The sequence below is a fragment of the Oncorhynchus masou genome, chromosome 12 (genome assembly GCF_036934945.1).
Source record: "Oncorhynchus masou masou isolate Uvic2021 chromosome 12, UVic_Omas_1.1, whole genome shotgun sequence".
Classification (NCBI taxonomy): domain Eukaryota; kingdom Metazoa; phylum Chordata; class Actinopteri; order Salmoniformes; family Salmonidae; genus Oncorhynchus; species Oncorhynchus masou.
The window spans coordinates 90,617,704-90,686,724 of NC_088223.1; the positions used below are offsets into that span (position 1 = coordinate 90,617,704).

Genomic DNA, 69,021 nt, shown 5'->3' on the forward strand with positions numbered 1-69,021 from the left:
TGCCACTACAGGACTACAGGTCCCAGGGTGCATCTGTCCCTGTCCCTGCCACTACAGTACTACAGGTCCCAGGGTGCAGTACAACAGGTCCCAGGGTGCATCTGTCCCTGCCCCTGCCACTACAGTACTACAGGTCCCAGGGTGCAGTACTACAGGTCCCAGGGTGCATCTGTCCCTGCCCCTGCCACTACAGGACTACAGGTCCCAGGGTGCATCTGTCCCTGCCCCCTATTCTGATTTGGGGCACATTCAGATAGAAGTATGCTATGTAGAACAAACATGGATCTCTGAGATGTAGAATAAGGAATCACGTCGGCCCTATTTGTGGTATTTCTATCTGAAACGATTGAGAACATTTTTGGTTACCGAACGTGGCCCTGACATTCCTGACCTGTAATCACACACAGAGGCAAAAAAAAACAAGGGACAGATGTTTGATTATCATGTACCTTTTCCTCTCTTCCTTATTCCACTATTTCTTATGTTCACATCTCTTGCTCAATGACCAGTGATGTGAAGTCGCTCTGTAAAGATGCTCTTTCTAAAGACATTTTCTGCAAAAGCATCCATGCGATCATGTGGGTCTATCTTTTATCCACAGCTATTTGTTCAGTTATTTATTCCAATTACTTATCTATTTCTTATGTTATTTATTTGTTTATTTATTTGATTATTTATTTTTTGTCTCATCGAATGTTTTTAAAAACAATTTGAAGAACCGTGTTGTTGAGATCTTAATATTTAATGGGAGATAGAATTGCTGCATATGTACAGGTTCTCATCTATGAACATACAGAACGTCAATTGATGCTTTAGCCCAAATCCTTTTTTTTTTTGTCATGAAAACTTCTGCTTCCTTTAATAGCTTGTTTCTATGGGGGCCGGGTTTTCAATCCCTTACCTGATTGATGTATAATGCTCTTACACAGGGTTACTTAGAGGGACTGTTACCTGTCTGTCTGTCTCCTGGTGCAGGGGATGACTAGTTACAGTCTTAGAGGGACTGTTACCTGTCTGTCTGTCTCCTGGTGCAGGGGATGACTAGTTACAGTCTTAGAGGGACTGTTACCTGTCTGTCTGTCTCCTGGTGCAGGGGATGACTAGTTACAGTCTTAGAGGACTGTTACCTGTCTGTCTGTCTGTCTGTCTCCTGGTGCAGGGGATGCCTAGTTACAGTCTTAGAGGGACTGTTACCTGTCTGTCTGTCTGTCTCCTGGTGCAGGGGATGCCTAGTTACAGTCTTAGAGGGACTGCTACCTGTCTGTCTGTCTCCTGGTGCAGGGGATGCCTAGTTACAGTCTTAGAGGGACTGTTACCTGTCTGTCTGTCTCCTGGTGCAGGGGATGCCTAGTTACAGTCTTAGAGGGACTGTTACCTGTCTGTCTGTCTCCTGGTGCAGGGGATGCCTAGTTACAGTCTTAGGGGGACTGCTACCTGTCTGTCTCCTGGTGCAGGGGATGCCTAGTTACAGTCTTAGAGGGACTGTTACCTGTCTGTCTGTCTCCTGGTGCAGGGGATGCCTAGTTACAGTCTTAGGGGGACTGCTACCTGTCTGTCTCCTGGTGCAGAGGATGCCTAGTTACAGTCTTAGGGGGACTACTACCTGTCTGTCTCCTGGTGCAGAGGATGCCTAGTTACAGTCTTAGAGGGACTGCTACCTGTCTGTCTCCTGGTGCAGGGGATGACTAGTTACAGTCTTAGAGGGACTGCTACCTGTCTGTCTCCTGGTGCAGGGGATGTCTAGTTACAGTCTTAGGGGGACTACTACCTGTCTGTCTCCTGGTGCAGAGGATGCCTAGTTACAGTCTTAGGGGGACTACTACCTGTCTGTCTCCTGGTGCAGAGGATGCCTAGTTACAGTCTTAGAGGGGCTGTTACTCTGCAGGGCTCCAAAGCTCCACTTCTACCAACTCCTACTGTCGAAATCATAAACCAGTCCTGGATTGGCTCTCTGCAGACAAAGGTGCGTTGATTGGGCGAGTTTGTGGTCGGTGTTACCAATCACATTGCCCCTGCTGTATAAGGCTGATCTATCCCCTACACCCTGCTTTTAACCAGCGGTATCCTGGTAACTGGCTCTGACCTGACATGAGGTCAAACACAGAGGGTCTGCTTGTTTTACAAGCCAGTGGGTCACCTAAACTATGTATGCGGCAAATGCCCCAGCTTGCAAAACGTGTTCCCTGTCTCTGTGCTGATAGGTCCCCAGCTAGCACATAACGTTCTGAAAACCATGTTTCTTAGAGGTTGGTTAGAGCGTGAACGTCCTATGTTTATTTAGCATACAACCGTCCCATAACATTTACTACAGTTTTATAACGTTCTTCTGTGGGAATTTCAGTACTTCAGCAAAAATGTTGTCTTCAGGTTTCTTCATGGTTCTATTTAAAGTCACGTTCTCAGAACGTTCAGAGATACCGTTCTTCTGTGGGAATTTCAGTACTTCAGCGTAACGTTTTCTACAGGTTTCTTCATGGTTCTATTTAAAGTCACGTTCAGAGAACGTTAAGAATAACTAGGGTCTGTTTGTAAAGATTAAAATGAACAGCTTTGTTTGAGGTTTTCCTTTTAACATGGAATGCTAGCTCCATCTTGGTGGAGCTGTGGACTAATTTCATGGATAGAGAACAGAAGATCATACGTTTGAATCTCAAATGCCACAATAAAAAAGGAATGTGTTTGCATGATTAATGCCCAGAAAAATAAATGTCCATGTGTCCTATCTGTGCTGGCAGTTCATAACAGTTAACCCAAACTAAACTAGCAGTGTTATTAAAAGTCTTATTGAAACATGTTCTCAGAGTGTTATTTAATTACCTTCAAAATATCCTAGAATTTCCGTTCTCAGAATGTTAATAAAAAAACTCCCAGACCGGCTTTCAGGGGAACCCTGCAACCTAAATATTAACATGCTCAGAAAAGGATAAGTTTTCACGTCTATTCTCAGAAAGTAATACAAAACGTTTTTGTTTTAACCGTCAGGAATCTTAACGACTTAAAACTTACGTTCCCACAGCTTCCAAGGAACCAAATGTGCTAGCTGGGACAGCTGCTGGTGATGATGCAACCAGAGACCCTGTCTTCCTTCCCATTTGTCAAGTCTCCTGTTACTCATGCGGTGTTACTTTCAAAATCTAAACATGTTTCGTTATTAAGAGTACAATGCTAAACCTTTGGATTGTATAAAAGTCACTTAGTTGTAGTTTACCAGTTATATATATTACATACAGGACAATAAATATAAACCAATGAAAAATGAGCTACTTGTGTTGTCGTCTTTCGATCGCTACTCTTTTTTGACATGAAAAACAAAACAAAAACACATTGGAACTCTACATACTATTCACACCAGAGTCATAAAGTACTACGTCCATGTGCTATATGTATGTGCCACCTGCAGGGGGTGCTAAATGTAACTATTTTCTTTATTTCTTAATGATACGTCTGGAAGCATCTAGACTGGATGGGATATTCTGTAACCTGGTGTACTTTTCTCCTCAAATAACTTTTATTTTTCCTCCCAAGTCCATGAACTCAACCTACAGTATGTTACGGTAACCTGTGAATATATGATGAATACAGCATCGTACATAGTATATTGTCATGCCCTGACCTTAGTTATCTTTGTTTTCTTTATATTTTTGGTTCGGTCAGGGTGTGACATGGGTGATTATATTTTTCCCTGTCTAGGGGATTTGTATGTTTATGGGGTTTGGGACCAGTCTAGGGGTTTCTGTTTGTCTATGGTTGTCTAGATTGGTTCTCAATTAGAGGCAGCTGTTTATCGTTGTCTCTGATTGGGAACCATATTTAGGCAGCCATATGCTTTGGTATTTTGTAAGTTTCCTGTTTCAGTGTTTGTGCCACACGGGACTGTTTTGTTTATGTTCACTTTGTTATTTTGTATTCTGTTGTGATCAGTTTATACTATTAAAACATGGACACTTAACACGCTGCGTTTTGGTCCGATCCTTGCTTCTCCTCTTCAGACGAAGAGGACGATATCCGTTACATATATAGACTTACTTTTTTTCTCTATTGTGTTATTGACTGTACGTTTGTTTATCCCATGTGTAACTCTGTGTTGTTGTTTATGTCGCCCTGCTTTGCTTTATCTTGGCCAGGTCGCAGTTGCAAATGAGAACTTGTTTTCAACTAGCCTACCTGGTTAAATAAAGGTGAAATAAATAAAATTGCTTCCAAGAAATATCTGACACTGCTTTTTAATGTTAATTTTATTTCACCTTTATTTAACCAGGTAAACTAGTTGAGAACAAGTTCTCCATTTCCAACTGCGACCTGGTAGGTAGGTAGATTAGGTTTACAGGTGGACTATTTACAGGTGGACTATGTACAGCTGCAGCGATCAGTTAGTTGCTCAGATAGCTGATGTTTAAAGTTAGTGAGGGAAATGTAAGTCTCCAGTTTAGGTGATTTTTGCAATTCGTTCCAGTCACTGGCACCAGAGAACTGGAAGGAAAGGCAGCCAAAGGAGGTGTTGGCTTTGGGGATGACCAGCGAGATATACCTGCTGGTGCACATGCTACAGGTGGGTGTTGCCATCGTGACCAGTGAACTGAGATAAGGCAGAGCTTTACCTAGCATAGACTTATAGAGGACCTGGAGCCAGTGAGTCTGGCGACGAATATGTAGCGAGGGCCACCCAACTAGAGCATACAGGTCGCAGTGATATAAGGCGCTTTGGTAACAAAACGGATGGCACTGTGATAGACTATATCCAATTTGCTGAGTAGAGTTTTGGAAGTTATTTTGTAGATGACATCGCTGAAGTCGAGGATTGGTAGGATAGTCAGTTTTACTAGGGTAAGTTTGGCGGCGTGAGTGAAGGAGGCTTTGTTGAGAAATAGATAAGTCTAAGGCTGTTGAATTTATGAAAAGGCCTCAACCCAAGTCTGCCCTACTCCCAGCCCTAAGCCTAACAATAGCACAACCACAACCCTAACCCTCAACCACAAACCCTAGCCTCAAACACTAACACTAACCCTAACCCTCAACCACAACACTACCCCTAGCCTCATAACAATCACAACACTTACCCTAACCCTCAACCACAACCACAAGCCTAACCCTAACCCTAACCCTCAACCACAACCTTAGAACTAACCCTAGCCTCAACCACAACCTTAACACTAGCCCTACCCCTAGCCTCAACCACAACCTTAATGATAACTCTACCCCTAGCCTCAACCTCAACCACAAACTTAACACTAGCCCTACCTCTAGCCACAACCACAACCTTAACCCTAACCCTACCATTAGCCTCAACCTCAACCTTAATGATAACCCTACCCCAAGCCTCAACCACAAACTTAACACTAACCCTACCCCTAGCCTCAAACACAAACTTAACACTAGCCCTACCCCTAGCCTCAACCTCAACCACAAACTTAACACTAGCCCTACCTCTAGCCACAACCACAACCTTAACACTACCCCTATCCTTAGCCTCAACCACAACCTTAACACTAACCCTATATTCCTATCCTCAACCTTAACACTAACCCTATCCCTAGCCTCAACCACAACCTTAACACTACCCCTACCTCTAGCCTCAACCACAACCTTAACACTAGCCCTATTCTCAACCACAACTTAACACTAACCCTATTCCTATCCACAACCTTTACACTAACCCTATCCTCAACCAGAACCTTAACACTAACCCTATCCCTATCCTCAACCACAACCTTATCACTAACCCTATCCCTATCCTCAACCACAACCTTAACACTAACCCTATCCTCAACCTTAACACTAACCCTATCCCTAGCCTCAACCACAACCACAACCTTAACATTAACCCTATCCCTATCCTCAACCACAACCTTAACCCTACCCCTAGCCTCAACCACAACCTTAACACTATCCCTATCCTCAACCACAACCTTAACATTAACCCTATCCCTATCCTCAACCACAACCTTAACCCTACCCCTAGCCTCAACCACAACCTTAACCCTACCCCTAGCCTCAACCACAACCTTAACCCTACCCCTAGCCTCAACCACAACCTTAACACTATCCCAATCCTCAACCACAACCTTAACACTAACCCTACCCCCAGCCTCTTTACTATTGAGATATACAACAATATATCCTTTGAGATTATAATAAAACGTCCAGCCCGTGTATATTGGGTTCCCGAGTGGCACAGCGGTCTAAGGCAAGGGGCGTCACTACAGACCCGGGTTTGATTCCGGGCCTTTTCACATCCGGCCATGATTGGGATGTGATAGAATACTGACTGCCATCCAGTAGAGTTAATGTGATAGAATACTGACTGCCATCCAGTAGAGTTAATGTGATAGAATACTGACTGCCATCCAGTAGAGTTAATGTGATAGAATACTGACTGCCATCCAGTAGAGTTAATGTGATAGAATACTGACTGCCATCCAGTAGAGTTAATGTGATAGAATACTGACTGCCATCCAGTAGAGTTAATGTGATAGAATACTGACTGCCATCCACAGAGTTAATGTGATAGAATACTGATCTAGCCATCCATCCAGTAGAGTTAATGTGATAGAAATACTGACTGCCATCCAGAGTTAGAGAATTAATGTGATAGAATACTGACTGCCATCCAGTAGAGTTAATGTGATAGAATACTGACTGCCATCCAGTAGAGTTAATGTGATAGAATACTGACTGCCATCCAGTAGAGTTAATGTGATAGAATACTGACTGCCATCCAGTAGAGTTAATGTGATAGAATACTGACTGCCATCCAGTAGAGTTAATGTGATAGAATACTGACTGCCATCCAGTAGAGTTAATGTGATAGAATACTGACTGCCATCCAGTAGAGTTAATGTGATAGAATACTGACTGCCATCCACTGCCATCAGAGTTAATGTGATAGAATACTGACTGCCATCCAGTAGAGTTAATGTGATAGAATACTGACTGCCATCCAGTAGAGTTAATGTGATAGAATGACTGCCATCCACAGAGTTAATGTGATAGAATACTGACTGCCATCCACAGAGTTAATGTGATAGAATACTGACTGCCATCCAGTAGAGTTAATGTGATAGAATACTGACTGCCATCCACAGTTAGATAGTTAATGTTAATGATAGAATACTGACTGCCATCAGTAGAGTTAATGTGATAGAATACTGACTGCCATCCAGTAGAGTTAATGTGATAGAATACTGACTGCCATCCAGTAGAGTTAATGTGATAGAATACTGACTGCCATCCAGTAGAGTTAATGTGATAGAATACTGACTGCCATCCAGTAGAGTTAATGTGATAGAATACTGACTGCCATCCACAGAGTTAATGTGATAGAATACTGACTGCCATCCAGTAGAGTTAATGTGATAGAATACTGACTGCCATCCAGTAGAGTTAATGTGATAGAATACTGACTGCCATCCAGTAGAGTTAATGTGATAGAATGACTGACCACAGAGTTAATGTGATATAATACTGACATCCAGTAGAGTTAATGTGATAGAATACTGACTGCCATCCAGTAGAGTTAATGTGATAGAATACTGACTGCCATCCAGTAGAGTTAATGTGATAGAATACTGACTGCCATCCAGTAGAGTTAATGTGATAGAATACTGACTGCCATCCAGTAGAGTTAATGTGATAGAATACTGACTGCCATCCAGTAGAGTTAATGTGATAGAATACTGACTGCCATCCAGTAGAGTTAATGTGATAGAATACTGACTGCCATCCAGTAGAGTTAATGTGATAGAATACTGACTGCCATCCAGAGTTAATGTGATAGAATACTGACTGCCATCCAGTAGAGTTAATGTGATAGAATACTGACTGCCATCCAGTAGAGTTAATGTGATAGAATACTGACTGCCATCCAGTAGAGTTAATGTGATAGAATACTGACTGCCATCCAGTAGAGTTAATGTGATAGAATACTGACTGCCATCCAGAGTTAATGATAGTTAATGTGATAGAATACTGACTGCCATCCAGTAGAGTTAATGTGATAGTCCAGTAGAGTTAATGTGATAGAATACTGACTGCCATCCAGTAGAGTTAATGTGATAGAATACTGACTGCCATCCAGTAGAGTTAATGTGATAGAATACTGACTGCCATCCAGTAGAGTTAATGTGATAGAATACTGACTGCCATCCAGTAGAGTTAATGTGATAATAGTGAATACTGACTGCCATCCAGTAGAGTTAATGTGATAGAATACTGACTGCCATCCAGTAGAGTTAATGTGATAGAATACTGACTGCCATCCACAGAGTTAATGTGATAGAATACCATCCAGTAGAGTTAATGTGATAGAATACTGACTGCCATCCAGTAGAGTTAATGTGATAGAATACTGACTGCCATCCACAGAGTTAATGTGATAGAATACTGACTGCCATCCAGTAGAGTTAATGTGATAGAATACTGACTGCCATCCAGTAGAGTTAATGTGATAGAATACTGACTGCCATCCACAGAGTTAATGTGATAGAATACTGACTGCCATCCAGAGTAGAGTTGAATCCACAGTTAATGTGATAGAATACTGACTGCCATCCAGTAGAGTTAATGTGATAGAATACTGACTGCCATCCAGTAGAGTTAATGTGATAGAATACTGACTGCCATCCACAGAGTTAATGTGATAGAATACTGACTGCCATCCACTGACTGCCATCCAGTAGAGTTAATGTGATAGAATACTGACTGCCATCCACAGAGTTAATGTGATAGAATACTGACTGCCATCCACAGAGTTAATGTGATAGAATACTGACTGCCATCCACAGAGTTAATGTGATAGAACATACAGTGTTGCTCGTTGGAAGAGACACAGGACACTCTTGTGTTTCAACAACACCCTCAGACAAGATGGAGAAACTGTCATGTGCGTGACAATGCTGATTCAGCAAAGACGAAGGCTGTGAGGTACCGTATGCCAACGACCTATCCCAACCCTGGGTCCTTCATTACTTTATAGGGCATGTAGATCTGCAGTATACAGTATATTAATGTACATCAGTCAGGGTTTTAGATCAGGTCATAGCACTATCTCTGTTGCATCCCGAGTTATAAATGATGTGGTTCACTGTATGGATAAAAAGCATCATTGTGTTGCCCTCTTCATTGACCTGTCAAAGGCTTTCGATACTGTTTTTCACTCACTGCTAATTGAGAGGCTTTCCACAATTGGCCTTGTAACTGGTTTAAACATGACTTGACAGATAGAACTCAACGTGTATCTACTGGTGGTGTTAAATCGGGTTTCCTGGATATTATCAAAGGTGTCCCGCAAGGGTCGATTCTGGGTCCTGTACTTTTTACTTTTTACATAAACAATATCGACTTGTCCGTAAAATATTGTAACACGACAATGCTGTTGTGTATGCTATTGCCTCCAAGGTTGATCAGGCTCTATCTGAACTATAGAAAAACTTTATTGACTTGAAGTCAGTTTTGAATGCAGATAAAACTAAGAACATTTTGTTTTGTAGAGTGCATAAAAATAACTCATGATTTAAGCATACAGTGCCTTCTGAAAGGACTCAGATCACTTGACTTTTTCCACATTTTGTTACGTTACAGCCTTATTATAAAATGCATTAAATGATTTTTCCCCTCATCAATCTACACCCAATAAAGACAGAAAGACAAAGCAAAAACAGGTTTTTATAAATTTGTGCAAATTTATTTAAAAAAATGGAAACACATTTACGTAAGTATTCCGATCCTTTACTCAGTACTTTGTTGAAACACTTTTGGCAGCGATTACAGCCTCGAGTCTTCTTGAGTATGATGCTACAGCTTGGCACACCTGTATTTGTGGAATTTCTCCCATTCTTCTCTGCAGATCCTCTCAAGCTCTGTCAGTTTGGATGGGGAGTGTCACTGCACAGCATTTTTCGGGTCTCTCCAGATATGTTCGATCGGATTCAAGTCTGGGCTCTGGCTGGGCCACTCAAGGACATTCAGAAACTTGTCCCGAAGCCACTCCTACATTGTCTTGGCTAACTTTAGACATTTGAGTTTCCACACCCTGTTTCAGGAAATTCCTTTGGTCTCTACTGAGTAAATCAGAGTTTAGTGTTCTTGCACCTTGTTTGTGAAAAAAATCTTTAAAACATTACATTTTATGTTTTGGTAGAAAGCTCAAAGAGATGTTTAATAACCTCTTAAAGCTATGGGGGCGCTATTTCATTATTGGATAAAAAACGTGCCCGTTTTAAGCGCAATATTTTGTCACAAAAAGATGTTCGACTATGCATATAATTGACAGCTTTGGAAAGAAAACACTCTGACGTTTCCAAAACTGCAAAGATATTATCTGTGAGTGGCACAGAACTAATGCTCCAGGCGAAACCAAGATGAAACTTCAAACAGGAAATGAGCACGATTTTTGAGGCTCTGTTTTTCATTGTCTCCTTATATGGCTGTGAATGCGCAAGGAATGAGCCTGCCCGATCTATCGTTTCCCCAAGGTGTCTGCAGCATTGTGACGTATTTGTAGGCATATCATTGGAAGATTGACCATAAGAGACCACATTTACCAGGTGTCCGCCCGGTGTCCTGCGCTGAAATTGGTGCGCAAACCTCAGCTGCAAGTCTTTTTCCATGGAATTCAGAGAAGAAAGCAGGCTTCCATGAACGATATATCAATGAAGAGATATGTGAAAAACACCTTGAGGATTGATTCTAAACAACGTTTGCCATGTTTCAGTCGATATTATGGAGTTAATTTTGAAAAAAAATTGGCGTTTTGGTGACTGAATTTTCGGTTTGTTTTGGTAGCCAAAAGTGATGTACAAAACGGAGCGATTTCTCCTACACAAAGAATCTTTCAGGAAAAACTGAACATTTGCTATGTAACTGAGAGTCTCCTCATTGAAAACATCCGAAGTTCTTCAAAGGTAAATGATTTTATTTGAATGCTTTTCTGGTTTTTGTGATAATGTTGCCCGCTAAATGCTACGCTAAATGCTACGCTAGCTATCAATACTCTTATACAAATTCATGATTTGCTAAAAACTGAAAAACTGATCATTTGCTATCTAACTGAGAGTCTCCTCATTGAAAACATCTGAAGTTCTTCAAAGGTAAATTATTTTATTTGAATGATTTTCTTCTTTTTGTGAAAATGTTGCAGGCTGAATTCTAGGCTTATAGCTATGCTAGCTATCAATACTCTCACACAAATGCTTGTTTAGCTATGGTTGAAAAGCATATTTTGAAAATCTGAGATGACAGTGTTGTTAACAAAAGTCTAAGCTTGAGAGCAGATATATTTATTTCATTTCATTTGCGATTTTCATGAATAGTTAACGTTGCGTTATGCTACTGAGCTTGAGGCTATAAATATGCTCCCGGATCCGGGATTGCTCGTCGCATGAAGTTAAAGGGAACATATGCTTCTGCCGAACCTCTGACCATCTAGGTAATGGCGTTTGACTACATTTGACACCCTTCGATAGCTCAGTTGGTAGAGCGGAGGACTGTAGGTGAAATTGCTGTAATCCTTAGGTCGCTAGTTAAAATCCGACTCGAAGGATTGTACATTTTCTTGTGGCTTACGCCAACTTTTTGACAGCAGTGCACCTTGACATGTGCTTGACAAAAAAATATATTTCCCTCAGAGAAGAACTCTTCACTTGTTGACCTTTGATAGGAATGTTGGTAGAGCAGCAGAGAATTCTCGAGATTGCAACAGTCCTTCGGTCGCTGACTCAGAAGAGTATAACTTTTTCTGCAGTTGTGCCAAGTTTTTGACTTCTGCCTAGTGTTTCCCCAAAAGCAAGTCATTCCCTGAGCGGGAATCAAACCCAGGCCGCGGTGGTAAAAGAACCGAATCCTAACCACTAGTCCAACAGGGAGAGAGAAAAGACATTTCGCAGTGAGGGGGCAAAACAGCGATTTATTTCCTCGGCTCACTTTTTGTCTATTCCCAAATGCAACTACTTGCAATCTAAGGGGGTGTAGCTCAGAGGAATAGAGCATTAGTTGAACGTACGAAGACCTGGGGGCAATCCTCAGCAGCTCCAAGAAACCACCAAAATCAGCAGATTCATTTCTTAAAGAGAACATATGCTTCTGCCGAACCTCTGACCATCGCGGTAATGGCGTTTGACTATATTTGACACCCTTCGGTAGCTCAGTTGGTAGAGCGGAGGACTGTAGGTGTAGATGGTTTTGATCCCTAGATCACTTGGTTAACTGCCCTGCCCACTTCCACTTCATCCCTCCACTTTCAGGTACCCCAATACAATACTTGAACTCACAATACATGGATTAGGAGATCAGTGTCTTAAGTCACTGTGGAAATGTGTGATCAGCATGACCTATATGAATAGAAACAGTTGTAAAAAATAACTCCTTTTTTGTCAATTGATTAATTTCTAAAGGAGAATTGGAAAGTTCAATCCATCAATCTTTGTGTTATTTGATGATCTCTCTTCCTCCATATAAATTTGCATTCATCAACACAAGATGAGACTCGAACCCACAATCCCTGGCTTAGAAGGCCAGTGCCTTATCCATTAGGCCACTGGGGCACTTGCTGAAAATGAACTGGATAGCAGAGAGTGGTTTAGACCGATCGTACACATGGTAAAGTAGACATAATGCTTCCATTTCGCTTCTGTAATCAGCATGACCTGTACAAACTGACAGAAGCAGTCAAAAAATAATCACGGAGGGCAGGAGACATGCCCATTAAATTATGGTTTAATATTTCTGTTTGCACTTCATTGCTAAAGGCAAACTGCATAGCAGAGGATGGTTTCGATCCATAAATCACTTGGTTAACTGCCCTGCACACTTCCACTTCATCCCTCCACTTTCAGATACCCCAAAACAAAACTTGAACTCACAATAAATGGATTAGGCGGTCAGTGTCTTAAGTCACTGTGGAAATGTGTGATCAGCATGACCTATACGAACTGATAGAAACAGTTGTAAAAACAAAAAGCATTTTGGAGGGCACAGAGACATGCCCATGAAATTCTCCTTTTTTGTCAATGTTAAATCTTCATTTCTAAAGGAGAATTGGAAAGCTTCAATCCATCAATCTTTGTGTTATTTGCTGATCTCTCTTCCTCCATACGAATTTGCATTCATCCACCCCAGATGGGACTCGAACCCACAATCCCTGGCTTAGAAGGCCAGTGCCTTATCCATTAGGCCACTGGGGTACTTGCTAAAAATGAACTGGATAGCAGAGAGTGGTTTAGACCGATCGTACACGTGGTGAAAGTAGACATCACGCTTCCGCTTCGCTTCTGTAATCAGCATGACCTGTACAAACTGACAGAAGCAGTCAAAAAATAATCACGGAGGGCAGGAGACATGCCCATGAAATTATGGTTTAATATTTCTGTTTGCACTTCATTGCTAAAGGCAAACTGCATAGCAGAGGATGGTTTCGATCCATAAATCACTTGGTTAACTGCCCTGCACACTTCCACTTCATCCCTCCACTTTCAGGTACCCCAAAACAAAACTTGAACTCACAATAAATGGATTAGGCAGTCAGTGTCTTAAGTCACTGTGGAAATGTGTGATCAGCATGACCTATACGAACTGATAGAAGCAGTAATAAAAAAGAATCACAGAGGGCACAGAGACATGCCCATGAAATTCTACAATTTAAAAAAATCCCTGTTTACATTTCATTTCTAAAAGTAGAATTGGATAGCTTCATCCATCAACCTCTGTGTTATGTGCCCAGCTTTCAATTAATTGCTAAAAGCAAACTGCATAGCAGAGGATGGTTTCGATCCATAAATCACTTGGTTAACTGCCCTGCACACTTCCACTTCATCCCTCCACTTTCAGATACCCCAAAACAAAACTTGAACTCACAATAAATGGATTAGGTGGTCAGTGTCTTAAGTCACTGTGGAAATGTGTGATCAGCATGACCTATACGAACTGATAGAAACAGTTGTAAAAAAAATGCATTTTTCAGAGGGCAAGAGACATGCCCATGAAATTCTCCTTTTTTGTCACTGTTAAATCTTCAATCCATCAATCTTTGTGTTATTTGCTGATCTCTCTTTCTCCATATGAATTTGCATTCATTCACCCCAGATGGGACTCGAACCCACAATCCCTGGCTTAGAAGGCCAGTGCCTTATCCATTAGGCCACTGGGGTACTTGCTAAAAATGAACTGGATAGCAGAGAGTGGTTTAGACCGAACGTACACGTGGTGAAAGTAGACATCACGCTTCCGCTTCACTTCTGTAATCAGCATGACCTGTACAAACTGACAGAAGCAGTCAAAAAATAATCATGGAGGGCACTGAGACATGCCCATGAAATTATGGTTTAATATTTCTGTTTGCACTTCATTGCTAAAGGCAAACTGCATAGCAGAGGATGGTTTCGATCCATAAATCACTTGGTTAACTGCCCTGCACACTTCCACTTCATCCCTCCACTTTCAGATACCCCAAAACAATACTTGAACTCACAATAAATGGATTAGGCAGTCAGTGTCTTAAGTCACTGTGGAAATGTGTGATCAGCATGACCTATACGAGCTGATAGAAGCAGTAATAAAAAAGAATCACAGAGGGCACAGAGACATGCACATGAAATTCTACAATTTAAAAAAATCCCACATTTCATTTCTAAAAGTAGAATTGGATAGCTTCTATCCATCAACCTCTGTGTTATGTGCCCAGCTCTTCTCTTCTGTTTGCAATTAATTGCTAAAAGCAAACTGCATAGCAGAGGATGGTTTCGATCCATAAATCACTTGGTTAACTGCCCTGCACACTTCCACTTCATCCCTCCACTTTCAGATACCCCAAAACAATACTTGAACTCACAATAAATGGATTAGGCGGTCAGTGTCTTAAGTCACTGTGGAAATGTGTGATCAGCATGACCTATACGAACTGATAGAAACAGTTGTAAAAAAAATACATTTTGGAGGGCACAGAGACATGGAGACCGGTACACAGAAAGTAGACATCATGCCCATTTCTGTAATCAGCATGACCTGTAAATGACTATTTAATCACTTAGGGCTGTTTTATGGTTTAATATTTCTGTTTGCACTTCATTGCTAAAAGCAAACTGGATTGCAGAGGATGGTTTCGATCCATAAATCACTTGGTTAACTGCCCTGCACACTTCCACTTCATCCCTCCACTTTCAGATACCCCAAAACAAAACTTGAACTCACAATAAATGGATCAGGCAGTCAGTGTCTTTAGTCACTGTGGAAATGTGTGATCAGCATGACCTATACGAGCTGATAGAAGCAGTAATAAAAAAGAATCACAGAGGGCACAGAGACATGCACATGAAATTCTACAATTTAAAAAATCCCTGTACATTTCATTTCTAAAAGTAGAATTGGATAGCTATCCATCAACCTCTGTGTTATGTGCCCAGCTCTTCTCTTCTGTTTGCAATTAATTGCTAAAAGCAAACTGCATAGCAGAGGATGGTTTCGATCCATAAATCACTTGGTTAACTGCCCTGCACACTTCCACTTCATCCCTCCACTTTCAGATACCCCAAAACAAAACTTGAACTCACAATAAATGGATTAGGTGGTCAGTGTCTTAAGTCACTGTGGAAATGTGTGATCAGCATGACCTATACGAACTGATAGAAACAGTTGTAAAAAAAAATGCATTTTTGAGGGCACAGAGACATGCCCATGAAATTCTCCTTTTTTGTCACTGTTAAATCTTCAATCCATCAATCTTTGTGTTATTTGCTGATCTCTCTTTCTACATATGAATTTGCATTCATCCACCCCAGATGGGACTCGAACCCACAATCCCTGGCTTAGAAGGCCAGTGCCTTATCCATTAGGCCACTAGGGTACTTGCTAAAAATGAACTGGATAGCAGAGAGTGGTTTAGACCGATCGTACACGTGGTGAAAGTAGACATCACGCTTCCGCTTCACTTCTGTAATCAGCATGACCTGTACAAACTGACAGAAGCAGTCAAAAAATAATCACGGAGGGCAGGAGACATGCCCATGAAATTATGGTTTAATATTTCTGTTTGCACTTCATTGCTAAAGGCAAACTGCATAGCAGAGGATGGTTTCGATCCATAAATCACTTGGTTAACTGCCCTGCACACTTCCACTTCATCCCTCCACTTTCAGATACCCCAAAACAATACTTGAACTCACAATAAATGGATTAGGCGGTCAGTGTCTTAAGTCACTGTGGAAATGTGTGATCAGCATGACCTATACGAACTGATAGAAACAGTTGTAAAAAAAAATACATTTTGGAGGGCACAGAGACAAGCCCATTAAATGCTATTTCTAGATTTCACGTTCCATTTTCACTTCTGTAATCAGCATTGTACAAACTGACAGAAGCAGTCAAAAAATAATCATCGGAGGGCAGGAGACATGCCCATGAAATTATGGTTTAATATTTCTGTTTGCACTTCATTGCTAAAGGCAAACTGCATAGCAGAGGATGGTTTCGATCCATAAATCACTTGGTTAACTGCCCTGCACACTTCCACTTCATCCCTCCACTTTCAGATACCCCAAAACAAAACTTGAACTCACAATAAATGGATCAGGCAGTCAGTGTCTTTAGTCACTGTGGAAATGTGTGATCAGCATGACCTATACGAACTGATAGAAGCAGTAATAAAAAAGAATCACAGAGGGCACAGAGACATGCACATGAAATTCTACAATTTAAAAAAATCCCTGTTTACATTTCATTTCTAAAAGTAGAATTGGATAGCTTCGATCCATCAACCTCTGTGTTATGTGCCCAGCTCTTCTCTTCTGTTTGCAATTAATTGCTAAAAGCAAACTGCATAGCAGAGGATGGTTTCGATCCATAAATCACTTGGTTAACTGCCCTGCACACTTCCACTTCATCCCTCCACTTTCAGATACCCCAAAACAAAACTTGAACTCACAATAAATGGATTAGGCGGTCAGTGTCTTAAGTCACTGTGGAAATGTGTGATCAGCATGACCTATACGAACTGATAGAAACAGTTGTAAAAAAATACATTTTGGAGGGCACAGAGACATGCCCATTAAATGCTATTTCTGTTTGCACTTCATTGCTAAAAGCAAACTGGATTGCAGAGGATGGTTTCGATCCCTAAATCACTTGGTTAACTGCCCATCACACTTCCACTTCATCCCTCCACTTTCAGATACCCCAAAACAAAACTTGAACTCACAATAAATGGATTAGGTGGTCAGTGTCTTAAGTCACTGTGGAAATGTGTGATCAGCATGACCTATACGAACTGATAGAAACAGTTGTAAAAAAAATGCATTTTCGAGGGCACAGAGACATGCCCATGAAATTCTCCTTTTTTGTCACTGTTAAATCTTCAATCCATCAATCTTTGTGTTATTTGCTGATCTCTCTTTCTCCATATGAATTTGCATTCATCCACCCCAGATGGGACTCGAACCCACAATCCCTGGCTTAGAAGGCCAGTGCCTTATCCATTAGGCCACTGGGGTACTTGCTAAAAATGAACTGGATAGCAGAGAGTGGTTTAGACCGATCGTACACGTGGTGAAAGTAGACATCACGCTTCCGCTTCACTTCTGTAATCAGCATGACCTGTACAAACTGACAGAAGCAGTCAAAAAATAATCACGGAGGGCAGGAGACATGCCCATGAAATTATGGTTTAATATTTCTGTTTGCACTTCATTGCTAAAGGCAAACTGCATAGCAGAGGATGGTTTCGATCCATAAATCACTTGGTTAACTGCCCTGCACACTTCCACTTCATCCCTCCACTTTCAGATACCCCAAAACAAAACTTGAACTCACAATAAATGGATTAGGTGGTCAGTGTCTTAAGTCACTGTGGAAATGTGTGATCAGCATGACCTATACGAGCTGATAGAAACAGTAATAAAAAAAAATCACAGAGGGCACAGAGACATGCACATGAAATTCTACAATTTAAAAAAATCCCTGTTTACATTTCATTTCTAAAAGTAGAATTGGATAGCTTCGATCCATCAACCTCTGTGTTATGTGCCCAGCTCTTCTCTTCTGTTTGCAATTAATTGCTAAAAGCAAACTGCATAGCAGAGGATGGTTTCGATCCATAAATCACTTGGTTAACTGCCCTGCACACTTCCACTTCATCCCTCCACTTTCAGATACCCCAAAACAAAACTTGAACTCACAATAAATGGATTAGGCGGTCAGTGTCTTAAGTCACTGTGGAAATGTGTGATCAGCATGACCTATACGAACTGATAGAAACAGTTGTAAAAAAAAAAATACATTTCGGAGGGCACAGAGACATGCCCATTAAATGCTATTTCTGTTTGCACTTCATTGCTAAAAGCAAACTGGATTGCAGAGGATGGTTTCGATCCCTAAATCACTTGGTTAACTGCCCATCACACTTCCACTTCATCCCTCCACTTTCAGATACCCCAAAACAAAACTTGAACTCACAATAAATGGATTAGGTGGTCAGTGTCTTAAGTCACTGTGGAAATGTGTGATCAGCATGACCTATACGAACTGATAGAAACAGTTGTAAAAAAAAATGCATTTTCGAGGGCACAGAGACATGCCCATGAAATTCTCCTTTTTTGTCACTGTTAAATCTTCAATCCATCAATCTTTGTGTTATTTGCTGATCTCTCTTTCTACATATGAATTTGCATTCATCCACCCCAGATGGGACTCGAACCCACAATCCCTGGCTTAGAAGGCCAGTGCCTTATCCATTAGGCCACTGGGGTACTTGCTAAAAATGAACTGGATAGCAGAGAGTGGTTTAGACCGATCGTACACGTGGTGAAAGTAGACATCACGCTTCCGCTTCACTTCTGTAATCAGCATGACCTGTACAAACTGACAGAAGCAGTCAAAAAATAATCACGGAGGGCAGGAGACATGCCCATGAAATTATGGTTTAATATTTCTGTTTGCACTTCATTGCTAAAGGCAAACTGCATAGCAGAGGATGGTTTCGATCCATAAATCACTTGGTTAACTGCCCTGCACACTTCCACTTCATCCCTCCACTTTCAGATACCCCAAAACAATACTTGAACTCACAATAAATGGATTAGGCAGTCAGTGTCTTAAGTCACTGTGGAAATGTGTGATCAGCATGACCTATACGAACTGATAGAAACAGTAATAAAAAAAAATAATCACAGAGGGCACAGAGACATGCACATGAAATTCTACAATTTAAAAAAATCCCTGTTTACATTTCATTTCTAAAAGTAGAATTGGATAGCTTCGATCCATCAACCTCTGTGTTATGTGCCCAGCTCTTCTCTTCTGTTTGCACTTCATTGCTAAAAGCAAACTGCATAGCAGAGGATGGTTTCGATCCCTAAATCACTTGGTTAACTGCCCATCACACTTCCACTTCATCCCTCCACTTTCAGATACCCCAAAACAAAACTTGAACTCACAATAAATGGATTAGGTGGTCAGTGTCTTAAGTCACTGTGGAAATGTGTGATCAGCATGACCTATACGAACTGATAGAAACAGTTGTAAAAAAAATACATTTTGGAGGGCACAGAGACATGCCCATGAAATTCTAAATTTAAAAAAATCCCTGTTTACATTTCATTTCTAAAAGTAGAATTTGCATCCATCAACCTCTGTGTTATTGCTAAAAAGCAAACTGGATAGCAGAGGATGGTTTCGATCCATAAATCACTTGGTTAACTGCCCTGCACACTTCCACTTCATCCCTCCACTTTCAGATACCCCAAAACAAAACTTGAACTCACAATAAATGGATTAGGTGGTCAGTGTCTTAAGTCACTGTGGAAATGTGTGATCAGCATGACCTATACGAACTGATAGAAACAGTTGTAAAAAAAATGCATTTTCGAGGGCACAGAGACATGCCCATGAAATTCTCCTTTTTTGTCACTGTTAAATCTTCAATCCATCAATCTTTGTGTAATTTGCTGATCTCTCTTTCTCCATATGAATATGCATTCATCCACCCCAGATGGGACTCGAACCCACAATCCCTGGCTTAGAAGGTCAGTGCCTTATCCATTAGGCCACTGGGGTACTTGCAAAAAATGAACTGGATAGCAGAGAGTGGTTTAGACCGATCGTACACGTGGTGAAAGTAGACATCACGCTTCCGCTTCGCTTCTGTAATCAGCATGACCTGTACAAACTGACAGAAGCAGTCAAAAAATAATCACGGAGGGCAGGAGACATGCCCATGAAATTATGGTTTAATATTTCTGTTTGCACTTCATTGCTAAAGGCAAACTGCATAGCAGAGGATGGTTTCGATCCATAAATCACTTGGTTAACTGCCCTGCACACTTCCACTTCATCCCTCCACTTTCAGGTACCCCAAAACAAAACTTGAACTCACAATAAATGGATTAGGCAGTCAGTGTCTTAAGTCACTGTGGAAATGTGTGATCAGCATGACCTATACGAGCTGATAGAAGCAGTAATAAAAAAGAATCACAGAGGGCACAGAGACATGCACATGAAATTCTACAATTTAAAAAAATCCCTGTTTACATTTCATTTCTAAAAGTAGAATTGGATAGCTTCAGATCCATCAACCTCTGTGTTATGTGCCCAGCTCTTCTCTTCTGTTTGCACTTCATTGCTAAAGGCAAACTGCATAGCAGAGGATGGTTTCGATCCATAAATCACTTGGTTAACTGCCCATCACACTTCCACTTCATCCCTCCACTTTCAGATACCCCAAAACAAAACTTGAACTCACAATAAATGGATTAGGCGGTCAGTGTCTTAAGTCACTGTGGAAATGTGTGATCAGCATGACCTATACGAACTGATAGAAACAGTTGTAAAAAAATACATTTTGGAGGGCACAGAGACATGCCCTATTTAAAAAAATGTTTACATTTCATTTCTAAAAGTAGAATTGGATAGCTTCGATCCATCAACCTCTGTGTTATTGCCCAGCTCTTCTCTTCTGTTTGCAATTAATTGCAAAAGCAAACTGCATAGCAGAGGATGGTTTCGATCCATAAATCACTTGGTTAACTGCCCTGCACACTTCCACTTCATCCCTCCACTTTCAGATACCCCAAAACAAAACTTGAACTCACAATAAATGGATTAGGTGGTCAGTGTCTTAAGTCACTGTGGAAATGTGTGATCAGCATGACCTATACGAACTGATAGAAACAGTTGTAAAAAAAAATGCATTTTCAAGGGCACAGAGACATGCCCATGAAATTCTTCTTTTTTGTCACTGTTAAATCTTCAATCCATCAATCTTTGCTGATCTCTCTTTCTCCATATGAATTTGCATTCATCCACCCCAGATGGGACTCGAACCCACAATCCCTGGCTTAGAAGGCCAGTGCCTTATCCATTAGGCCACTGGGGTACTTGCTAAAAATGAGCTGGATAGCAGAGAGTGGTTTAGACCGATCGTACACGTGGTGAAAGTAGACATCACGCTTCCGCATTAACTTCTGTAATCAGCATGACCTGTACAAACTGACAGAAGCAGTCAAAAAATAATCACGGAGGGCAGGAGACATGCCCATGAAATTATGGTTTAATATTTCTGTTTGCACTTCATTGCTAAAGGCAAACTGCATAGCAGAGGATGGTTTCGATCCATAAATCACTTGGTTAACTGCCCTGCACACTTCCACTTCATCCCTCCACTTTCAGATACCCCAAAACAAAACTTGAACTCACAATAAATGGATTAGGCAGTCAGTGTCTTAAGTCACTGTGGAAATGTGTGATCAGCATGACCTATACGAGCTGATAGAAACAGTAATAAAAAAGAATCACAGAGGGCACAGAGACATGCACATGAAATTCTACAATTTAAAAAAAATCCCTGTTTACATTTCATTTCTAAAAGTAGAATTGGATAGCTTCATCCATCAACCTCTGTGTTATGTGCCCAGCTCTTCTCTTCTGTTTGCAATTCATTGCTAAAGGCAAACTGCATAGCAGAGGATGGTTTCGATCCCTAAATCACTTGGTTAACTGCCCTGCACTTCCACTTCATCCCTCCACTTTCAGATACCCCAAAACAAAACTTGAACTCACAATAAATGGATTAGGCGGTCAGTGTCTTAAGTCACTGTGGAAATGTGTGATCAGCATGACCTATACGAACTGATAGAAACAGTTGTAAAAAAAATACATTTTGGAGGGCACAGAGACATGCCCATTAATTTCATTTCTAAAAGTAGCATTGGATAGCTTCGATCCATCAACCTCTGTTTATGTGCCCAGCTTTCTCTTCTGTTTGCATTGCTAAAAGCAAACTGCATAGCAGAGGATGGTTTCGATCCATAAATCACTTGGTTAACTGCCCTGCACACTTCCACTTCATCCCTCCACTTTCAGATACCCCAAAACAAAACTTGAACTCACAATAAATGGATTAGGTGGTCAGTGTCTTAAGTCACTGTGGAAATGTGTGATCAGCATGACCTATACGAACTGATAGAAACAGTTGTAAAAAAAAATGCATTTTCGAGGGCACAGAGACATGCCCATGAAATTCTCCTTTTTTTGTCACTGTTAAATCTTCAATCCATCAATCTTTGTGTTATTTGCTGATCTCTCTTTCTACATATGAATTTGCATTCATCCACCCCAGATGGGACTCGAACCCACAATCCCTGGCTTAGAAGGCCAGTGCCTTATCCATTAGGCCACTAGGGTACTTGCTAAAAATGAACTGGATAGCAGAGAGTGGTTTAGACCGATCGTACACGTGGTGAAAGTAGACATCACGCTTCCGCTTCACTTCTGTAATCAGCATGACCTGTACAAACTGACAGAAGCAGTCAAAAAATAATCACGGAGGGCAGGAGACATGCCCATGAAATTATGGTTTAATATTTCTGTTTGCACTTCATTGCTAAAGGCAAACTGCATAGCAGAGGATGGTTTCGATCCATAAATCACTTGGTTAACTGCCCTGCACACTTCCACTTCATCCCTCCACTTTCAGATACCCCAAAACAAAACTTGAACTCACAATAAATGGATTAGGCAGTCAGTGTCTTTAGTCACTGTGGAAATGTGTGATCAGCATGACCTATACGAGCTGATAGAAGCAGTAATAAAAAAAGAATCACAGAGGGCACAGAGACATGCACATGAAATTCTACAATTTAAAAAAATCCCTGTTTACATTTCATTTCTAAAAGTAGAATTGGATAGCTTCGATCCATCAACCTCTGTGTTATGTGCCCAGCTTCTCTTCTGTTTGCACTTCATTGCTAAAAGCAAAATGCATAGCAGAGGATGGTTTCGATCCCTAAATCACTTGGTTAACTGCCCATCACACTTCCACTTCATCCCTCCACTTTCAGATACCCCAAAACAAAACTTGAACTCACAATAAATGGATTAGGTGGTCAGTGTCTTAAGTCACTGTGGAAATGTGTGATCAGCATGACCTATACGAACTGATAGAAACAGTTGTAAAAAAAATCACAGGAGGGCACAGAGACATGCACATGAAATTCTACAATTTAAAAAAATCCCTGTTTACATTTCATTTCTAAAAGTAGCATTGGATAGCTTCCCATCAACCTCTGTGTTATGTGCCCAGCTCTTCTCTTCTGTTTGCAATTAATTGCTAAAAGCAAACTGCATAGCAGAGGATGGTTTCGATCCATAAATCACTTGGTTAACTGCCCTGCACACTTCCACTTCATCCCTCCACTTTCAGATACCCCCAAAAAAAACTTGAACTCACAATAAATGGATTAGGTGGTCAGTGTCTTAAGTCACTGTGGAAATGTGTGATCAGCATGACCTATACGAACTGATAGAAACAGTTGTAAAAAAAAATGCATTTTCAAGGGCACAGAGACATGCCCATGAAATTCTCCTTTTTTGTCAATGTTAAATCTTCAATCCATCAATCTTTGTGTTATTTGCTGATCTCTCTTCCTCCATATGAATTTGCATTCATCCACCCCAGATGGGACTCGAACCCACAATCCCTGGCTTAGAAGGCCAGTGCCTTATCCATTAGGCCACTGGGGTACTTGCTAAAAATGAACTGGATAGCAGAGAGTGGTTTAGACCGATCGTACACGTGGTGAAAGTAGACATCACGCTTCCGCTTCGCTTCTGTAATCAGCATGACCTGTACAAACTGACAGAAGCAGTCAAAAAATAATCACGGAGGGCAGGAGACATGCCCATGAAATTATGGTTTAATATTTCTGTTTGCACTTCATTGCTAAAGGCAAACTGCATAGCAGAGGATGGTTTCGATCCATAAATCACTTGGTTAACTGCCCTGCACACTTCCACTTCATCCCTCCACTTTCAGATACCCCAAAACAAAACTTGAACTCACAATAAATGGATTAGGTGGTCAGTGTCTTAAGTCACTGTGGAAATGTGTGATCAGCATGACCTATACGAACTGATAGAAACAGTTGTAAAAAAATCATTTCGAGGGCACAGAGACATGCACATGAAATTCTACAATTTAAAAAAATCCCTGTTTACATTTCATTTCTAAAAGTAGAATTGGATAGCTTCGATCCATCAACCTCTGTGTTATGTGCCCAGCTCTTCTCTTCTGTTTGCAATTAATTGCTAAAAGCAAACTGCATAGCAGAGGATGGTTTCGATCCATAAATCACTTGGTTAACTGCCCTGCACACTTCCACTTCATCCCTCCACTTTCAGATACCCCAAAACAAACTTGAACTCACAATAAATGGATTAGGCGGTCAGTGTCTTAAGTCACTGTGGAAATGTGTGATCAGCATGACCTATACGAACTGATAGAAACAGTTGTAAAAAAAAATACATTTTGGAGGGCACAGAGACATGCCCATTAAATGCTATTTCTGTTTGCACTTCATTGCTAAAAGCAAACTGGATTGCAGAGGATGGTTTCGATCCCTAAATCACTTGGTTAACTGCCCATCACACTTCCACTTCATCCCTCCACTTTCAGATACCCCAAAACAAAACTTGAACTCACAATAAATGGATTAGGTGGTCAGTGTCTTAAGTCACTGTGGAAATGTGTGATCAGCATGACCTATACGAACTGATAGAAACAGTTGTAAAAAAAAATGCATTTTTGAGGGCACAGAGACATGCCCATGAAATTCTCCTTTTTGTCAATGTTAAATCTTCATTTCTAAAGGAGAATTGGAAAGCTTCAATCCATCAATCTTTGTGTTATTTGCTGATCTCTCTTTCTCCATATGAATTTGCATTCATCCACCCCAGATGGGACTCGAACCCACAATCCCTGGCTTAGAAGGCCAGTGCCTTATCCATTAGGCCACTGGGGTAGTTGCTAAAAATGAACTGGATAGCAGAGAGTGGTTTAGACCGATCGTACACGTGGTGAAAGTAGACATCACGCTTCCGCTTCGCTTCTGTAATCAGCATGACCTGTACAAACTGACAGAAGCAGTCAAAAAATAATCACGGAGGGCAGGAGACATGCCCATGAAATTATGGTTTAATATTTCTGTTTGCACTTCATTGCTAAAGGCAAACTGCATAGCAGAGGATGGTTTCGATCCATAAATCACTTGGTTAACTGCCCTGCACACTTCCACTTCATCCCTCCACTTTCAGATACCCCAAAACAAAACTTGAACTCACAATAAATGGATTAGGCAGTCAGTGTCTTAAGTCACTGTGGAAATGTGTGATCAGCATGACCTATACGAGCTGATAGAAACAGTAATAAAAAAGAATCACAGAGGGCACAGAGACATGCACAATTCTACAATTTAAAAAAATCCCTGTTTACATTTCATTTCTAAAAGTAGAATTGGATAGCTTCGATCCATCAACCTCTGTGTTATGTGCCCAGCTCTTCTCTTCTGTTTGCACTTCATTGCTAAAAGCAAACTGCATAGCAGAGGATGGTTTCGATCCCTAAATCACTTGGTTAACTGCCCATCACACTTCCACTTCATCCCTCCACTTTCAGATACCCCAAAACAAAACTTGAACTCACAATAAATGGATTAGGTGGTCAGTGTCTTAAGTCACTGTGGAAATGTGTGATCAGCATGACCTATACGAACTGATAGAAACAGTTGTAAAAAAAATACATTTTGGAGGGCACAGAGACATGCCCATTAAATGCTATTTCTGTTTGCACTTCATTGCTAAAAGCAAACTGGATTGCAGAGGATGGTTTCGATCCCTAAATCACTTGGCTAACTGCCCATCACACTTCCACTTCATCCCTCCACTTTCAGATACCCCAAAACAAAACTTGAACTCACAATAAATGGATTAGGCGGTCAGTGTCTTAAGTCACTGTGGAAATGTGTGATCAGCATGACCTATACGAACTGATAGAAACAGTTGTAAAAAAAAATACATTTTGGAGGGCACAGAGACATGCCCATTAAATGCTATTTCTGTTTGCACTTCATTGCTAAAAGCAAACTGGATTGCAGAGGATGGTTTCGATCCCTAAATCACTTGGTTAACTGCCCATCACACTTCCACTTCATCCCTCCACTTTCAGATACCCCAAAACAAAACTTGAACTCACAATAAATGGATTAGGTGGTCAGTGTCTTAAGTCACTGTGGAAATGTGTGATCAGCATGACCTATACGAACTGATAGAAACAGTTGTAAAAAAAAATGCATTTTCGAGGGCACAGAGACATGCCCATGAAATTCTCCTTTTTTGTCACTGTTAAATCTTCAATCCATCAATCTTTGTGTTATTTGCTGATCTCTCTTTCTCCATATGAATTTGCATTCATCCACCCCAGATGGGACTCGAACCCACAATCCCTGGCTTAGAAGGCCAGTGCCTTATCCATTAGGCCACTGGGGTACTTGCTAAAAATGAACTGGATAGCAGAGAGTGGTTTAGACCGATCGTACACGTGGTGAAAGTAGACATCACGCTTCCGCTTCGCTTCTGTAATCAGCATGACCTGTACAAACTGACAGAAGCAGTCAAAAAATAATCACGGAGGGCAGGAGACATGCCCATGAAATTATGGTTTAATATTTCTGTTTGCACTTCATTGCTAAAGGCAAACTGCATAGCAGAGGATGGTTTCGATCCATAAATCACTTGGTTAACTGCCCTGCACACTTCCACTTCATCCCTCCACTTTCAGATACCCCAAAACAAAACTTGAACTCACAATAAATGGATTAGGCAGTCAGTGTCTTAAGTCACTGTGGAAATGTGTGATCAGCATGACCTATACGAACTGATAGAAGCAGTAATAAAAAAGAATCACAGAGGGCACAGAGACATGCACATGAAATTCTACAATTTAAAAAAATCCCTGTTTACATTTCATTTCTAAAAGTAGAATTGGATAGCTTCATCCATCAACCTCTGTGTTATGTGCCCAGCTCTTCTCTTCTGTTTGCACTTCATTGCTAAAGGCAAAATGCATAGCAGAGGATGGTTTCGATCCCTAAATCACTTGGTTAACTGCCCATCACACTTCCACTTCATCCCTCCACTTTCAGATACCCCAAAACAAAACTTGAACTCACAATAAATGGATTAGGTGGTCAGTGTCTTAAGTCACTGTGGAAATGTGTGATCAGCATGACCTATACGAACTGATAGAAACAGTTGTAAAAATACATTTCGGAGAGCACAGAGACATGCCCATTAAATGCTATTTCTGTTTGCACTTCATTGCTAAAAGCAAACTGGATTGCAGAGGATGGTTTCGATCCCAATATCACTTGGTTAACTGCCCATCACACTTCCACTTCATCCCTCCACTTTCAGATACCCCAAAACAAAACTTGAACTCACAATAAATGGATTAGGTGGTCAGTGTCTTAAGTCACTGTGGAAATGTGTGATCAGCATGACCTATACGAACTGATAGAAACAGTTGTAAAAAAAAATGCATTTTCGAGGGCACAGAGACATGCCCATGAAATTCTCCTTTTTTGTCACTGTTAAATCTTCAATCCATCAATCTTTGTGTTATTTGCTGATCTCTCTTTCTCCATATGAATTTGCATTCATCCACCCCAGATGGGACTCGAACCCACAATCCCTGGCTTAGAAGGCCAGTGCCTTATCCATTAGGCCACTGGGGTACTTGCTAAAAATGAACTGGATAGCAGAGAGTGGTTTAGACCGATCGTACACGTGGTGAAAGTAGACATCACGCTTCCGCTTCGCTTCTGTAATCAGCATGACCTGTACAAACTGACAGAAGCAGTCAAAAAATAATCACGGAGGGCAGGAGACATGCCCATGAAATTATGGTTTAATATTTCTGTTTGCACTTCATTGCTAAAGGCAAACTGCATAGCAGAGGATGGTTTCGATCCATAAATCACTTGGTTAACTGCACTGCACACTTCCACTTCATCCCTCCACTTTCAGATACCCCAAAACAATACTTGAACTCACAATAAATGGATTAGGTGGTCAGTGTCTTAAGTCACTGTGGAAATGTGTGATCAGCATGACCTATACGAACTGATAGAAACAGTTGTAAAAAAAAATGCATTTTCGAGGGCACAGAGACATGCCCATGAAATTCTCCTTTTTTGTCACTGTTAAATCTTCAATCCATCAATCTTTGTGTTATTTGCTGATCTCTCTTTCTACATATGAATTTGCATTCATCCACCCCAGATGGGACTCGAACCCACAATCCCTGGCTTAGAAGGCCAGTGCCTTATCCATTAGGCCACTGGGGTACTTGCTAAAAATGAACTGGATAGCAGAGAGTGGTTTAGACCGATCGTACACGTGGTGAAAGTAGACATCACGCTTCCGCTTCGCTTCTGTAATCAGCATGACCTGTACAAACTGACAGAAGCAGTCAAAAAATAATCACGGAGGGCAGGAGACATGCCCATGAAATTATGGTTTAATATTTCTGTTTGCACTTCATTGCTAAAGGCAAACTGCATAGCAGAGGATGGTTTCGATCCATAAATCACTTGGTTAACTGCCCTGCACACTTCCACTTCATCCCTCCACTTTCAGATACCCCAAAACAAAACTTGAACTCACAATAAATGGATTAGGCAGTCAGTGTCTTAAGTCACTGTGGAAATGTGTGATCAGCATGACCTATACGAGCTGATAGAAGCAGTAATAAAAAAGAATCACAGAGGGCACAGAGACATGCACATGAAATTCTACAATTTAAAAAAATCCCTGTTTACATTTCATTTCTAAAAGTAGAATTGGATAGCTTCGATCCATCAACCTCTGTGTTATGTGCCCAGCTCTTCTCTTCTGTTTGCACTTCATTGCTAAAGGCAAAATGCATAGCAGAGGATGGTTTCGATCCCTAAATCACTTGGTTAACTGCCCATCACACTTACACTTCATCCCTCCACTTTCAGATACCCCAAAACAAAACTTGAACTCACAATAAATGGATTAGGTGGTCAGTGTCTTAAGTCACTGTGGAAATGTGTGATCAGCATGACCTATACGAACTGATAGAAAAAGTTGTAAAAAAAAGAATCATTTTGGAGGGCACAGAGACATGCCCATTATATGCTATTTCTGTTTGCACTTCATTGCTAAAAGCAAACTGGATTGCAGAGGATGGTTTCGATCCATAAATCACTGGGTTAACTGCCAGGCACACTTCCACTTCTTCACTCCACTTTCAGGTAACCCAAAACAAAACTTGAACTCACAATAAATGGATTAGGCGGTCAGTGTCTTAAGTCACTGTGGAAATGTGTGATCAGCATGACCTATACGAACTGATAGAAACAGTAATAAAAAAGAATCACAGAGGGCACAGAGACATGCCCATTAAATGCTATTTCTGTTTGCACTTCATTGCTAAAAGCAAACTGGATTGCAGAGGATGGTTTCGATCCCTAAATCACTTGGTTAACTGCCCATCACACTTCCACTTCATCCCTCCACTTTCAGATACCCCAAAACAAAACTTGAACTCACAATAAATGGATTAGGTGGTCAGTGTCTTAAGTCACTGTGGAAATGTGTGATCAGCATGACCTATACGAACTGATAGAAACAGTTGTAAAAAAAAAATGCATTTTCGAGGGCACAGAGACATGCCCATGAAATTCTCCTTTTTTGTCACTGTTAAATCTTCAATCCATCAATCTTTGTGTTATTTGCTGATCTCTCTTTCTCCATATGAATTTGCATTCATCCACCCCAGATGGGACTCGAACCCACAATCCCTGGCTTAGAAGGCCAGTGCCTTATCCATTAGGCCACTGGGGTACTTGCTAAAAATAAACTGGATAGCAGAGAGTGGTTTAGACCGATCGTACACGTGGTGAAAGTAGACATCACGCTTCCGATTCACTTCTGTAATCAGCATGACCTGTACAAACTGACAGAAGCAGTCAAAAAATAATCACGGAGGGCAGGAGACATGCCCATGAAATTATGGTTTAATATTTCTGTTTGCACTTCATTGCTAAAGGCAAACTGCATAGCAGAGGATGGTTTCGATCCATAAATCACTTGGTTAACTGCCCTGCACACTTCCACTTCATCCCTCCACTTTCAGATACCCCAAAACAAAACTTGAACTCACAATAAATGGATTAGGCGGTCAGTGTCTTAAGTCACTGTGGAAATGTGTGATCAGCATGACCTATACGAACTGATAGAAGCAGTAATAAAAAAAAGAATCACAGAGGGCACAGAGACATGCACATGAAATTCTACAATTTAAAAAAATCCCTGTTTACATTTCATTTCTAAAAGTAGAATTGGATAGCTTCGATCCATCAACCTCTGTGTTATGTGCCCAGCTCTTCTCTTCTGTTTGCAATTAATTGCTAAAAGCAAACTGCATAGCAGAGGATGGTTTCGATCCATAAATCACTTGGTTAACTGCCCTGCACACTTCCACTTCATCCCTCCACTTTCAGATACCCCAAAACAAAACTTGAACTCACAATAAATGGATTAGGTGGTCAGTGTCTTAAGTCACTGTGGAAATGTGTGATCAGCATGACCTATACGAACTGATAGAAACAGTTGTAAAAAAAATACATTTTGGAGGGCACAGAGACATGCCCATTAAATGCTATTTCTGTTTGCACTTCATTGCTAAAAGCAAACTGGATTGCAGAGGATGGTTTCGATCCCTAAATCACTTGGTTAACTGCCCATCACACTTCCACTTCATCCCTCCACTTTCAGATACCCCAAAACAAAACTTGAACTCACAATAAATGGATTAGGTGGTCAGTGTCTTAAGTCACTGTGGAAATGTGTGATCAGCATGACCTATACGAACTGATAGAAACAGTTGTAAAAAAAAATGCATTTTCGAGGGCACAGAGACATGCCCATGAAATTCTCCTTTTTTGTCACTGTTAAATCTTCAATCCATCAATCTTTGTGTTATTTGCTGATCTCTCTTTCTACATATGAATTTGCATTCATCCACCCCAGATGGGACTCGAACCCACAATCCCTGGCTTAGAAGGCCAGTGCCTTATCCATTAGGCCACTGGGGTACTTGCTAAAAATGAACTGGATAGCAGAGAGTGGTTTAGACCGATCGTACACGTGGTGAAAGTAGACATCACGCTTCCGCTTCACTTCTGTAATCAGCATGACCTGTACAAACTGACAGAAGCAGTCAAAAAATAATCACGGAGGGCAGGAGACATGCCCATGAAATTATGGTTTAATATTTCTGTTTGCACTTCATTGCTAAAGGCAAATTGCATAGCAAAGGATGGTTTCGATCCATAAATCACTTGGTTAACTGCCCTGCACACTTCCACTTCATCCCTCCACTTTCAGATACCCCCCAAAAAACTTGAACTCACAATAAATGGATTAGGCAGTCAGTGTCTTAAGTCACCGTGGAAATGTGTGATCAGCATGACCTATACGAGCTGATAGAAGCAGTAATAAAAAAGAATCACAGAGGGCACAGAGACATGCACATGAAATTCTACAATTTAAAAAAATCCCTGTTTACATTTCATTTCTAAAAGTAGAATTGGATAGCTTCGATCCATCAACCTCTGTGTTATGTGCTCTTCTCTTCTGTTTGCAATTAATTGCTAAAGGCAAACTGCATAGCAGAGGATGGTTTCGATCCCTAAATCACTTGGTTAACTGCCCTGCACACTTCCACTTCATCCCTCCACTTTCAGATACCCCAAAACAAAACTTGAACTCACAATAAATGGATTAGGCGGTCAGTGTCTTAAGTCACTGTGGAAATGTGTGATCAGCATGACCTATACGAACTGATAGAAACAGTTGTAAAAAAAAATACATTTTGGAGGGCACAGAGACATGCCCATTAAATGCTATTTCTGTTTGCACTTCATTGCTAAAAGCAAACTGGATTGCAGAGGATGGTTTCATCCCTAAATCACTTGGTTAACTGCCCATCACACTTCCACTTCATCCCTCCACTTTCAGATACCCCAAAACAAAACTTGAACTCACAATAAATGGATTAGGCAGTCAGTGTCTTAAGTCACTGTGGAAATGTGTGATCAGCATGACCTATACGAACTGATAGAAGCAGTAATAAAAAAGAATCACAGAGGGCACAGAGACATGCACATGAAATTCTACAATTTAAAAAAATCCCTGATTACATTTCATTTCTAAAAGTAGAATTGGATAGCTTTGATCCATCAACCTCTGTGTTATGTGCCCAGCTCTTCTCTTCTGTTTGCACTTCATTGCTAAAAGGCAAACTGCATAGCAGAGGATGGTTTCGATCCCTAAATCACTTGGTTAACTGCCCATGCACACTTCCACTTCATCCCTCCACTTTCAGATACCCCAAAACAAAACTTGAACTCACAATAAATGGATTAGGTGGTCAGTGTCTTAAGTCACTGTGGAAATGTGTGATCAGCATGACCTATACGAACTGATAGAAACAGTTGTAAAAAAAAATACATTTTGGAGGGCACAGAGACATGCCCTATTTAAAAAATCCCTGTTTAATTTCATTTCTAAAAGTTTCTGTTTGCACTTCATTGCTAAAAGCAAACTGGATTGCAGAGGATGGTTTCGATCCATAAATCACTTGGTTAACTGCCCATCACACTTCCACTTCATCCCTCCACTTTCAGATACCCCAAAACAAAACTTGAACTCACAATAAATGGATTAGGTGGTCAGTGTCTTAAGTCACTGTGGAAATGTGTGATCAGCATGACCTATACGAACTGATAGAAACAGTTGTAAAAAAAAATGCATTTTCGAGGGCACAGAGACATGCCCATGAAATTCTCCTTTTTTGTCACTGTTAAATCTTCAATCCATCAATCTTTGTGTTATTTGCTGATCTCTCTTTCTCCATATGAATTTGCATTCATCCACCCCAGATGGGACTCGAACCCACAATCCCTGGCTTAGAAGGCCAGTGCCTTATCCATTAGGCCACTGGGGTACTTGCTAAAAATGAACTGGATAGCAGAGAGTGGTTTAGACCGATCGTACACGTGGTGAAAGTAGACATCACGCTTCCGCTTCGCTTCTGTAATCAGCATGACCTGTACAAACTGACAGAAGCAGTCAAAAAATAATCACGGAGGGCAGGAGACATGCCCATGAAATTATGGTTTAATATTTCTGTTTGCACTTCATTGCTAAAGGCAAACTGCATAGCAGAGGATGGTTTCGATCCATAAATCACTTGGTTAACTGCCCTGCACACTTCCACTTCATCCCTCCACTTTCAGATACCCCAAAACAATACTTGAACTCACAATAAATGGATTAGGCGGTCAGTGTCTTAAGTCACTGTGGAAATGTGTGATCAGCATGACCTATACGAACTGATAGAAACAGTTGTAAAAAAAAATACATTTTGGAGGGCACAGAGACATGCCCATTAAATGCTATTTCTGTTTGCACTTCATTGCTAAAAGCAAACTGGATTGCAGAGGATGGTTTCGATCCCTAAATCACTTGGTTAACTGCCCATCACACTTCCACTTCATCCCTCCACTTTCAGATACCCCAAAACAAAACTTGAACTCACAATAAATGGATTAGGTGGTCAGTGTCTTAAGTCACTGTGGAAATGTGTGATCAGCATGACCCATACGAACTGATAGAAACAGTTGTAAAAAAAATGCATTTTCGAGGGCACAGAGACATGCCCATGAAATTCTCCTTTTTTGTCACTGTTAAATCTTCAATCCATCAATCTTTGTGTTATTTGCTGATCTCTCTTTCTCCATATGAATTTGCATTCATCCACCCCAGATGGGACTCGAACCCACAATCCCTGGCTTAGAAGGCCAGTGCCTTATCCATTAGGCCACTGGGGTACTTGCTAAAAATGAACTGGATAGCAGAGAGTGGTTTAGACCGATCGTACACGTGGTGAAAGTAGACATCACGCTTCCGCTTCACTTCTGTAATCAGCATGACCTGTACAAACTGACAGAAGCAGTCAAAAAATAATCACGGAGGGCAGGAGACATGCCCATGAAATTATGGTTTAATATTTCTGTTTGCACTTCATTGCTAAAGGCAAACTGCATAGCAGAGGATGGTTTCGATCCATAAATCACTTGGTTAACTGCCCTGCACACTTCCACTTCATCCCTCCACTTTCAGATACCCCAAAACAAAACTTGAACTCACAATAAATGGATTAGGCAGTCAGTGTCTTAAGTCACTGTGGAAATGTGTGATCAGCATGACCTATACGAACTGATAGAAGCAGTAATAAAAAAGAATCACAGAGGGCACAGAGACATGCACATGAAATTCTACAATTTAAAAAAATCCCTGTTTACATTTCATTTCTAAAAGTAGAATTGGATAGCTTCGATCCATCAACCTCTGTGTTATGTGCCCAGCTCTTCTCTTCTGTTTGCACTTCATTGCTAAAGGCAAAATGCATAGCAGAGGATGGTTTCGATCCCTAAATCACTTGGTTAACTGCCCAACACTTAACTTCATCCCTCCACTTTCAGATACCCCAAAACAAAACTTGAACTCACAATAAATGGATTAGGTGGTCAGTGTCTTAAGTCACTGTGGAAATGTGTGATCAGCATGACCTATACGAACTGATAGAAAAAGTTGTAAAAAAAAATACATTTTGGAGGGCACAGAGACATGCCCATTAAATGCTATTTCTGTTTGCACTTCATTGCTAAAAGCAAACTGGATTGCAGAGGATGGTTTCCCCAAATCACTTGGTTAACTGCCCATCACACTTCCACTTCATCCCTCCAATTTCAGATACCCCAAAACAAAACTTGAACTCACAATTAATGGATTAGGCGGTCAGTGTCTTAAGTCACTGTGGAAATGTGTGATCAGCATGACCTATACGAACTGATAGAAACAGTTGTAAAAAAATACATTTTGGAGGGCACAGAGACATGCCCATTAAATGCTATTTCTGTTTGCACTTCATTGCTAAAAGCAAACTGGATTGCAGAGGATGGTTTCGATCCCTAAATCACTTGGTTAACTGCCCATCACACTTCCACTTCATCCCTCCACTTTCAGATACCCCAAAACAAAACTTGAACTCACAATAAATGGATTAGGTGGTCAGTGTCTTAAGTCACTGTGGAAATGTGTGATCAGCATGACCTATACGAACTGATAGAAACAGTTGTAAAAAAAAATGCATTTTCGAGGGCACAGAGACATGCCCATGAAATTCTCCTTTTTTGTCACTGTTAAATCTTCAATCCATCAATCTTTGTGTTATTTGCTGATCTCTCTTTCTCCATATGAATTTGCATTCATCCACCCCAGATGGGACTCGAACCCACAATCCCTGGCTTAGAAGGCCAGTGCCTTATCCATTAGGCCACTGGGGTACTTGCTAAAAATGAACTGGATAGCAGAGAGTGGTTTAGACCGATCGTACACGTGGTGAAAGTAGACATCACGCTTCCGCTTCGCTTCTGTAATCAGCATGACCTGTACAAACTGACAGAAGCAGTCAAAAAATAATCACGGAGGGCAGGAGACATGCCCATGAAATTATGGTTTAATATTTCTGTTTGCACTTCATTGCTAAAGGCAAACTGCATAGCAGAGGATGGTTTCGATCCATAAATCACTTGGTTAACTGCCCTGCACACTTCCACTTCATCCCTCCACTTTCAGATACCCCAAAACAAAACTTGAACTCACAATAAATGGATTAGGCAGTCAGTGTCTTAAGTCACTGTGGAAATGTGTGATCAGCATGACCTATACGAGCTGATAGAAACAGTAATAAAAAAGAATCACAGAGGGCACAGAGACATGCACATGAAATTCTACAATTTAAAAAAATCCCTGTTTACATTTCATTTCTAAAAGTAGAATTGGATAGCTTCGATCCATCAACCTCTGTGTTATGTGCCCAGCTCTTCTCTTCTGTTTGCAATTAATTGCTAAAAGCAAACTGCATAGCAGAGGATGGTTTCGATCCATAAATCACTTGGTTAACTGCCCTGCACACTTCCACTTCATCCCTCCACTTTCAGATACCCCAAAACAAAACTTGAACTCACAATAAATGGATTAGGCGGTCAGTGTCTTAAGTCACTGTGGAAATGTGTGATCAGCATGACCTATACGAACTGATAGAAACAGTTGTAAAAAAAATACATTTTGGAGGGCACAGAGACATGCCCATTAAATGCTATTTCTGTTTGCACTTCATTGCTAAAAGCAAACTGGATTGCAGAGGATGGTTTCGATCCCTAAATCACTTGGTTAACTGCCCATCACACTTCCACTTCATCCCTCCACTTTCAGATACCCCAAAACAAAACTTGAACTCACAATAAATGGATTAGGTGGTCAGTGTCTTAAGTCACTGTGGAAATGTGTGATCAGCATGACCTATACGAACTGATAGAAACAGTTGTAAAAAAAAATGCATTTTTGAGGGCACAGAGACATGCCCATGAAATTCTCCTTTTTGTCAATGTTAAATCTTCAATCCATCAATCTTTGTGTTATTTGCTGATCTCTCTTTCTCCATATGAATTTGCATTCATCCACCCCAGATGGGACTCGAACCCACAATCCCTGGCTTAGAAGGCCAGTGCCTTATCCATTAGGCCACTGGGGTACTTGCTAAAAATGAACTGGATAGCAGAGAGTGGTTTAGACCGATCGTACACGTGGTGAAAGTAGACATCACGCTTCCGCTTCACTTCTGTAATCAGCATGACCTGTACAAACTGACAGAAGCAGTCAAAAAATAATCACGGAGGGCAGGAGACATGCCCATGAAATTATGGTTTAATATTTCTGTTTGCACTTCATTGCTAAAGGCAAACTGCATAGCAGAGGATGGTTTCGATCCATAAATCACTTGGTTAACTGCCCTGCACACTTCCACTTCATCCCTCCACTTTCAGATACCCCAAAACAAAACTTGAACTCACAATAAATGGATTAGGCAGTCAGTGTCTTAAGTCACTGTGGAAATGTGTGATCAGCATGACCTATACGAACTGATAGAAGCAGTAATAAAAAAATCACAGAGGGCACAGAGACATGCACATGAAATTCTACAATTTAAAAAAAATCCCTGTTTACATTTCATTTCTAAAAGTAGAATTGGATAGCTTCGATCCATCAACCTCTGTGTTATGTGCCCAGCTCTTCTCTTCTGTTTGCAATTAATTGCTAAAAGCAAACTGCATAGCAGAGGATGGTTTCGATCCATAAATCACTTGGTTAACTGCCCTGCACACTTCCACTTCATCCCTCCACTTTCAGATACCCCAAAACAATACTTGAACTCACAATAAATGGATTAGGCGGTCAGTGTCTTAAGTCACTGTGGAAATGTGTGATCAGCATGACCTATACGAACTGATAGAAACAGTTGTAAAAAAAATACATTTTGGAGGGCACAGAGACATGCCCATTAAATGCTATTTCTGTTTGCACTTCATTGCTAAAAGCAAACTGGATTGCAGAGGATGGTTTCGATCCCTAAATCACTTGGTTAACTGCCCATCACACTTCCACTTCATCCCTCCACTTTCAGATACCCCAAAACAAAACTTGAACTCACAATAAATGGATTAGGCAGTCAGTGTCTTAAGTCACTGTGGAAATGTGTGATCAGCATGACCTATACGAGCTGATAGAAGCAGTAATAAAAAAGAATCACAGAGGGCACAGAGACATGCACATGAAATTCTACAATTTAAAAAAATCCCTGTTTACATTTCATTTCTAAAAGTAGAATTGGATAGCTTCGATCCATCAACCTCTGTGTTATGTGCCCAGCTCTTCTCTTCTGTTTGCAATTAATTGCTAAAAGCAAACTGCATAGCAGAGGATGGTTTCGATCCATAAATCACTTGGTTAACTGCCCTGCACACTTCCACTTCATCCCTCCACTTTCAGATACCCCAAAACAAAACTTGAACTCACAATAAATGGATTAGGCGGTCAGTGTCTTAAGTCACTGTGGAAATGTGTGATCAGCATGACCTATACGAACTGATAGAAACAGTTGTAAAAAAATACATTTTGGAGGGCACAGAGACATGCCCATTAAATGCTATTTCTGTTTGCACTTCATTGCTAAAAGCAAACTGGATTGCAGAGGATGGTTTCGATCCCTAAATCACTTGGTTAACTGCCCATCACACTTCCACTTCATCCCTCCACTTTCAGATACCCCAAAACAAAACTTGAACTCACAATAAATGGATTAGGTGGTCAGTGTCTTAAGTCACTGTGGAAATGTGTGATCAGCATGACCTATACGAACTGATAGAAACAGTTGTAAAAAAAAATGCATTTTCGAGGGCACAGAGACATGCCCATGAAACTCTCCTTTTTTGTCACTGTTAAATCTTCAATCACTCAATCTTTGTGTTATTTGCTGATCTCTCTTTCTCCATATGAATTTGCATTCATTCACCCCAGATGGGACTCGAACCCACAATCCCTGGCTTAGAAGGCCAGTGCCTTATCCATTAGGCCACTGGGGTACTTGCTAAAAATGAACTGGATAGCAGAGAGTGGTTTAGACCGAACGTACACGTGGTGAAAGTAGACATCACGCTTCCGCTTCGCTTCTGTAATCAGCATGACCTGTACAAACTGACAGAAGCAGTCAAAAAATAATCATGGAGGGCAGTGAGACATGCCCATGAAATTATGGTTTAATATTTCTGTTTGCACTTCATTGCTAAAGGCAAACTGCATAGCAGAGGATGGTTTCGATCCATAAATCACTTGGTTAACTGCCCTGCACTTCCACTTCATCCCTCCACTTTCAGATACCCCAAAACAAAACTTGAACTCACAATAAATGGATTAGGCAGTCAGTGTCTTAAGTCACTGTGGAAATGTGTGATCAGCATGACCTATACGAGCTGATAGAAGCAGTAATAAAAAAATAATCACAGAGGGCACAGAGACATGCACATGAAATTCTACAATTTAAAAAAATCCCTGTTTACATTTCATTTCTAAAAGTAGAATTGGATAGCTTCGATCCATCAACCTCTGTGTTATGTGCCCAGCTCTTCTCTTCTGTTTGCAATTAATTGCTAAAAGCAAACTGCATAGCAGAGGATGGTTTCGATCCATAAATCACTTGGTTAACTGCCCTGCACACTTCCACTTCATCCCTCCACTTTCAGATACCCCAAAACAATACTTGAACTCACAATAAATGGATTAGGCGGTCAGTGTCTTAAGTCACTGTGGAAATGTGTGATCAGCATGACCTATACGAACTGATAGAAACAGTTGTAAAAAAAAATACATTTTGGAGGGCACAGAGACATGCCCATTAAATGCTATTTCTGTTTGCACTTCATTGCTAAAAGCAAACTGGATTGCAGAGGATGGTTTCGATCCCTAAATCACTTGGTTAACTGCCCATCACACTTCCACTTCATCCCTCCACTTTCAGATACCCCAAAACAAAACTTGAACTCACAATAAATGGATTAGGTGGTCAGTGTCTTAAGTCACTGTGGAAATGTGTGATCAGCATGACCTATACGAACTGATAGAAACAGTTGTAAAAAAAATGCATTTTCGAGGGCACAGAAACATGCCCATGAAATTCTCCTTTTTTGTCACTGTTAAATCTTCAATCCATCAATCTTTGTGTTATTTGCTGATCTCTCTTTCTCCATATGAATTTGCACTCATCCACCCCAGATGGGACTCGAACCCACAATCCCTGGCTTAGAAGGCCAGTGCCTTATCCATTAGGCCACTGGGGTACTTGCTAAAAATGAACTGGATAGCAGAGAGTGGTTTAGACCGATCGTACACGTGGTGAAAGTAGACATCACGCTTCCGCTTCACTTCTGTAATCAGCATGACCTGTACAAACTGACAGAAGCAGTCAAAAAATAATCACGGAGGGCAGGAGACATGCCCATGAAATTATGGTTTAATATTTCTGTTTGCACTTCATTGCTAAAGGCAAACTGCATAGCAGAGGATGGTTTCGATCCATAAATCACTTGGTTAACTGCCCTGCACACTTCCACTTCATCCCTCCACTTTCAGATACCCCAAAACAAAACTTGAACTCACAATAAATGGATTAGGCAGTCAGTGTCTTAAGTCACTGTGGAAATGTGTGATCAGCATGACCTATACGAACTGATAGAAACAGTAATAAAAAAAAAATCACAGAGGGCACAGAGACATGCACATGAAATTCTACAATTTAAAAAAATCCCTGTTTACATTTCATTTCTAAAAGTAGAATTGGATAGCTTCGATCCATCAACCTCTGTGTTATGTGCCCAGCTCTTCTCTTCTGTTTGCACTTCATTGCTAAAAGCAAACTGCATTAGAGGATGGTTTCGATCCCAAATCACTTGGTTAACTGCCCTTCCCTCCACTTTCAGATACCCCAAAACAAAACTTGAACTCACAATAAATGGATTAGGCAGTCAGTGTCTTAAGTCACTGTGGAAATGTGTGATCAGCATGACCTATACGAACTGATAGAAACAGTTGTAAAAAAATAAATTTTGGAGGGCACAGAGACATGCCCATTAAATGCTATTTCTGTTTGCACTTCATTGCTAAAAGCAAACTGGATTGCAGAGGATGGTTTCATCCCTAAATCACTTGGTTAACTGCCCATTTCACACTTCCACTTCATCCCTCCACTTTCAGATACCCCAAAACAAAACTTGAACTCACAATAAATGGATTAGGCGGTCAGTGTCTTAAGTCACTGTGGAAATGTGTGATCAGCATGACCTATACGAACTGATAGAAACAGTTGTAAAAAAATACATTTTGGAGGGCACAGAGACATGCCCATTAAATGCTATTTCTGTTTGCACTTCATTGCTAAAAGCAAACTGGATTGCAGAGGATGGTTTCGATCCCTAAATCACTTGGTTAACTGCCCATCACACTTCCACTTCATCCCTCCACTTTCAGATACCCCAAAACAAAACTTGAACTCACAATAAATGGATTAGGTGGTCAGTGTCTTAAGTCACTGTGGAAATGTGTGATCAGCATGACCTATACGAACTGATAGAAACAGTTGTAAAAAAAAATGCATTTTCGAGGGCACAGAGACATGCCCATGAAATTCTCCTTTTTTGTCACTGTTAAATCTTCAATCCATCAATCTTTGTGTTATTTGCTGATCTCTCTTTCTACATATGAATTTGCATTCATCCACCCCAGATGGGACTCGAACCCACAATCCCTGGCTTAGAAGGCCAGTGCCTTATCCATTAGGCCACTGGGGTACTTGCTAAAAATGAACTGGATAGCAGAGAGTGGTTTAGACCGATCGTACACGTGGTGAAAGTAGACATCACGCTTCCGCTTCACTTCTGTAATCAGCATGACCTGTACAAACTGACAGAAGCAGTCAAAAAATAATCACGGAGGGCAGGAGACATGCCCATGAAATTATGGTTTAATATTTCTGTTTGCACTTCATTGCTAAAGGCAAACTGCATAGCAGAGGATGGTTTCGATCCATAAATCACTTGGTTAACTGTCCTGCACACTTCCACTTCATCCCTCCACTTTCAGATACCCCAAAACAAAACTTGAACTCACAATAAATGGATTAGGCAGGTCAGTGTCTTAAGTCACTGTGGAAATGTGTGATCAGCATGACCTATACGAACTGATAGAAGCAGTAATAAAAAAATAATCACAGAGGGCACAGAGACATGCACATGAAATTCTACAATTTAAAAAATCCCTGTTTACATTTCATTTCTAAAAGTAGAATTGGATAGCTTCGATCCATCAACCTCTGTGTTATGTGCCCAGCTCTTCTCTTCTGTTTGCACTTCATTGCTAAAGCAAACTGCATAGCAGAGGATGGTTTCGATCCATAAATCACTTGGTTAACTGCCCTGCACACTTCCACTTCATCCCTCCACTTTCAGATACCCCAAAACAAAACTTGAACTCACAATAAATGGATTAGGCAGTCAGTGTCTTAAGTCACTGTGGAAATGTGTGATCAGCATGACCTATACGAACTGATAGAAACAGTTAAAAAAATCACATTTTGGAGGGCACAGAGACATGCCCATGAAATTCTATTTAAAAAAATCCCTGTTTACATTTCATTTCTAAAAGCTAAAAGCAAACCTCTGTGTTATGTGCCCATTCTCTTCTGTTTGCAATTAATTGCTAAAAGCAAACTGCATAGCAGAGGATGGTTTCGATCCCTAAATCACTTGGTTAACTGCCCATCACACTTCCACTTCATCCCTCCACTTTCAGATACCCCAAAACAAAACTTGAACTCACAATAAATGGATTAGGTGGTCAGTGTCTTAAGTCACTGTGGAAATGTGTGATCAGCATGACCTATACGAACTGATAGAAACAGTTGTAAAAAAAAATGCATTTTCGAGGGCACAGAGACATGCCCATGAAATTCTCCTTTTTTGTCACTGTTAAATCTTCAATCCATCAATCTTTGTGTTATTTGCTGATCTCTCTTTCTACATATGAATTTGCATTCATCCACCCCAGATGGGACTCGAACCCACAATCCCTGGCTTAGAAGGCCAGTGCCTTATCCATTAGGCCACTGGGGTACTTGCTAAAAATGAACTGGATAGCAGAGAGTGGTTTAGACCGATCGTACACGTGGTGAAAGTAGACATCACGCTTCCGCTTCACTTCTGTAATCAGCATGACCTGTACAAACTGACAGAAGCAGTCAAAAAATAATCACGGAGGGCAGGAGACATGCCCATGAAATTATGGTTTAATATTTCTGTTTGCACTTCATTGCTAAAGGCAAACTGCATAGCAGAGGATGGTTTCGATCCATAAATCACTTGGTTAACTGCCCTGCACACTTCCACTTCATCCCTCCACTTTCAGATACCCCAAAACAATACTTGAACTCACAATAAATGGATTAGGCGGTCAGTGTCTTAAGTCACTGTGGAAATGTGTGATCAGCATGACCTATACGAACTGATAGAAACAGTTGTAAAAAAAAATACATTTCGGAGGGCACAGAGACATGCCCATGAAATTCTACAATTTAAAAAAATCCCTGTTTACATTTCATTTCTAAAAGTAGAATTGGATAGCTTCTCCATCAACCTCTGTGTTATGTGCAGCTCTTCTCTTCTGTTTGCAATTCATTGCTAAAAGCAAACTGCATAGCAGAGGATGGTTTCGATCCATAAATCACTTGGTTAACTGCCCTGCACACTTCCACTTCATCCCTCCACTTTCAGATACCCCAAAACAAAACTTGAACTCACAATAAATGGATTAGGCGGTCAGTGTCTTAAGTCACTGTGGAAATGTGTGATCAGCATGACCTATACGAACTGATAGAAACAGTTGTAAAAAAAATACATTTTGGAGGGCACAGAGACATGCCCATTAAATGCTATTTCTGTTTGCACTTCATTGCTAAAAGCAAACTGGATTGCAGAGGATGGTTTCGATCCCTAAATCACTTGGTTAACTGCCCATCACACTTCCACTTCATCCCTCCACTTTCAGATACCCCAAAACAAAACTTGAACTCACAATAAATGGATTAGGTGGTCAGTGTCTTAAGTCACTGTGGAAATGTGTGATCAGCATGACCTATACGAACTGATAGAAACAGTTGTAAAAAAAAATGCATTTTCGAGGGCACAGAGACATGCCCATGAAATTCTCCTTTTTTGTCACTGTTAAATCTTCAATCCATCAATCTTTGTGTTATTTGCTGATCTCTCTTTCTCCATATGAATTTGCATTCATCCACCCCAGATGGGACTCGAACCCACAATCCCTGGCTTAGAAGGCCAGTGCCTTATCCATTAGGCCACTGGGGTACTTGCTAAAAATGAACTGGATAGCAGAGAGTGGTTTAGACCGATCGTACACGTGGTGAAAGTAGACATCACGCTTCCGCTTCACTTCTGTAATCAGCATGACCTGTACAAACTGACAGAAGCAGTCAAAAAATAATCACGGAGGGCAGGAGACATGCCCATGAAATTATGGTTTAATATTTCTGTTTGCACTTCATTGCTAAAGGCAAACTGCATAGCAGAGGATGGTTTCGATCCATAAATCACTTGGTTAACTGCCCTGCACACTTCCACTTCATCCCTCCACTTTCAGATACCCCCCAAAAAACTTGAACTCACAATAAATGGATTAGGCAGTCAGTGTCTTAAGTCACTGTGGAAATGTGTGATCAGCATGACCTATACGAACTGATAGAAACAGTAATAAAAAAAAAAAATAATCACAGAGGGCACAGAGACATGCACATGAAATTCTACAATTTAAAAAAATCCCTGTTTACATTTCATTTCTAAAAGTAGAATTGGATAGCTTCGATCCATCAACCTCTGTGTTATGTGCTCTTCTCTTCTGTTTGCAATTAATTGCTAAAAGCAAACTGCATAGCAGAGGATGGTTTCGATCCCTAAATCACTTGGTTAACTGCCCTGCACACTTCCACTTCATCCCTCCACTTTCAGATACCCCAAAACAAAACTTGAACTCACAATAAATGGATTAGGTGGTCAGTGTCTTAAGTCACTGTGGAAATGTGTGATCAGCATGACCTATACGAACTGATAGAAACAGTTGTAAAAAAAAATACATTTTGGAGGGCACAGAGACATGCCCATTAAATGCTATTTCTGTTTGCACTTCATTGCTAAAAGCAAACTGGATTGCAGAGGATGGTTTCGATCCCTAAATCACTTGGTTAACTGCCCATCACACTTCCACTTCATCCCTCCACTTTCAGATACCCCAAAACAAAACTTGAACTCACAATAAATGGATTAGGCAGTCAGTGTCTTAAGTCACTGTGGAAATGTGTGATCAGCATGACCTATACGAGCTGATAGAAGCAGTAATAAAAAAGAATCACAGAGGGCACAGAGACATGCACATGAAATTCTACAATTTAAAAAAATCCCTGTTTACATTTCATTTCTAAAAGTAGAATTGGATAGCTTCGATCCATCAACCTCTGTGTTATGTGCCCAGCTCTTCTCTTCTGTTTGCAATTAATTGCTAAAAGCAAACTGCATAGCAGAGGATGGTTTCGATCCATAAATCACTTGGTTAACTGCCCTGCACACTTCCACTTCATCCCTCCACTTTCAGATACCCCAAAACAAAACTTGAACTCACAATAAATGGATTAGGCGGTCAGTGTCTTAAGTCACTGTGGAAATGTGTGATCAGCATGACCTATACGAACTGATAGAAACAGTTGTAAAAAAAATACATTTTGGAGGGCACAGAGACATGCCCATTAAATGCTATTTCTGTTTGCACTTCATTGCTAAAAGCAAACTGGATTGCAGAGGATGGTTTCGATCCCTAAATCACTTGGTTAACTGCCCATCACACTTCCACTTCATCCCTCCACTTTCAGATACCCCAAAACAAAACTTGAACTCACAATAAATGGATTAGGTGGTCAGTGTCTTAAGTCACTGTGGAAATGTGTGATCAGCATGACCTATACGAACTGATAGAAACAGTTGTAAAAAAAATGCATTTTCGAGGGCACAGAGACATGCCCATGAAATTCTCCTTTTTTGTCACTGTTAAATCTTCAATCCATCAATCTTTGTGTTATTTGCTGATCTCTCTTTCTCCATATGAATTTGCATTCATCCACCCCAGATGGGACTCGAACCCACAATCCCTGGCTTAGAAGGCCAGTGCCTTATCCATTAGGCCACTGGGGTACTTGCTAAAAATGAACTGGATAGCAGAGAGTGGTTTAGACCGATCGTACACGTGGTGAAAGTAGACATCACGCTTCCGCTTCACTTCTGTAATCAGCATGACCTGTACAAACTGACAGAAGCAGTCAAAAAATAATCACGGAGGGCAGGAGACATGCCCATGAAATTATGGTTTAATATTTCTGTTTGCACTTCATTGCTAAAGGCAAACTGCATAGCAGAGGATGGTTTCGATCCATAAATCACTTGGTTAACTGCCCTGCACACTTCCACTTCATCCCTCCACTTTCAGATACCCCAAAACAAAACTTGAACTCACAATAAATGGATTAGGCAGTCAGTGTCTTAAGTCACTGTGGAAATGTGTGATCAGCATGACCTATACGAACTGATAGAAACAGTAATAAAAAAGAATCACAGAGGGCACAGAGACATGCACATGAAATTCTACAATTTAAAAAAATCCCTGTTTACATTTCATTTCTAAAAGTAGAATTGGATAGCTTCGATCCATCAACCTCTGTGTTATGTGCCCAGCTCTTCTCTTCTGTTTGCAATTAATTGCTAAAAGCAAACTGCATAGCAGAGGATGGTTTCGATCCCTAAATCACTTGGTTAACTGCCCTGCACACTTCCACTTCATCCCTCCACTTTCAGATACCCCAAAACAAAACTTGAACTCACAATAAATGGATTAGGTGGTCAGTGTCTTAAGTCACTGTGGAAATGTGTGATCAGCATGACCTATACGAACTGATAGAAACAGTTGTAAAAAAAAATGCATTTTCGAGGGCACAGAGACATGCCCATGAAATTCTCCTTTTTTGTCACTGTTAAATCTTCAATCCATCAATCTTTGTGTTATTTGCTGATCTCTTTTCTCCATATGAATATGCATTCATCCACCCCAGATGGGACTCGAACCCACAATCCCTGGCTTAGAAGGCCAGTGCCTTATCCATTAGGCCACTGGGGTACTTGCTAAAAATGAACTGGATAGCAGAGAGTGGTTTAGACCGATCGTACACGTGGTGAAAGTAGACATCACGCTTCCGCTTCACTTCTGTAATCAGCATGACCTGTACAAACTGACAGAAGCAGTCAAAAAATAATCACGGAGGGCAGGAGACATGCCCATGAAATTATGGTTTAATATTTCTGTTTGCACTTCATTGCTAAAGGCAAACTGCATAGCAAAGGATGGTTTCGATCCATAAATCACTTGGTTAACTGCCCTGCACACTTCCACTTCATCCCTCCACTTTCAGATACCCCCCAAAAAACTTGAACTCACAATAAATGGATTAGGCGGTCAGTGTCTTAAGTCACTGTGGAAATGTGTGATCAGCATGACCTATACGAACTGATAGAAACAGTTGTAAAAAAGAATACATTTCGGAGAGCACAGAGACATGCACATGAAATTCTACAATTAAATCCCTGTTTACATTTCATTTCTAAAAGTAGAATTGGATAGCTTCGATCCATCAACCTCTGTGTTATGTGCAGCTTTCAATTAATTGCTAAAAGCAAACTGGATTGCAGAGGATGGTTTCGATCCATAAATCACTTGGTTAACTGCCCTGCACACTTCCACTTCATCCCTCCACTTTCAGATACCCCAAAACAATACTTGAACTCACAATAAATGGATTAGGCGGTCAGTGTCTTAAGTCACTGTGGAAATGTGTGATCAGCATGACCTATACGAACTGATAGAAACAGTTGTAAAAAAAAAAGTATTTTCGAGGGCACAGAGACATGCCCATGAAATTCTCACCAATCCATCAATCTTTGTGTTATTTGCTGATCTCTCTTTCTCCATATGAATTTGCATTCATCCACCCCAGATGGGACCCCCACAATCCCTGGCTTAGAAGGCCAGTGCCTTATCCATTAGGCCACTGGGGTACTTGCTAAAAATGAACTGGATAGCAGAGAGTGGTTTAGACCGATCGTACACGTGGTGAAAGTAGACATCACGCTTCCGCTTCACTTCTGTAATCAGCATGACCTGTACAAACTGACAGAAGCAGTCAAAAAATAATCACGGAGGGCAGGAGACATGCCCATGAAATTATGGTTTAATATTTCTGTTTGCACTTCATTGCTAAAGGCAAACTGCATAGCAGAGGATGGTTTCGATCCATAAATCACTTGGTTAACTGCACTGCACACTTCCACTTCATCCCTCCACTTTCAGATACCCCAAAACAAAACTTGAACTCACAATAAATGGATTAGGTGGTCAGTGTCTTAAGTCACTGTGGAAATGTGTGATCAGCATGACCTATACGAACTGATAGAAACAGTTGTAAAAAAAATACATTTTCAAGGGCACAGAGACATGCACATGAAATTCTACAATTTAAAAAAATCCCTGTTTACATTCATTTCTAAAAGTAGAATTGGATAGCTTCAATCCATCAACCTCTGTGTTATGTGCCCAGCTCTTCTCTTCTGTTTGCAATTCATTGCTAAAAGCAAACTGCATAGCAGAGGATGGTTTCGATCCCTAAATCACTTGGTTAACTGCCCATCACACTTCCACTTCATCCCTCCACTTTCAGATACCCCAAAACAAAACTTGAACTCACAATAAATGGATTAGGCGGTCAGTGTCTTAAGTCACTGTGGAAATGTGTGATCAGCATGACCTATACGAACTGATAGAAACAGTTGTAAAAAAAAAATACATTTTTTCTAAAAGAGGGCACAGAGACATGCCCATGTAAATGCTATTTCTGTTTGCACTTCATTGCTAAAAGCAAACTGGATTGCAGAGGATGGTTTCGATCCCTAAATCACTTGGTTAACTGCCCATCACACTTCCACTTCATCCCTCCACTTTCAGATACCCCAAAACAAAACTTGAACTCACAATAAATGGATTAGGTTCAGTGTCTTAAGTCACTGTGGAAATGTGTGATCAGCATGACCTATACGAACTGATAGAAACAGTTGTAAAAAAAATGAAATTATTTTCGGAGGGCACAGAGACATGCCCATTAAATGCTATTTCTGTTTGCACTTCATTGCTAAAAGCAAACTGGATTGCAGAGGATGGTTTCGATCCATAAATCACTTGGTTAACTGCCCATCACACTTCCACTTCATCCCTCCACTTTCAGATACCCCAAAACAAAACTTGAACTCACAATAAATGGATTAGGTGGTCAGTGTCTTAAGTCACTGTGGAAATGTGTGATCAGCATGACCTATACGAACTGATAGAAACAGTTGTAAAAAAAAATGCATTTTCGAGGGCACAGAGACATGCCCATGAAATTCTCCTTTTTTGTCACTGTTAAATCTTCAATCCATCAATCTTTGTGTTATTTGCTGATCTCTCTTTCTCCATATGAATTTGCATTCATCCACCCCAGATGGGACTTGAACCCACAATCCCTGGCTTAGAAGGCCAGTGCCTTATCCATTAGGCCACTGGGGTACTTGCTAAAAATAAACTGGATAGCAGAGAGTGGTTTAGACCGATCGTACACGTGGTGAAAGTAGACATCACGCTTCCGATTCACTTCTGTAATCAGCATGACCTGTACAAACTGACAGAAGCAGTCAAAAAATAATCACGGAGGGCAGGAGACATGCCCATGAAATTATGGTTTAATATTTCTGTTTGCACTTCATTGCTAAAGGCAAACTGCATAGCAGAGGATGGTTTTGATCCCTGAATCACTTGGTTAACTGCACTGCACACTTCCACTTCATCCCTCCACTTTCAGATAAACCAAAACAATACTTGAACTCACAATAAATGGATTAGGCGGTCAGTGTCTTAAGTCACTGTGGAAATGTGTGATCAGCATGACCTATACGAACTGATAGAAGCAGTAATAAAAAAAAGAATCACAGAGGGCACAGAAACATGCACATGAAATTCTACAATTTAAAAAAATCCCTGTTTACATTTCATTTCTAAAAGTAGAATTGGATAGCTTCGATCCATCAACCTCTGTGTTATGTGCCCAGCTCTTCTCTTCTGTTTGCACTTCATTGCTAAAGGCAAAATGCATAGCAGAGGATGGTTTCTCCCTAAATCACTTGGTTAACTGCCCATCACACTTCCACTTCATCCCTCCACTTTCAGATACCCCAAAACAAAACTTGAACTCACAATAAATGGATTAGGTGGTCAGTGTCTTAAGTCACTGTGGAAATGTGTGATCAGCATGACCTATACGAACTGATAGAAACAGTTGTAAAAAAAAATAATTTTGGAGGGCACAGAGACATGCCCATTAAATGCTAAAAATCTGTTTGCACTTCATTGCTAAAACTGCATAGCAGAGGATGGTTTCGATCCCTAAATCACTTGGTTAACTGCCCATCACACTTCCACTTCATCCCTCCACTTTCAGATACCCCAAAACAAAACTTGAACTCACAATAAATGGATTAGGTGGTCAGTGTCTTAAGTCACTGTGGAAATGTGTGATCAGCATGACCTATACGAGCTGATAGAAGCAGTAATAAAAAAGAATCACAGAGGGCACAGAGACATGCACATGAAATTCTACAATTTAAAAAAATCCCTGTTTACATTTCATTTCTAAAAGTAGAATTGGATAGCTTCGATCCATCAACCTCTGTGTTATGTGCCCAGCTCTTCTCTTCTGTTTGCAATTAATTGCTAAAAGCAAACTGCATAGCAGAGGATGGTTTCGATCCATAAATCACTTGGTTAACTGCCCATGCACACTTCCACTTCATCCCTCCACTTTCAGATACCCCAAAACAAAACTTGAACTCACAATAAATGGATTAGGTGGTCAGTGTCTTAAGTCACTGTGGAAATGTGTGATCAGCATGACCTATACGAACTGATAGAAACAGTTGTAAAAAAATACATTTTGGAGGGCACAGAGACATGCCCATTAAATGCTATTTCTGTTTGCACTTCATTGCTAAAAGCAAACTGGATTGCAGAGGATGGTTTCGATCCATAAATCACTTGGTTAACTGCCCTGCACACTTCCACTTCATCCCTCCACTTTCAGATACCCCAAAACAAAACTTGAACTCACAATAAATGGATTAGGTGGTCAGTGTCTTAAGTCACTGTGGAAATGTGTGATCAGCATGACCTATACGAACTGATAGAAACAGTTGTAAAAAAAATGCATTTTCGAGGGCACAGAGACATGCCCATGAAATTCTCCTTTTTTGTCACTGTTAAATCTTCAATCCATCAATCTTTGTGTTATTTGCTGATCTCTCTTTCTCCATATGAATTTGCATTCATCCACCCCAGATGGGACTCGAACCCACAATCCCTGGCTTAGAAGGCCAGTGCCTTATCCATTAGGCCACTGGGGTACTTGCTAAAAATGAACTGGATAGCAGAGAGTGGTTTAGACCGATCGTACACGTGGTGAAAGTAGACATCACGCTTCCGCTTCACTTCTGTAATCAGCATGACCTGTACAAACTGACAGAAGCAGTCAAAAAATAATCACGGAGGGCAGGAGACATGCCCATGAAATTATGGTTTAATATTTCTGTTTGCACTTCATTGCTAAAGGCAAACTGCATAGCAGAGGATGGTTTCGATCCATAAATCACTTGGTTAACTGCCCTGCACACTTCCACTTCATCCCTCCACTTTCAGATACCCCAAAACAATACTTGAACTCACAATGAATGGATTAGGCGGTCAGTGTCTTAAGTCACTGTGGAAATGTGTGATCAGCATGACCTATACGAACTGATAGAAACAGTTGTAAAAAAAATTTTTTTCGGAGGGCACAGAGACATGCCCATGAAATTCTAAATGCATTTCTTCGATCCATCAACCTCTGTGTTATGTGCCCAGCACTTCATTGCTAAAAGCAAACTGCATAGCAGAGGATGGTTTCGATCCCTAAATCACTTGGTTAACTGCCCTCACACTTCACTTCATCCCTCCACTTTCAGTACCCCAAAACAAAACTTGAACTCACAATAAATGGATTAGGCGGTCAGTGTCTTAAGTCATTGTGGAAATGTGTGATCAGCATGACCTATACGAACTGATAGAAACAGTAATAAAAAAGAATCACAGAGGGCACAGAGACATGCACATGAAATTCTACAATTTAAAAAAATCCCTGATTACATTTCATTTCTAAAAGTAGAATTGGATAGCTTTGATCCATCAACCTCTGTGTTATGTGCCCAGCTCTTCTCTTCTGTTTGCACTTCATTGCTAAAGGCAAACTGCATAGCAGAGGATGGTTTCGATCCCTAAATCGCTTGGTTAACTGCCCATCACACTTCCACTTCATCCCTCCACTTTCAGATACCCCAAAACAAAACTTGAACTCACAATAAATGGATTAGGCAGTCAGTGTCTTAAGTCACTGTGGAAATGTGTGATCAGCATGACCTATACGAGCTGATAGAAGCAGTAATAAAAAAGAATCACAGAGGGCACAGAGACATGCACATGAAATTCTACAATTTAAAAAAATCCCTGTTTACATTTCATTTCTAAAAGTAGAATTGGATAGCTTCGATCCATCAACCTCTGTGTTATGTGCCCAGCTCTTCTCTTCTGTTTGCAATTAATTGCTAAAAGCAAACTGCATAGCAGAGGATGGTTTCGATCCATAAATCACTTGGTTAACTGCCCATCACACTTCCACTTCATCCCTCCACTTTCAGATACCCCAAAACAAAACTTGAACTCACAATAAATGGATTAGGCAGTCAGTGTCTTAAGTCACTGTGGAAATGTGTGATCAGCATGACCTATACGAACTGATAGAAACAGTTGTAAAAAAAAACATTTTGGAGGGCACAGAGACATGCCCATTAAATGCTATTTCTGTTTGCACTTCATTGCTAAAAGCAAACTGGATTGCAGAGGATGGTTTCGATCCCAATATCACTTGGTTAACTGCCCATCACACTTCCACTTCATCCCTCCACTTTCAGATACCCCAAAACAAAACTTGAACTCACAATAAATGGATTAGGTGGTCAGTGTCTTAAGTCACTGTGGAAATGTGTGATCAGCATGACCTATACGAACTGATAGAAACAGTTGTAAAAAAAATGCATTTTCGAGGGCACAGAGACATGCCCATGAAATTCTCCTTTTTTGTCACTGTTAAATCTTCAATCCATCAATCTTTGTGTTATTTGCTGATCTCTCTTTCTCCATATGAATTTGCATTCATCCACCCCAGATGGGACTCGAACCCACAATCCCTGGCTTAGAAGGCCAGTGCCTTATCCATTAGGCCACTGGGGTACTTGCTAAAAATGAACTGGATAGCAGAGAGTGGTTTAGACCGATCGTACACGTGGTGAAAGTAGACATCACGCTTCCGCTTCACTTCTGTAATCAGCATGACCTGTACAAACTGACAGAAGCAGTCAAAAAATAATCACGGAGGGCAGGAGACATGCCCATGAAATTATGGTTTAATATTTCTGTTTGCACTTCATTGCTAAAGGCAAACTGCATAGCAGAGGATGGTCTTCTCTTCTGTTTGCAATGCAATTTCGATCCATAAATCACTTGGTTAACTGCCCTGCACACTTCCACTTCATCCCTCCACTTTCAGATACCCCAAAACAAACTTGAACTCACAATAAATGGATTAGGCGGTCAGTGTCTTAAGTCACTGTGGAAATGTGTGATCAGCATGACCTATACGAGCTGATAGAAGCAGTTGTAAAAAAGAATCACAGAGGGCACAGAGACATGCACATGAAATTCTACAATTTAAAAAATCCCTGTTTACATTTCATTTCTAAAAGTAGAATTGGATAGCTTTATCCATTAGATCCATCAACCTCTGTGTTATGTGCCCAGCTCTTCTCTTCTGTTTGCAATTAATTGCTAAAAGCAAACTGCATAGCAGAGGATGGTTTCGATCCATAAATCACTGGGTTAACTGCCCTGCACACTTCCACTTCATCCCTCCACTTTCAGATACCCCAAAACAATACTTGAACTCACAATAAATGGATTAGGCGGTCAGTGTCTTAAGTCACTGTGGAAATGTGTGATCAGCATGACCTATACGAACTGATAGAAACAGTTGTAAAAAAAAATCATTTCGGAGGGCACAGAGACATGCCCATTAAATGCTATTTCTGTTTGCACTTCATTGCTAAAAGCAAACTGGATTGCAGAGGATGGTTTCGATCCCTAAATCACTGGGTTAACTGCCAGGCACACTTCCACTTCATCACTCCACTTTCAGATACCCCAAAACAAAACTTGAACTCAAATAAATGGATTAGGCAGTCAGTGTCTTAAGTCACTGTGGAAATGTGTGATCAGCATGACCTATACGAGCTGATAGAAGCAGTGCACAGGGCACAGAGACATGCAATGAAATTCTACAATTTAAAAAAATCCCTCCATCCCTGTTTACATTTCATTTCTAAAAAGTAAGCCCATTGGATAGCTTCGATCCATCAACCTCTGTGTTATGTGCCCAGCTCTTCTCTTCTGTTTGCAATTAATTGCTAAAAGCAAACTGCATAGCAGAGGATGGTTTCGATCCATAAATCACTTGGTTAACTGCCCTGCACACTTCCACTTCATCCCTCCACTTTCAGATACCCCAAAACAATACTTGAACTCACAATAAATGGATTAGGTGGTCAGTGTCTTAAGTCACTGTGGAAATGTGTGATCAGCATGACCTTTACGAACTGATAGAAACAGTTGTAAAAAAAATGCATTTCGGAGGGCACAGTGGTTTCGGAGTGGTTTCGACCGATCGTACAGGTGGTTAAAGTGGACATCACGCTTCCGCTTCGCTGTAATCAGCATGACCTGAACAAACTGACAGAAGCAGTCAAAAAATAATCACGGAGGGCAGGAGACATGCCCAAATCCGGCTCGAAGTTTTGTACTTTTTCTGCAGTTGTGCCAAGTTTTTGACTTATGCCTCGTGTCCCCAAAAGCAAGTCATTCCCTGAGCGGGAATCAGACCCAGGCCGCGGTGGTAAAACATCCGAATCCTAACCACTAGACCAACAGGGAGAGAGAAAAATACATTTCGCAGTGAGAGGGATAATCAGCGATTTTATTCCTTGGCTCACTTTTTGTCTATTCCCAAATGCAACTACTTGCAATCTAAGGGGATGTAGCTAAGAGGAATAGAGCATTAGTTGAACGTACAAAGACCTGGGGGCAATCCTCAGCAGCTCCAAGACACCACCAAATTTAGCAGATTAATTTCTGAAAGGTGACATATGCTTAGGCCGATCCTCTGACCATCTAAGTAATGGCATTTGACTACATATGATAGCTCAGTTGGTAGAGTGGAGGACTGTCGATGAAAGTGCTGTAATCCTTAGGTCCCTGGTTCAAATTTGGCTCAAAAGGAATGTGGCTTTCGCCAACTTTTTGACAGCAGTGCACCTTGACGTGCTTGACAAAAAAATATCTTTCCATGAGAGAAGAAATCTTCACTTGTTGATCTTTGATAGGAATGTTGGTAGAGCAGCAGAGAATTTTCGAGATTGCAACAGTCCTTAGTTCGCTGACTCAGAAGAGTATAACTTTTTCTGCTGTTGTGCCAAGTTTTTGACTTATGCCTAGTGTTTCCCCAAAAGCAAGTCATTCCCTGAGCGGGAATCAAACCCAGGCCGCGGTGGAAAAAGAACCGAGGAGACAGAGATTAGTCAGAGAGGAGTTAGAGAGGAGTCAGAGATTAGTCAGAGAGGAGTTAGAGAGGAGTTTGAGAGGAGACAGGGCGGAAACAGAGAGGAAACAGAGTGGAGTTAGAGAGGAGACAGAGAGGAGTTAGAGAGAAGATAGAGGGGAGTTAGAGAGGAGTTAGGAGATAGAGAGGAGACAGAGATTAGTCAGAGAGAAATTAGAGGGGAGTTAGAGAGGAGTTAGAGAGTAGTTAGAGAGGATTTAGGAGTTAGAGAGGAGACAGAGATTAGTCAGAGAGGAGTTAGAGAGGAGACAGAGAGGAGTTAGAGAGGAGTTATGAGCTAGAGAGGAGACAGCGAGGAGTTAGGGGGTGTTAGAGAGGAGTTAGAGAGGAGTTAGGAGTTAGAGAGGAGACAGAGATTAGTCAGAGAGGAGTTAGAGAGGAGTTATAGAGGAGACAGAGAGGAGTTAGAGGTGATAGAAAGGAGCTGGAGAGGAGTTAGGAGTGAGAGAATAGACAGAGATTAGTCAGAGAAGAGTTAGAGAGGAGACAGAGAGGAGTTAGAGAGGAGTTATGAGTTAGAGAGGAGACAGCGAGGAGGTAGGGGGTGGTAGAGAGGAGTTCGGAGTTAGAGAGGAGACAGAGATTAGTCAGAGAGGAGTTAGAGAGGACACAGAGATTAGTTAGAGAGGAGTTAGAGAATAGTTAGAGAGGAGTTTGGAGTTAGAGAAGAGACAGAGATTAGTCAGAGAGGAGACAGATATTAGTCAGAGGAGACAGAGAGGAGTTAGAGAGGAGACAGAGAGGAGTTAGAGAGTAGTTAGAGAGGAGACAGAGAGGAGTTAGAGAGGAGTTAGGAGTTAGAGAGGAGTTAGAGAGGAGTTAGGAGTTAGAGAGTAGACAGAGATTAGTCAGAGAGGAGTTAGAGAGGACACAGAGATTAGTTAGAGAGGAGCTAGAGAACAGTTAGAGAGGAGTTGGGAGTTAGAGAGGAGAATAGAGGATTAGTTGAATGTACAAAGACCTGGGGGCAATCCTCAGCAGCTCCAAGACACCACCAAATTTAGCAGATTAATTTCTGAAAGGTGACATATGCTTAGGCCGATCCTCTGACCATCTAAGTAATGGCATTTGACTACATATGATAGCTCAGTTGGTAGAGTGGAGGACTGTCGATGAAAGTGCTGTAATCCTTAGGTCGCTGGTTCAAATTTGGCTCAAAGGAATGTGGCTTTCGCCAACTTTTGACAGCAGTGCACCTTGACATGTGCTTGACAAAAAAATATCTTTCCATGAGAGAAGAAATCTTCACTTGTTGATCTTTGATAGGAATGTTGGTAGAGCAGCAGAGAATTTTCGAGATTGCAACAGTCCTTAGTTCGCTGACTCAGAAGAGTATAACTTTTCTGCTGTTGTGCCAAGTTTTTGACTTATGCCTAGTGTTTCCCCAAAAGCAAGTCATTCCCTGAGCAGGAATCAAACCCAGGCCGCGGTGGAAAAAGAACCGAGGAGACAGAGATTAGTCAGAGAGGAGTTAGAGAGGAGTCAGAGATTAGTCAGAGAGGAGTTAGAGAGGAGTTTGAGAGGAGACAGGGCGGAAACAGAGAGGAAACAGAGTGGAGTTAGAGAGGAGACAGAGAGGAGTTAGAGAGAAGATAGAGGGGAGTTAGAGAGGAGTTAGGAGATAGAGAGGAGACAGAGATTAGTCAGAGCGGAGTTAGAGGGGAGTTAGAGAGGAGTTAGAGAATAGTTAGAGAGGAGTTGGGAGTTAGAGAGGAGACAGAGATTAGTCAGAGAGAAATTAGAGGGGAGTTAGAGAGGAGTTAGAGAGTAGTTAGAGAGGATTTAGGAGTTAGAGAGGAGACAGAGATTAGTCAGAGAGGAGTTAGAGAGGAGACAGAGAGGAGTTAGAGAGGAGTTATGAGCTAGAGAGGAGACAGCGAGGAGTTAGGGGGTGTTAGAGAGGAGTTAGAGAGGAGTTAGGAGTTAGAGAGGAGACAGAGATTAGTCAGAGAGGAGTTAGAGAGGAGTTATAGAGGAGACAGAGAGGAGTTAGAGGTGATAGAAAGGAGCTGGAGAGGAGTTAGGAGTGAGAGAATAGACAGAGATTAGTCAGAGAAGAGTTAGAGAGGAGACAGAGAGGAGTTAGAGAGGAGTTATGAGTTAGAGAGGAGACAGCGAGGAGTTAGGGGGTGTTAGAGAGGAGTTCGGAGTTAGAGAGGAGACAGAGATTAGTCAGAGAGGAGTTAGAGAGGACACAGAGATTAGTTAGAGAGGAGTTAGAGAATAGTTAGAGAGGAGTTTGGAGTTAGAGAAGAGACAGAGATTAGTCAGAGAGGAGTTAGAGAGGAGACAGATATTAGTCAGAGGAGACAGAGAGGAGTTAGAGAGGAGACAGAGAGGAGTTAGAGAGTAGTTAGAGAGGAGACAGAGAGGAGTTAGAGAGGAGTTAGAGAGGAGTTAGAGAGGAGTTAGGAGTTAGAGAGGAGTTAGGAGTTAGAGAGTAGACAGAGATTAGTCAGAGAGGAGTTAGAGAGGACACAGAGATTAGTTAGAGAGGAGCTAGAGAACAGTTAGAGAGGAGTTGGGAGTTAGAGAGGAGAATAGAGCATTAGTTGAACGTACAAAGACCTGGGGGCAATCCTCAGCAGCTCCAAGACACCACCAAATTTAGCAGATTAATTTCTGAAAGGTGACATATGCTTAGGCCGATCCTCTGACCATCTAAGTAATGGCATTTGACTACATATGATAGCTCAGTTGGTAGAGTGGAGGACTGTCGATGAAAGTGCTGTAATCCTTAGGTCGCTGGTTCAAATTTGGCTCAAAGGAATGTGGCTTTCGCCAACTTTTTGACAGCAGTGCACCTTGACGTGCTTGACTAAAAAAAGATCTTTCCATGAGAGAAGAAATCTTCACTTGTTGATCTTTGATAGGAATGTTGGTAGAGCAGCAGAGAATTCTCGAGATTGCAACAGTCCTTAGTTCGCTGACTCAGAAGAGTATAACTTTTTCTGCTGTTGTGCCAAGTTTTTGACTTATGCCTAGTGTTTCCCCAAAAGCAAGTCATTCCCTGAGCAGGAATCAAACCCAGGCCGCGGTGGAAAAAGAACCGAGGAGACAGAGATTAGTCAGAGAGGAGTTAGAGAGGAGTCAGAGATTACTCAGAGAGGAGTTAGAGAGGAGACAGGGCGGAAACAGAGAGGAAACAGAGTGGAGTTAGAGAGGAGACAGAGAGGAGTTAGAGAGAAGATAGAGGGGAGTTAGAGAGGAGTTAGGAGATAGAGAGGAGACAGAGATTAGTCAGAGCGGAGTTAGAGGGGAGTTAGAGAGGAGTTAGAGAATAATTAGAGAGGAGTTGGGAGTTAGAGAGGAGACAGAGATTAGTCAGAGAGAAATTAGAGGGGAGTTAGAGAGGAGTTAGAGAGTAGTTAGGGAGGATTTAGGAGTTAGAGAGGAGACAGAGATTAGTCAGAGAGGAGTTAGAGAGGAGACAGAGAGGAGTTAGAGAGGAGTTATGAGTTAGAGAGGAGACAGCGAGGAGTTAGGGGGTGTTAGAGAGGAGTTAGAGAGGAGTTAGGAGTTAGAGAGGAGACAGAGATTAGTCAGAGAGGAGTTAGAGAGGAGTTATAGAGGAGACAGAGAGGAGTTAGAGGTGATAGAAACGAGCTGGAGAGGAGTTAGGGAGTGAGAGAAAAGACAGAGATTAGTCAGAGAAGAGTTAGAGAGGAGACAGAGAGGAGTTAGAGAGGAGTTATGAGTTAGAGAGGAGACAGCGAGGAGTTAGGGGTGTTAGAGAGGAGTTAGAGAGGAGTTCGGAGTTAGAGAGGAGACAGAGATTAGTCAGAGAGGAGTTAGAGAGGACACAGAGATTAGTTAGAGAGGAGTTAGAGAATAGTTAGAGAGGAGTTTGGAGTTAGAGAAGAGACAGAGATTAGTCAGAGAGGAGTTAGAGAGGAGACAGATATTAGTCAGAGGAGACAGAGAAGAGTTAGAGAGGAGACAGAGAGGAGTTAGAGAGGAGTTAGAGAGGAGACAGAGAGGAGTTAGAGAGGAGTTAGAGAGGAGACAGAGAGGAGTTAGAGAGGAAACAGAGAGGAGTTAGAGAGGAGTTAGGAATTAGAGAGGAGTTAGAGAGGAGTTAGGAGTTAGAGAGGAGACAGAGATTAGTCAGAGAGGAGTTAGAGAGGACACAGAGATTAGTTAGAGAGGAGCTAGAGAACAGTTAGAGAGGAGTTGGGAGTTAGAGAGGAGAATAGAGCATTAGTTGAACGTACAAAGACCTGGGGGCAATCCTCAGCAGCTCCAAGACACCACCAAATTTAGCAGATTAATTTCTGAAAGGTGACATATGCTTAGGCCGATCCTCTGACCATCTAAGTAATGGCATTTGACTACATATGATAGCTCAGTTGGTAGAGTGGAGGACTGTCGATGAAAGTGCTGTAATCCTTAGGTCGCTGGTTCAAATTTGGCTCAAAGGAATGTGGCTTTCGCCAACTTTTTGACAGCAGTGCACCTTGACATGTGCTTGACAAAAAAAATATCTTTCCATGAGAGAAGAAATCTTCACTTGTTGATCTTTGATAGGAATGTTGGTAGAGCAGCAGAGAATTTTCGAGATTGCAACAGTCCTTAGTTCGCTGACTCAGAAGAGTATAACTTTTTCTGCTGTTGTGCCAAGTTTTTGACTTATGCCTAGTGTTTCCCCAAAAGCAAGTCATTCCCTGAGCGGGAATCAAACCCAGGCCGCGGTGGAAAAAGAACCGAGGAGACAGAGATTAGTCAGAGAGGAGTTAGAGAGGAGTTTGAGAGGAGACAGGGCGGAAACAGAGAGGAAACAGAGTGGAGTTAGAGAGGAGACAGAGAGGAGTTAGAGAGAAGATAGAGGGGAGTTAGAGAGGAGTTAGGAGATAGAGAGGAGACAGAGATTAGTCAGAGCGGAGTTAGAGGGGAGTTAGAGAGGAGTTAGAGAATAGTTAGAGAGGAGTTGGGAGTTAGAGAGGAGACAGAGATTAGTCAGAGAGAAATTAGAGGGGAGTTAGAGAGGAGTTAGAGAGTAGTTAGAGAGGATTTAGGAGTTAGAGAGGAGACAGAGATTAGTCAGAGAGGAGTTAGAGAGGAGACAGAGAGGAGTTAGAGAGGAGTTATGAGCTAGAGAGGAGACAGCGAGGAGTTAGGGGGTGTTAGAGAGGAGTTAGAGAGAGTTAGGAGTTAGAGAGGAGACAGAGATTAGTCAGAGAGGAGTTAGAGAGGAGTTATAGAGGAGACAGAGAGGAGTTAGAGGTGATAGAAAGGAGCTGGAGAGGAGTTAGGAGTGAGAGAATAGACAGAGATTAGTCAGAGAAGAGTTAGAGAGGAGACAGAGAGGAGTTAGAGAGGAGTTATGAGTTAGAGAGGAGACAGCGAGGAGTTAGGGGTGTTAGAGAGAGTTCGGAGTTAGAGAGGAGACAGAGATTAGTCAGAGAGGAGTTAGAGAGGACACAGAGATTAGTTAGAGAGGAGTTAGAGAATAGTTAGAGAGGAGTTTGGAGTTAGAGAAGAGACAGAGATTAGTCAGAGAGGAGTTAGAGAGGGAGACAGATATTAGTCAGAGGAGACAGAGAGGAGTTAGAGGGAGACAGAGAGGAGTTAGAGAGTAGTTAGAGAGGAGACAGAGAGGAGTTAGAGAGGAGTTAGAGAGGAGTTAGAGAGGAGTTAGGAGTTAGAGAGGAGTTAGGAGTTAGAGAGTAGACAGAGATTAGTCAGAGAGGAGTTAGAGAGGACACAGAGATTAGTTAGAGAGGAGCTAGAGAACAGTTAGAGAGGAGTTGGGAGTTAGAGAGGAGAATAGAGCATTAGTTGAACGTACAAAGACCTGGGGGCAATCCTCAGCAGCTCCAAGACACCACCAAATTTAGCAGATTAATTTCTGAAAGGTGACATATGCTTAGGCCGATCCTCTGACCATCTAAGTAATGGCATTTGACTACATATGATAGCTCAGTTGGTAGAGTGGAGGACTGTCGATGAAAGTGCTGTAATCCTTAGGTCCCTGGTTCAAATTTGGCTCAAAGGAATGTGGCTTTCGCCAACTTTTTGACAGCAGTGCACCTTGACGTGCTTGACAAAAAAATATCTTTCCATGAGAGAAGAAATCTTCACTTGTTGATCTTTGATAGGAATGTTGGTAGAGCAGCAGAGAATTCTCGAGATTGCAACAGTCCTTAGTTCGCTGACTCAGAAGAGTATAACTTTTTCTGCTGTTGTGCCAAGTTTTTGACTTATGCCTAGTGTTTCCCCAAAAGCAAGTCATTCCCTGAGCGGGAATCAAACCCAGGCCGCGGTGGAAAAAGAACCGAGGAGACAGAGATTAGTCAGAGAGGAGTTAGAGAGGAGTCAGAGATTACTCAGAGAGGAGTTAGAGAGGAGACAGGGCGGAAACAGAGAGGAAACAGAGTGGAGTTAGAGAGGAGACAGAGAGGAGTTAGAGAGAAGTTAGAGGGGAGTTAGAGAGGAGTTAGGAGATAGAGAGGAGACAGAGATTAGTCAGAGCGGAGTTAGAGGGGAGTTAGAGAGGAGTTAGAGAATAGTTAGAGAGGAGTTGGGAGTTAGAGAGGAGACAGAGATTAGTCAGAGAGAAATTAGAGGGGAGTTAGAGAGGAGTTAGAGAGTAGTTAGGGAGGATTTAGGAGTTAGAGAGGAGACAGAGATTAGTCAGAGAGGAGTTAGAGAGGAGACAGAGAGGAGTTAGAGAGGAGTTATGAGTTAGAGAGGAGACAGCGAGGAGTTAGGGGGTGTTAGAGAGGAGTTAGAGAGGAGTTAGGAGTTAGAGAGGAGACAGAGATTAGTCAGAGAGGAGTTAGAGAGGAGTTATAGAGGAGACAGAGAGGAGTTAGAGGTGATAGAAACGAGCTGGAGAGGAGTTAGGAGTGAGAGAAAAGACAGAGATTAGTCAGAGAAGAGTTAGAGAGGAGACAGAGAGGAGTTAGAGAGGAGTTATGAGTTAGAGAGGAGACAGCGAGGAGTTAGGGGGTGTTAGAGAGGAGTTAGAGAGGAGTTCGGAGTTAGAGAGGAGACAGAGATTAGTCAGAGAGGAGTTAGAGAGGACACAGAGATTAGTTAGAGAGGAGTTAGAGAATAGTTAGAGAGGAGTTTGGAGTTAGAGAAGAGACAGAGATTAGTCAGAGAGGAGTTAGAGAGGAGACAGATATTAGTCAGAGGAGACAGAGAAGAGTTAGAGAGGAGACAGAGAGGAGTTAGAGAGGAGTTAGAGAGGAGACAGAGAGGAGTTAGAGAGGAGTTAGAGAGGAGACAGAGAGGAGTTAGAGAGTTAAACAGAGAGGAGTTAGAGAGGAGTTAGGAATTAGAGAGGAGTTAGAGAGGAGTTAGGAGTTAGAGAGGAGACAGAGATTAGTCAGAGAGGAGTTAGAGAGGACACAGAGATTAGTTAGAGAGGAGCTAGAGAACAGTTAGAGAGGAGTTGGGAGTTAGAGAGGAGAATAGAGCATTAGTTGAACGTACAAAGACCTGGGGGCAATCCTCAGCAGCTCCAAGACACCACCAAATTTAGCAGATTAATTTCTGAAAGGTGACATATGCTTAGGCCGATCCTCTGACCATCTAAGTAATGGCATTTGACTACATATGATAGCTCAGTTGGTAGAGTGGAGGACTGTCGATGAAAGTGCTGTAATCCTTAGGTCGCTGGTTCAAATTTGGCTCAAAGGAATGTGGCTTTCGCCAACTTTTTGACAGCAGTGCACCTTGACATGTGCTGACAAAAAAAATATCTTTCCATGAGAGAAGAAATCTTCACTTGTTGATCTTTGATAGGAATGTTGGTAGAGCAGCAGAGAATTCTCGAGATTGCAACAGTCCTTAGTTCGCTGACTCAGAAGAGTATAACTTTTTCTGCTGTTGTGCCAAGTTTTTGACTTATGCCTAGTGTTTCCCCAAAAGCAAGTCATTCCCTGAGCAGGAATCAAACCCAGGCCGCGGTGGAAAAGAACCGAGGAGACAGAGATTAGTCAGAGAGGAGTTAGAGAGGAGTCAGAGATTAGTCAGAGAGGAGTTAGAGAGGAGTTTGAGAGGAGACAGGGCGGAAACAGAGAGGAAACAGAGTGGAGTTATAGAGGAGACAGAGAGGAGTTAGAGAGAAGTTAGAGGGGAGTTAGAGAGGAGTTAGGAGATAGAGAGGAGACAGAGATTAGTCAGAGCGGAGTTAGAGGGGAGTTAGAGAGGAGTTAGAGAATAGTTAGAGAGGAGTTGGAGAGTAGTTAGAGAGGATTTAGAAGTTAGAGAGGAGACAGAGATTAGTCAGAGAGGAGTTATGAGTTAGAGAGGAGACAGCGAGGAGTTAGGGGGTGTTAGAGAGGAGTTAGAGAGGAGTTAGGAGTTAGAGAGGAGACAGAGATTAGTCAGAGAGGAGTTAGAGAGGAGTTATAGAGGAGACAGAGAGGAGTTAGAGGTGATAGAAAGGAGCTGGAGAGGAGTTAGGAGTGAGAGAATAGACAGAGATTAGTCAGAGAAGAGTTAGAGAGGAGACAGAGAGGAGTTAGAGAGGAGTTATGAGTTAGAGAGGAGACAGCGAGGACTTAGGGGGTGTTAGAGAGGAGTTAGAGAGGAGTTCGGAGTTAGAGAGGAGACAGAGATTAGTCAGAGAGGAGTTAGAGAGGAGTTAGAGAATAGTTAGAGAGGAGTTTGGAGTTAGAGAAGAGACAGAGATTAGTCAGAGAGGAGTTAGAGAGGAGACAGATATTAGTCAGAGGAGACAGAGAGGAGTTAGAAAGGAGACAGAGAGGAGTTAGAGACGAGTTAGAGAGGAGACAGAGAGGAGTTAGAGAGGAAACAGAGAGGAGTTAGAGAGGAGTTAGGAGTTAGAGAGGAGTTAGAGAGGAGTTAGAGAGGAGTTAGGAGTTAGAGAGGAGACAGAGATGGGTCAGAGAGGAGTTAGAGAGGACACAGAGATTAGTTAGAGAGGAGCTAGAGAACAGTTAGAGAGGAGTTGGGAGTTAGAGAGGAGACAGAGATTAGTCAGAGAGGAGTTAGAGAGGAGTTAGAAAGGAGACAGAGATTAGTCAGAGAGAAATTAGAGAGGAGTTAGAGAGGAGTTAGGAGTTAGAGAGGAGACAGAGATTAGTCAGAGAGGAATTAGAGAGGAGACAGAGATTAGTCAGAGGAGTTAGAGAGGAGACAGAGAGGAGTTAGAGAGGAGACAGAGAGGAGTTAGAGAGGAGTTAGGAGTTAGAGAGGAGTTAGAGAGGAGACAGAGAGGAGTTAGAGAGGCGTTAGAGAGGAGTCAGAGATTAGTCAGAGAGGAGTTAGAGAGGAGTTAGAGAGGAGACAGAGCGGAAACAGAGAGGAAACAGAGTGGAGTTAGAGAGGAGACAGAGAGGAGTTAGAGAGAAGTTAGAGAGGAGTTAGAGAGGACACAGAGATTAGTTAGAGAGGAGTTAGAGAGGAGTTAGAGAAGAGTTAGAGAGGAGTTGGGAGTTAGAGAGGAAACAGAGATTAGTCAGAGAGAAATTAGAGGGTGTTAGAGAGGAGTTAGAGAGGTGTTAAAGAACACTTAGGAGTTAGGAGTTAGAGAGGAGACAGAGATTAGTCAGAGAGGAGTTAGAGAGGAGTTAGAGAGGAGACAGAGATTAGTCAGAGAGAAATTAGAGGGGAGTTAGAGAGGAGTTAGAGAGGAGTTAGGAGTTAGAGAGGAGACAGAGATTAGTCAGAGATGAGTTAGAGAGGAGTTAGGAGTTAGAGAGGAGACAGAGATTAGTCAGAGAGGAGTTAGAGAGGAGTCAGAGATTAGTCAGAGAGGAGTTAGAGAGGAGTTTGAGAGGAGACAGGGCGGAAACAGAGAGGAAAAAGAGTGGAGTTAGAGAGGAGACAGAGAGGAGTTAGAGAGAAGTTAGGAGTTAGAGAGGAGACAGAGATTAGTTAGAGAGGAGTTAGAGAGGAGTTAGGAGATAGAGAGGAGACAGAGATTAGTCAGAGAGGAGTTAGAGAGGACACAGAGATTAGTTAGAGAGGAGTTAGAGAATAGTTAGAGAGGAGTTGGGAGTTAGAGAGGAGACAGAGATTAGTCAGAGAGGAGTTAGAGGGGAGACAGAGATTAGTCAGAGAGAAATTAGAGGGGAGTTAGAGAGGAGTTAGATAGTAGTTAGAGAGGAGTTAAAGAGTAGTTAGAGAGGAGTTAGAGAGGAGTTAGAGAGTAGTTAGAGAGGAGTTAGGAGTTAGAGAGGAGACAGAGATTAGTCAGAGAGGAGTTAGAGAGGAGACACAGAGGAGTTATAGAGGAGACAGAGATGAGTTAGAGGTGATAGAAAGGAGCTGGAGAGGAGTTAGGAGTGAGAGAATAGACAGAGATTAGTCAGAGAAGAGATAGAGAGGAGACAGAGAGGAGTTAGGGGGTGTTAGAGAGGAGTTAGAGAGGAGTTAGGGGTTAGAGAGGAGACAGAGATTAGTTAGAGAGGAGTTAGAGAGGAGTTAGAGAAGAGTTAGAGAGGAGTTGGGAATTAGAGAGGAAACAGAGATTAGTTAGAGAGGAGTTAGAGAGGAGTTAGAGAGGAGTCAGAGATTAGTCAGAGAGGAGTTAGAGAGGAGTTTGAGAGGAGACAGGGCGGAAACAGAGAGGAAACAGAGTGGAGTTAGAGAGGAGACAGAGAGGAGTTAGAGAGAAGTTAGAGGGGAGTTAGAGAGGAGTTAGGAGTTAGAGAGGAGACAGAGATTAGTCAGAGAGGAGTTAGAGGGGAGACAGAGATTAGTCAGAGAGAAATTAGAGGGGAGTTAGAGAGGAGTTAGAGAGTAGTTAGAGAGGAGTTAGAGAGGAGTTAGAGAGTAGTTACAGAGGAGACAGAGATGAGTTAGAGGTGATAGAAAGGAGCTGGAGAGGAGTTAGGAGTGAGAGAATAGACAGAGAGGAGTTAGGGGGTGTTAGAGAGGAGTTAGAGAGGAGTTAGGGGTTAGAGAGGAGACAGAGATTAGTCAGAGTGGAGTTAGAGAGGACACAGAGATTAGTTAGAGAGGAGTTAGAGAATAGTTAGAGAGGAGTTGGGAGTTAGAGAGGAGACAGAGATTAGTCAGAGAGAAATTAGAGGGGAGACAGAGATTAGTCAGAGAGAAATTAGAGGGGAGTTAGAGAGGAGACAGAGAGGAGTTAGAGAGGAGTTATGAGTTAGAGAGGAGACAGAGAGGAGTTAGGGGGTGTTAGAGAGGAGTTAGAGAGGAGTTAGGGGTTAGAGAGGAGACAGAGATTAGTCAGAGTGGAGTTAGAGAGGACACAGAGATTAGTTAGAGAGGAGTTAGAGGGGAGTTAGAGAGGAGTTGGGAGTTAGAGAGGAGACAGAGATTAGTCAGAGAGAAATTAGAGGGGAGTTAGAGAGGAGTTAGAGATGAGTTAGCAGTTAGAGAATAGACAGAGATTAGTCAGAGAGGAGTTAGAGAGGAGACAGAGATTAGTCAGAGATAAATTAGAGGGGAGTTAGAGAGGAGTTAGAGAGGAGTTAGGAGTTAGAGAGGAGACAGAGATTAGTCAGAGAGGAGTTAGAGAGGAGACAGAGAGGAGTTACAGTGGAGTTACAGAGGAGACAGAGAGGAGTTAGAGGTGATAGAAAGGAGCTGGAGAGGAGTTAGGAGATAGAGAATAGACAGAGATTAGTCAGAGAGGAGTTAGAGAGGAAACAGAGAGGAGACAGAGGGGAGGCAAAGGGGAGTTAGAAAGGAGACAGAGAGGAGACAGAGAGGAGACAGAGAGGAGTTAGAGGGGAGTTAGAGGAGACAGAAAGGAGGCAGACAGGAGGCAGAGAGGAGTTAAATGTCATTGAAAAGCCAACTGACATTTACTCCTGAGATGCTGACTTGCTGCACCCTCGACAACTACTGTGATGATTATTATATGACCATGCTGGTCATTTATGAATATTTGAACATCTTGGCCATGTTCTGTTATAATCTCCACCCGGCACAGCCAGAAGAAGGCTGGCCACCCCTCATAGCCTGGTTCCTCTCTAGGTTTCATCCTAGGTTTTGGCCTTTCTAGGGAGTTTGTCTTAGCCACCATGCTTCTACACCTGCATTGCTTGCTGTTTAGGGTTTAAGGCTGGGTTTCTGTACTGCACTTTGAGACATCAGCTGATGTAAGATGGGCTGAATAAATACATTTGATTTGATAATGATTTATTTCAGCTTGTATTTCTTTCATCACATTCCCAGTGCATCAGAAGATTGCATACACTCAATTAGTATTTGGTAGCATTGCTGTTACATTGTTTAAAAACCTCTTACATCTATGGGGGCGCTATTTCATTTTTGGATGAAAAATGTTCCCGTTTTAAACAAGATATTTTGTCACAAAAAGATGCTCGACTATGCATATAATTGATACCATTCGAAAGAAAACACTCTGACGTGTCCAGAAATACCAAGATATTCTCTGTGCGTGCCCTAGAACGTGAGCTTCAGGCAAAACCAAGATGAGATGGCATCCAGGAAATGACAAGGATTTTTGAGGCTCTGTTTTCCATTGTCTCCCTTATATGGCTGTGAATGCGAGAGGAATGAGCCTGCCCTTTCTGTCGTTTCCCCAAGGTGTCTGCAGCATTGTGACATTTGTAGGCAGATCATTGGAAGATTGACCATAAGAGACCACATTTACCAGGTGTCCGCCCGGTGTCCTGCGCCGAAATTGTGCGCAAAAGTCACCTGCCAGTATTTTTCCATGCGATACAGAGAGGAAAGCAAGCTTCTCCACAAACTGCATATCAATGAAAGATATGTGAAAAAACACCTTGAAGTTGATTCCAAACAACGTTGCCATGTTTCGATCGATATTATATATTAATGGAAAAGTTTTCGCTGTAGAGTGACTGAATTTCGGTTCGTTTCGGTAGCCCAGACGCAATGTAGAAAACGGAACGATTTCTCCTACACAGACGCTTTCAGGAAAAACTGCACATTTGCATGTAACTGAGAGTCTCCTCATTGAAAACATCAGAAGCTCTCAAAGGTAAATGATTTTATTTATTTGCTATCTGGTTTTTGTGAAAATGTTATATGCAATGCTACTCAAAATGCTATGCTAGTCTTGCATACTCTTACACAAATTAGTCAATTCTCCTATGGTTCAAAAGCATATATTTTGAAATCTGAGATGACAGTGTTGTTAAGAAAAGTGCTGTTTCAGAGCAGACGCATTATTTTCATTTCATTTAAGCATTTTCAGAAATCGTTAATCTATGTTATGCTAATGAGCCTGAGGCTTTAGTCACAAACCCGGATCCGGGATGGGGAGTTTCAAGAAGTTAACTTGGGAC

General features: G+C 41.5%; 29 non-coding genes across 29 annotated transcripts; all 29 read right to left on the minus strand.

Moving 5' to 3' along the window:
• Positions 1 to 13,102: 13,102 nt before the first annotated feature.
• Positions 13,103 to 13,175, minus strand: trnar-ucu (transfer RNA arginine (anticodon UCU)). The gene has a single exon. It is a non-coding gene; the product is annotated as a tRNA-Arg (tRNA).
• Positions 13,176 to 14,065: 890 nt separating this feature from the next.
• On the minus strand, positions 14,066 to 14,138 carry trnar-ucu (transfer RNA arginine (anticodon UCU)). Its single transcript has one exon. It is a non-coding gene; the product is annotated as a tRNA-Arg (tRNA).
• A 1,618-nt stretch (positions 14,139 to 15,756) lies between these two features.
• Positions 15,757 to 15,829, minus strand: trnar-ucu (transfer RNA arginine (anticodon UCU)). Its single transcript has one exon. It is a non-coding gene; the product is annotated as a tRNA-Arg (tRNA).
• A 1,569-nt stretch (positions 15,830 to 17,398) lies between these two features.
• trnar-ucu (transfer RNA arginine (anticodon UCU)) lies at positions 17,399 to 17,471 on the minus strand. Its single transcript has one exon. It is a non-coding gene; the product is annotated as a tRNA-Arg (tRNA).
• A 1,181-nt stretch (positions 17,472 to 18,652) lies between these two features.
• On the minus strand, positions 18,653 to 18,725 carry trnar-ucu (transfer RNA arginine (anticodon UCU)). Its single transcript has one exon. It is a non-coding gene; the product is annotated as a tRNA-Arg (tRNA).
• A 1,233-nt stretch (positions 18,726 to 19,958) lies between these two features.
• trnar-ucu (transfer RNA arginine (anticodon UCU)) lies at positions 19,959 to 20,031 on the minus strand. Its single transcript has one exon. It is a non-coding gene; the product is annotated as a tRNA-Arg (tRNA).
• A 1,245-nt stretch (positions 20,032 to 21,276) lies between these two features.
• trnar-ucu (transfer RNA arginine (anticodon UCU)) lies at positions 21,277 to 21,349 on the minus strand. The gene has a single exon. It is a non-coding gene; the product is annotated as a tRNA-Arg (tRNA).
• Positions 21,350 to 22,583: 1,234 nt separating this feature from the next.
• On the minus strand, positions 22,584 to 22,656 carry trnar-ucu (transfer RNA arginine (anticodon UCU)). The gene has a single exon. It is a non-coding gene; the product is annotated as a tRNA-Arg (tRNA).
• A 1,265-nt stretch (positions 22,657 to 23,921) lies between these two features.
• trnar-ucu (transfer RNA arginine (anticodon UCU)) lies at positions 23,922 to 23,994 on the minus strand. The gene has a single exon. It is a non-coding gene; the product is annotated as a tRNA-Arg (tRNA).
• A 1,204-nt stretch (positions 23,995 to 25,198) lies between these two features.
• On the minus strand, positions 25,199 to 25,271 carry trnar-ucu (transfer RNA arginine (anticodon UCU)). Its single transcript has one exon. It is a non-coding gene; the product is annotated as a tRNA-Arg (tRNA).
• Positions 25,272 to 26,720: 1,449 nt separating this feature from the next.
• Positions 26,721 to 26,793, minus strand: trnar-ucu (transfer RNA arginine (anticodon UCU)). Its single transcript has one exon. It is a non-coding gene; the product is annotated as a tRNA-Arg (tRNA).
• Positions 26,794 to 27,967: 1,174 nt separating this feature from the next.
• On the minus strand, positions 27,968 to 28,040 carry trnar-ucu (transfer RNA arginine (anticodon UCU)). The gene has a single exon. It is a non-coding gene; the product is annotated as a tRNA-Arg (tRNA).
• A 539-nt stretch (positions 28,041 to 28,579) lies between these two features.
• Positions 28,580 to 28,652, minus strand: trnar-ucu (transfer RNA arginine (anticodon UCU)). Its single transcript has one exon. It is a non-coding gene; the product is annotated as a tRNA-Arg (tRNA).
• Positions 28,653 to 30,104: 1,452 nt separating this feature from the next.
• On the minus strand, positions 30,105 to 30,177 carry trnar-ucu (transfer RNA arginine (anticodon UCU)). The gene has a single exon. It is a non-coding gene; the product is annotated as a tRNA-Arg (tRNA).
• A 1,180-nt stretch (positions 30,178 to 31,357) lies between these two features.
• trnar-ucu (transfer RNA arginine (anticodon UCU)) lies at positions 31,358 to 31,430 on the minus strand. Its single transcript has one exon. It is a non-coding gene; the product is annotated as a tRNA-Arg (tRNA).
• Positions 31,431 to 33,270: 1,840 nt separating this feature from the next.
• Positions 33,271 to 33,343, minus strand: trnar-ucu (transfer RNA arginine (anticodon UCU)). Its single transcript has one exon. It is a non-coding gene; the product is annotated as a tRNA-Arg (tRNA).
• Positions 33,344 to 34,156: 813 nt separating this feature from the next.
• Positions 34,157 to 34,229, minus strand: trnar-ucu (transfer RNA arginine (anticodon UCU)). The gene has a single exon. It is a non-coding gene; the product is annotated as a tRNA-Arg (tRNA).
• A 1,445-nt stretch (positions 34,230 to 35,674) lies between these two features.
• trnar-ucu (transfer RNA arginine (anticodon UCU)) lies at positions 35,675 to 35,747 on the minus strand. Its single transcript has one exon. It is a non-coding gene; the product is annotated as a tRNA-Arg (tRNA).
• A 1,177-nt stretch (positions 35,748 to 36,924) lies between these two features.
• On the minus strand, positions 36,925 to 36,997 carry trnar-ucu (transfer RNA arginine (anticodon UCU)). Its single transcript has one exon. It is a non-coding gene; the product is annotated as a tRNA-Arg (tRNA).
• Positions 36,998 to 38,812: 1,815 nt separating this feature from the next.
• trnar-ucu (transfer RNA arginine (anticodon UCU)) lies at positions 38,813 to 38,885 on the minus strand. Its single transcript has one exon. It is a non-coding gene; the product is annotated as a tRNA-Arg (tRNA).
• Positions 38,886 to 40,063: 1,178 nt separating this feature from the next.
• Positions 40,064 to 40,136, minus strand: trnar-ucu (transfer RNA arginine (anticodon UCU)). The gene has a single exon. It is a non-coding gene; the product is annotated as a tRNA-Arg (tRNA).
• A 1,433-nt stretch (positions 40,137 to 41,569) lies between these two features.
• Positions 41,570 to 41,642, minus strand: trnar-ucu (transfer RNA arginine (anticodon UCU)). Its single transcript has one exon. It is a non-coding gene; the product is annotated as a tRNA-Arg (tRNA).
• A 1,247-nt stretch (positions 41,643 to 42,889) lies between these two features.
• Positions 42,890 to 42,962, minus strand: trnar-ucu (transfer RNA arginine (anticodon UCU)). The gene has a single exon. It is a non-coding gene; the product is annotated as a tRNA-Arg (tRNA).
• A 1,178-nt stretch (positions 42,963 to 44,140) lies between these two features.
• trnar-ucu (transfer RNA arginine (anticodon UCU)) lies at positions 44,141 to 44,213 on the minus strand. Its single transcript has one exon. It is a non-coding gene; the product is annotated as a tRNA-Arg (tRNA).
• A 1,817-nt stretch (positions 44,214 to 46,030) lies between these two features.
• trnar-ucu (transfer RNA arginine (anticodon UCU)) lies at positions 46,031 to 46,103 on the minus strand. The gene has a single exon. It is a non-coding gene; the product is annotated as a tRNA-Arg (tRNA).
• Positions 46,104 to 47,006: 903 nt separating this feature from the next.
• On the minus strand, positions 47,007 to 47,079 carry trnar-ucu (transfer RNA arginine (anticodon UCU)). The gene has a single exon. It is a non-coding gene; the product is annotated as a tRNA-Arg (tRNA).
• A 2,402-nt stretch (positions 47,080 to 49,481) lies between these two features.
• On the minus strand, positions 49,482 to 49,554 carry trnar-ucu (transfer RNA arginine (anticodon UCU)). Its single transcript has one exon. It is a non-coding gene; the product is annotated as a tRNA-Arg (tRNA).
• A 1,813-nt stretch (positions 49,555 to 51,367) lies between these two features.
• Positions 51,368 to 51,440, minus strand: trnar-ucu (transfer RNA arginine (anticodon UCU)). Its single transcript has one exon. It is a non-coding gene; the product is annotated as a tRNA-Arg (tRNA).
• Positions 51,441 to 53,285: 1,845 nt separating this feature from the next.
• Positions 53,286 to 53,358, minus strand: trnar-ucu (transfer RNA arginine (anticodon UCU)). Its single transcript has one exon. It is a non-coding gene; the product is annotated as a tRNA-Arg (tRNA).
• Between the last annotated feature and the right edge of the window lie 15,663 nt (positions 53,359 to 69,021).